The sequence below is a fragment of the Leuciscus leuciscus genome, assembly GCF_965113295.1.
Source record: "Leuciscus leuciscus genome assembly, chromosome: 9".
Lineage (NCBI taxonomy): Eukaryota > Metazoa > Chordata > Actinopteri > Cypriniformes > Leuciscidae > Leuciscus > Leuciscus leuciscus.
In genome coordinates this window covers 18,087,744-18,148,598 of record NC_138733.1, presented here as the reverse complement: position 1 = coordinate 18,148,598, position 60,855 = coordinate 18,087,744, and the positions used below count along the sequence as shown (strand labels likewise).

Genomic DNA, 60,855 nt, shown 5'->3' with positions numbered 1-60,855 from the left:
GTGTGCATGCTGATCACTCACCTTAATTCACAGCTTCACTGTGACAAGATGGCCGAACGGTGATGCCGGAAGTGACGGCGCCATAAGACATCTAGCGTTTATATATGATATCTATGCTTACAACAAGCAAAGAAGTGTATAATCTGAGATGGACGGTAACAAAGTACATTTACTTGAGTACTGTATTAAAGTAGGCTACACTTTTGAGTTTCAGTACTTTATAGCCTATTATTTTATCTGGAAACATTTTACTTTAAATTCACTACATTTGAAAGACAAATTTTGTACTTTTTACTCCACTACATTTCTGTCAAGGTCCTTGAGTAGAAAGTAGTAACGTTAGTCGGGGATGATTTTGGTTGGAAATGAAAGTCAGATTGACGTCAGAACCCGACGTCGGATCAGAATTTTCATTTTCAACCACAATAAAACGTCTGTCCAACATTGGAGATTTATGTCAATCTGACGTTGGATTCTGACATTAACCCGATTTTCATTTTCAACATTGGGTTTGGTCTTCTAAATGCGAATTTTGTCATTGTTTTGGAGCACACTAGCTTATAGATAACAGTAAGGCAAACATATTCATACTAAAAGCCAAAAAACTAAATAGGGCACTATTTGAGGGAACAGCCATTTGGGTGTCCGAAACCATTGTGGACGTTATTGAGTGCACTTATTCAATCTCACATTCAATCCCACTTCTGGAACTTTGTTCTAGAAATAAATTCAATAGTGATATGAGGTAGGCAGGCATATATTCAGAGGCATATTGTAAGTACTGCATACAACAATGCAACAATAATAAAACAATGCATTGACATTTAGGCCTACTTTTTAACAAGTAGGCCTACTTCTGTGCTTTTACTTAAGTAAAAATCAGTCTTTACAACTTTTACTTGTAACAGAGTATATTTGACCAGTAGTATCTGTACTTTCACTCAAGTAAGGAAGTTGTGTACTTTGTCCACCTCTGTGTAATAGAGTACAGCAGAGCAGCATCAAGAACATCAAATATAGTCTATTAAAATGTTTGTTAGTTTTTTTTGTTAAATGTAGCCTAAATATGCTAAATAAATAATGTTGCCTTGGCAAGGGAATGAAATAAATAGGTTGAAGTAGCCTACTAAAATTACTAAAACTGAAATAAGAATAAATTCAATATTTATTTATTTTTATTTAAAAAAATGACAAAAGCGAAAGTATGTATGAAAGTATATCTATTTAAAAATCTTAACATTAAATACGATAATATATAAATGATAACCCTGCCACGAACACTGACCTAAAGTGAATGGATATTTACATTCTGATTGAGGGCCGATCGCCGATCGAATGATTGCTGATTGGATTTAATTCCGAAGACATTCAAAGTGAGGCTATCAACAGCTGTGCACTTTCTTCAACAAAAGAATGAAAAGGTTGAGATGATAAATGCATTCAAGAGACATTGACCTTCTATGTATCACTAATTCACATCAAAGCACTTCATCATGCTGCTTTTGTGATGTTACAGACACAGACATTGTCTCCGAGGGCTTGAGTCCAAAAAGCCTGACTAATAAAACAGAACAACCCATCCAGCACAAAAGTGAGCACGCACATGACTGCGGGAAAATAAATTGCACCACAACTTGCAATTAGTGCCGTTAAAAAACAAAGCATTAATTCACTCCTTGTGAAGCTGTCAAAATATTTCACACATAAAGAGGTTTGTACAGCTTATCAGGCTAAAGCATATTCTTACACAACAAATCAATGTTCTACAGACACAAAGCATGTCTCCGCTGTTTAAGTCAACATATAACACATCTTTGTAAATTAAAATGCTATTTACATTTTTGAATCAGCCCCAAACATTCCTTCCTCTTGATTTTATCATGCAAAAACACAATGGTGCTTATGTAGAGAGGGAAAGAGAGAGAAAGTGAGGTTTCAGACTCAAACCGATGACCTTACACAACTTTCCTCATGTCTGACATCAAATCGAAGCCTCTCCCTTTTGCATAAGATCACTCATTTTTGTATGGCACAAGCCTGTAATTCTTATTGAACCATAAATACGATTCATTGCTTATAAAGCCTGCCACACACATACTTGGCTGTAAAGACTACCACACACATTTTACTTAGCTGGTATTCTGGACAGAGATCGTAACAATAGATACAATTGAGGAAAAACATTACAGCTGCGGTCTGGAAGCATTTAGCCAGCAGTTAGTGTTATGTTGGCAAAGTGTCATGCAAGACAATGCAGAGGCTCCCATCAGTTCTGTGTGCGGTTGTGTTTACTTGGGCAACGTATACATTCAGCAATTAGCTGTACTGCCAGAAGATTACAGAAATTACGTTTTGAATGCCATATTTTTAACTATACCACAACATCATCGTTTTCCAAAAGGAGACTCTTCAGGCATCAAATGATATGCCAGTGTTTTCCAAATAAATCCCCGTCTTTTGCATGGGTCAGGTGTGTTTTAGACCAGACTGCCTATGTTAATCAAAAACATAATTTGATTGGAAGATTTGGGCTTGCCAGCACTTTGCTGAAACAACAATATTCATGGCAAGTGGGTGGATGGATTAGGAAACTCAAATGACTTTAGACCTCTTGGCTCTATTTTCTCTAAGACAGACCTTACTAAATATGAACCTCAGTACTGAAATATCAGGGCATCTGCATCCCTTTCAGATCGCAGACGGGTCAATGACTTATAAGAGATTCCGCAATAAACCAAAGGAAAAATCTTTAATCTAGCTCATACATAACAAAACCATTTCAAAACAGTTTTTAAAATCTATTTTCAAAATTAAAACGTTTTTTTTAATGTTTTTTTTTAGGGCTGTGCAACGATTAATCACGATTAATCGCATCCAAAATAAAAGTTTGTGTTTACAAAATATATATGTGTGTACCGTGTATAATTATTTTGTATATATTTATTCACACACATGCATGTATATATTTGAGAAATATTTGTGTGTGTTTATATATATACAAAATAATTATACACGGTACACTCATATATTATGTAAACACAAACTTTTATTTTGGATGCGATTAATCACGATTAATTGTTCCACGGCCCTAGTTTTTTGTTTTGTTTTACAAATATCACAAATTATTAACACATAAATAGCAATATGATTCTGAGGAGTCACACTACATCATGTTTTCTATCCTGAACAAACCTTGGCTTGTCATAAAAGGTCAAATTATCGAATATTTTAAGGGATTTTAAGAGATATTTTCCTGCATGTTGGTTGCACTGGTCATTTTCCCCAGATGCTGCAGAACAGGCGTTTGTCTTGCTAAGAAAGATAAAGACGACGATAAAATGATAGAGAAAGTAGAGAGAAAAACGAGGCGGGAGCGGTCTAGCCACCCGACCATCTCCTAAATTATCTGCCTCAACTATTTTCCATTTCAGAGGCATTTTATAATCTCCAGATTTCTTTTAATAATCATGGATGCTGTGAGTCCTCCTTATTGCCTTTTTCAGTGCTGGCCTTTCCTCGAAACTGCCACCAGACTTCCCATTTATAGGCACGGAGACTAGTGATTTTAGGAAGGAAAGAGAGAAAGAATGGACATCGGGACAGAGTGAGGAGGGAGGTCGGACTGTGTCGTGGGAACCGTGAGCCGAGTCTGGATTGCTAAACTTTACCCTCGAGAGAATTCACAACTGCTTTCAATTTAAGATGGGGGTCACTCAAATTACAGTCCCCCCTTCCGCCAAAACCCAATCCCCCCCCCCAGGCCCAGCCCTCTCCACGCTCTAGAGAGCCAAAGCCATGACATCATCATCACCAGTGGCTTTCTCTAAGGCTGCCTCGCACCCCGGTGCACTCTTTCTTCTTCTCCTATGTCATTTATCATAAGCCAATCTTTCCAGATTGTGACGTGTCTTTTCACTCTCTTTCTCGCGTGTCATTCTCTCTATCTCGTCTCTGTTTTCAGTCAAATGTGGTTTGTGTTGATCTTCTGTTGTTTTTCATTGTACTCTGTTGTCAGGCAGTAAAGACGTGGTGACAGGCCTGAGAGGTGCAGAGGGCTGCAGTGGTGAACTGATGCAGGGGTGAAAGGGCTTGTGAGTTTTATCAATTTAAACAACACCTCTAAGCAACAGACTCATCATAGGTGAGAAAACCATAAAGCATTTTTACACCTCAACTAAAAAAAAGATCTATTAAGTTGGCTATAAGGTACACATGGCTATTCTTACAAATTAAAATATATTTTGTAAAAATGTGGCTATTTACATTTTTATAACATATTTTATAGGTATATTCATATAGTGTGGCACCAAAAGTATTTTAATCAAGCTACACATCAGAATTTTATGTAGGCTTATGTGGCACAAAAAAGTCTTTAAAATTTTGTTCTTGTGTTCTCTCTTCAATCTCATGATTGATCTTTATGTTTACTTTCCTTAAATTGTACTTTTAATTCATTGATTTGATAATTCAAACATTTTACGAATTTATATGTAATTGCCGCCTCATAAAATAGTTCTGTTTTCCAGTGAGACCAGAATTATGGGTTTATGTCATGTCTGTAAACAGAGAAAAGAAGGTCCGAATATTATGGTGGTAGATACTTACTTGCTCAAACAACATGTATTTTGGATGTATCTCTTCTTGCTTTCTTCTTGCTGCCAGTGTAGAATAATAGATCAGCTCAGATGGTGATCACAGTCGACCATTACAAACAATCAAATCAGATTCATCCATGCAGATGAGCAGTGCCGAAGCACAACTGATGTAAAAAATTTAATTAAAAATAAAACTCTGCAGGTTGCATGCAATTTTATTTTTCAACCACAGATGGCGATAGAGAGGCCAAAGTTCCATTGTGCACCTTTAAGAAAAGAAATGACATGCAAATTGTGGAGACCGGAAACGCACCCTCATGCGAATTTCACTACATTCCAAAGTTCATGTTTTGTGCGCTTTGAACTGCGAATTCGTATCCCTTGAGACCAATAGAAGAATGAAACATCACGGTGTAAAGAACGTAAAACATGAAGCTGCTGTGCTGGTTTGAAACATTACAGTAAACCTTTGAGCATGACATCATATCCAAAGTAATTTTGCATGCTCAAAGTCTATGGTTTTGGTTCATGTCTATAGTTGACAAAATGAAGATACATGTACGCATTTATAAATGAGTCTTTCTCTTCCAGGAAATTGGAACAAAAATATTGGTGACTCATCCTGCGCTTGTGGGTGTACCCAATTTTTTGTCCAATCAGAAGCTCTCTAGAATGAGAACGTTCCTCCTTCTACCTTCCTCTAACTAGCAATAGCAAGTTAAAAAAAAAAGTTAAATAGCAGTAAATATTTATTTTTAACAGTTATTTGCAGACAAAAGTAAATTGGCTTTGCAGTCTGTTTGGAAATGTCTTTCTTCAAAACTCTCAATAAACTTGAGTCAAGAAGATTGTGCGTTTGGGTCCATTAGGAGGTTTGGCGCTCTCACATTCATGGAATGCCGAGCATCCACGCAGTTAGTCGGGCAGCTGGCGTGATGGGTGAGGAGGGAGGAGAAAGGAGGGGTGTCACACTAAATAAGCACAATTACACTTACGCGGGATGGAAACCAGATGACCACGGGCACTGACAACATGCAGGGGTTACATAGGCCAAGGCTCAGATACACACTTAAACACAAAAGGCCCTTACAACATCCTGGAGCCCTGCAGTAGACGAATGGGGAGGCTTGCAGGCACTCTGTAAACACAGTGCGTTTCCCACACTGCACTTTCGGGATCTAAGTGTGAGCCATGACCCCCTCATTCCTCCCACTTTCTCAGGTTTTCCAAAACACCTCCATCAAGACCTTTTCACTTATTTTTTTTTCAGTGTGATTTGTATTGAACCCAGTCTAGTTGGTTTGTTCCTAGTAAACTTGTAGTAAACTTGTAGTGCTCGACACAAAGGCTTTGTAGTAAGTTTGCCATGTTAGGGAGACTTTTTGTCATGTTCTCCTGCCTTCCTTTTTTTTCCTGTTCTGTGTGAGCGGAGGGGGTGATTTTACATGACTGGGAAATGAGCTAATCGCTCGGTCTTTATGACCTAATTTCAGAGCTCTCAGCTTGCTGAGACAAAGACAGAAACTACATTCCAAATGCTGCTCTGTGCGTGAGAATTTCTCACAAAAAATTCAGGAAGATCATAAATTAGGTTCACCGTGCCCGTACCTCATACAGCAATAAGTCTGACGTTTTTGCCATTTACAAACGTGAAGAGTACTAAAGAGTATAAGACTTTAAAAACATATTGTGATACTAGATTCTAAGGGGATTATTGTATGTCACTGAAGTGCTCATGTCTGTGACTCCCTAGTTTTCATTCAGAGTAAAAGATTAACTTGAGTATCTAAAATACACTTTCATTATTGGAGTGAGATACATGTGATATTAATTAAAACAAGACCAAAATAATGCAGTAGTTTGCGCTTCTTTGTGTTCCTAGACTTTATCAACATCAAATCCACCATCGCCCCCTAGTGGTTAGTCAAATGTGAATTTGAATGACCACTAGGGGGCTAGATGTTTTGTGTGTGTGTTCTCTTTTGCTCAAGCAATGTTTTTAAGGATAAATTAAATTTTCTGTACGGATTCTGGTACATATTTTAAATTCTTACATTTATTGAACATTTACATGGCTCTATAGCTGAGAATGTAGTCATAAAAGTAACTTGATGTTAATATACACTGATTTAAGAAGAACACCTTTTAAAAAAAATGTAATACTATCAATAATAAAAAAGGCTTCTGCTACATTTTTAGCTGTCAACAATTAAACAATTCAGGAAAAAGATTAAATGGAAAAGGTAATATACATAAAAAAAACACACAGGCGAAAAAAACAACACACGTGACAACCTAGCCCTGACATTTATGAAAAATACCTCTGTCATGACCTTCCAGGTATAATCTACCTTCATTATCTAGTTAACTCTTGCCCTAATGGTTTAATTGTGTTCGTGTGTTTACACAGAAGCTATTAAAGAATGGCAGTGGAATTTAGCTTGGAGGGTGGGACAATAAACTTGAAACAAAACATAAAATGAATACATTTATCTTTATTGTTTAAGATTTGAAAATCACTGTTTAAAAAAAAGTTATAGGCTGGTATGAATTAAACAGTTACAGGTCAGTTAAAAGGCATTCAGTTGTAAGCAAGCATCATCAAAAGTCTGAAGTTGCGACACATATATTTTGACTTCCATAGAATCATTCTCACTAATGAAATCTAGAGACAAAATGTGCAATGAGTGTTATAAGCAAAAAAACAAAAACTTTTAAAAATGTATTCTTATGTATACTGACATAAACATGTAAGTGAAGTCAAAACAGTTTATGGGAAATCACTCCATTATTAATCATATTCTTTGTCATTATGGTTGTGATAAATATATCCCTGAAAGCTGATTAACTTCATGTGTATAATAACCATAAAAAGTGACAGAAGACAAAGAAGGTAACAGAAGTATTTCAGACAACTCACCGAAGTATAGTACAATATCTCCCACTTTTACAATTAAACAGAGTAGACAGAGTAAACAAACAATAGAATAACCCATTTAAAAAAAAAACATGAAAGATACACGTTATTCTAAACTGGTTCCTCATTATGTGTGAGAAATTTGCACTTGTTTGCATAATGTATTAATGTATAACGTTCTTGTGTTGATAATTTGGAACATCTTACAAAATGTACTCAAATTGGAACTGTAATTCTCAGTGGTTTTAATTGATCTGAATGTTGGAGTGTCATGAGATGGGAGTTTGTACCAGACACTGAAAGGCATCCGGCTTTAGTTCGAAACCACTTTGGGTATCTTCTCATAAGACACCTGCTCCTCTGCAGGCAGTAACTCCTCCTTATCATCCAATATGATGAACCTATTTCGGGAGTTTCTGCGCACTGCGATCAGGATCAAGCCAACCAGAAGTAGGGCAGACATGATGGCCAGGGTGGCCACTAGGAAGAAGGCTGGAAGAGACAAAAGATATGTAAAATTTTGGGCACTAAGTGTAAAAAGCAATAGATGCTATTTACATTAAGTGTAAATAGCAACAAAAATTAATTTCTTTGCACTAAGTGTAAATAGTTTTTAGAGAGTGGCAGATACTATTTGCACCTCAGTATATTGTAGTATATTATAAAACAGTGTACAATAACAACAAACATATTCAGTGTATATGATTATATTTATTAAAATCATAAATGGATGCTGCTTTATCGGGACCTAAAGCCCTCCTCTACACCTACCTCTAACCCTATCGGTTAAACATTTATTCCCACTATTAAATACACGTTAGGCAGTTTATTTTCACTTTTCGAATATTTTCTTAATTTTTTGTTTACAATAAATGCTACTCTGAGCTGATTTGTGATGGGAAAAGGAAGAAGAATGAGTTTGGTAAAAGGCGGATTCGAACCCGGGTCGGTCACGTCAAAAGCAAATGCCACCCGTCTTACTCTTTACACCACTGATCCTGTTATGGGTGAGATTTGTCTGGCTCAAACAGACAATAGTGAGCAGAGTTTGTGTAAATAGCCTCTACCAACAACGTACCTGGTGTAAATAGACACTTTGTAAATTTTGCAGGTAAAATATAGCCTGGGAAAACCCAGACAACTTCCGGCAAATTTAGATTTGCTCTGCAAGTAGTCTGGCAAAGAGCTCATTCAAGCCGATTTCTAATCCGTCCAAATCGCGGCACCAATCAGAAACGTTAAGGCGGGCTTTACACGATGACGATCGCTCTGATTGGTTTTAGGTCTATCCAATTGCGCCCAGAGGCATTTGAGCGATGTCCGTTGGTGAAGCGCAAATGCATTATTATATTCAAATTGCAAACACATGAGGACAGTCTCCATGAAAGACCCACTGGCAGATGAACGTGCTACTACATTTCTCTCCGAAACGGTAGGAAATTAAATTAGATTTAATAGAGGATTTTAACTGTGACAAGATGATTGACAGGGCAGTTTAAGTGACAGGATGCACGTGACAGATCCGTCAGATAAAGATGACGAAGTAGTATGTCCCAAAGCTTGCCTACTTTTTTGCTACACATTCAAAAGTAAATACCTTTTCTTCACAAAAAGAGTACATACTTTTATGGCGTAGTGTAACTTTGGGACGCAGCATATGGCTTTACACGATGACGATCGCTCTGATTGGTTTTAGGTCTATCCAATTGCGCCCAGAGGTGTTTGAGCGACGTCCGTTGGTGACGCCCCTTTGGAAATGAGTTATTAATGAAGCTTTGCCAGACCATAACTCAGTTACTACTGAGAATGGTCTGGTTTTAACCAGGCTAGGTAAAATATGCACTATGGATAAAAATTGGCACAAAAACAATATATCATATAAAAATGTATTAAAGTTAATAAAATGAGTCTGTCCAGTACATGCATTACAATATACTTACAATAAATATATGAACATTTTAGGGTTGGTATGATTTTTCTGGTACAAATGCTGTCATTTGATCAAAAACAGTAAAATTTAGAAATATTGTTACAATTTTAAATAACCGTTTTCCATTTGAATATATTTTTGCCTCTGATGGCAAACCTGAATTGTCAGCTTCATTATTCTAGTCTTCAGTGTCACATGATCCTTCAGAAATCATTCTAATATGATTTGCTGCTCAAGAAACTTTTCTTATCATGCATTCCTTATGCTGCTTCGTATTTTTGTGGAAACTATGATATGTTTGATTTCAGGATTATTTGATGAATGGAAAGGTCAAAATAATTTTATTTGTAGAAATCTGTGTATGTAAATTATAATTATTAATTCATATATATAATTAAATTGACTAAGTACTTTCAGATGTTCAACAATGCCTCACCTGGAGTCCAGCGGCCACGTTTGTGATGTCCATGCCTCCCTATATAAAAGAAGCACAACAACATAAGCCACCAGCAAAGCAAAGGCAAATACATACAACAGGAAGCAGAATTTCTGTACTCTTACCGTCTTGCTCGTGGCAAGCTGACATGCACTCTTCCTCACTACCATAACGGTTTAGGTTTCCCTGGCAGCCTCCATAGATGAAGGTCTTACAAGACTGAGTGCTAGCCTCAAAGTAATACATAAGGAAGCTTGCACGGCATGGGCCGGACTCGGATGGCACAGCACAGGCTTCTGTATTGGAGGAAGAATGATAAGTTAATGTTTTTTTCTGGTTTATTTAATGCTTTTAAACACAAAAAAAGTTGTAAACAGTGACAAAAGGGTAGATATATATATTGTGTACCAATATTGGTACACATATATATAATGTGTACCAATATTGGTACACAATATATATATATATATACCCTTTTGTCACTGTGCCGGGGCAGCAGGGACAGACAACGACACATTAGAAACAAAGTAGTAAAATATTACCTTATATAAAGGAACTTTTAACTCAAAATGATTTTTAACTATGGCTGTAATACAAGAGTTAGATTGAAGGGCGAAAGAAAGAGGTTTAATGGCAACTGCAAATAAAAGAGGGCTTAAGGGACTTCCTTGACTCGTAGAGCGAAATAATCTAAATAATCAGATTGAATGTTGTTTGTCCTTACTGAGGCCATTGGGGAAGTATAAAGCAACTTAATCCATGAAATAAACTTTATAAAATAAATAATTCCAATCCACTCTATCAAGCGTTCAATGAAATCAATGCTTCCTCTGTATTAGCATGAGAGAGATTGTAAATTGTATTAAAAAGCTAACTGAGATTAGAAAATGAGTGACTATTCCTAATAAATCCTGTTTGGTCTAATGAAATAATAGATGAAAGAGCGTGTCTTAAAGCCAGCAGTTTTGATAAAAGTTTGAAATCTACATTTAGCAAACTAATAATCGGACAGAAAGAAGAAGTACAGTCCAATGGGTACTTGTCTTTTTTCCAAAAGAAGTGAAATATAGGCCTGATTGAGAGTCTAAGGGAAAGGACTTTTTTGAGAGATTCATTAAATATATCAAATAATAGGGGGAAACGTTTCTGCCAAAACACTTTATAGAACTCAACCGGGTACCCATCTGGTCCTGGACTTTTCCCAGACTGTAAGGAAGAAACAGCTGCATAAAGATCTTCAATACTAATTGGCTCAACTAATTCCTCCGAAGACGACTGTTCAAGCTATTGAAAAAGTAATCAAAGCTGGAAGAGTTAGAAGTCAGTTCAGATGAGTACAAGGACATATACAATTCTTTGAATACAGAATTAATCTTACAGAATACTAAAGGATTGGTAGTAATACCTGAGTCAGTTTGGATCTGAGGGATTTGATTGGAAGAAGCTGCCTTGCGTAACTGGTGTGCAAGCAGTCTACAAGCTTTATCGCCATGTTCAAAATAGGTAGACCTTGTTCTAGGCAGAAGTTCAGTGGTGCGCTGAGTCATAAGAATATCAAACTCTGATTGTAAAGACAGGCGCTCTTTATATATCTGGGGACGGGGATGTGGCATATAAATTATCAAGCTGAGATATTCGCTTTGCCAATGCAGAAAACTTTTCAATCTCAGTTTTCTCTCGTACATGAAATTATTTCCCCCAGAGACATCTGGAGTTTTGTTCACACTAACAAAAAAAATCTATTTGCTGAGAAATATGTTGTTGTTTTACACCGCCATGGGGTGCGTGACTTAATAATGCTTTTTAAAATGAATGTTCAAACAAACTGGAGCATGGTCAGCAAGAACAATAGCTTCATATCTGCAGTCAGCCACATTTGGAAGAAGTCTGTTGTCCACCAAAAAATAAACAACACGTGTGAAAGTATGATAAACGTGCTAGAGGGATTGGGATTGAGAAATCACCAAGCATCAGAGACAGAGAATTCTTTCCTAAATAATTGGATTACTTTAGAGGATTTTAACAAAGGAGAAAAGTTAGAGGAGAAGCGATCCAGCTGTGGGTTAAGCCAGCAATTAAAGTCGCCTCAAAGAATTAGGTAAAGGGAGGATAAATCTGAATGTGTTTGAAAAGAAATGTTTGAAAAAAGATTTGTCATCCCAGTTAGGGGCATAAACATTAGCTACAACAATATTTACTTTATAAATTTGCCCGGTTACGATGACAAATCTACCAGAGGAATCAGAGAGCACCTTCGAGTGTACAAATGGAATAGCTTTATGTAGGAGAATAGCAGGAAATGAAGATTGGAACATTTGCCCCATGGTGGGTCTCCTGTAAATAGGCTATGGGAGCATCTAAACGAGACAGATTATGTAGTATTTTGCTTCATTTTATAGGATTATTAAGACCTTTACAATTAAAACTAACAAATTTATAATCACCCCAATTGGACAATGGTGACGATCTAGGAGGAGACATGAGTCATATAATAAAACAAAATGTTAATCAGCTATATGATTAATATGCCAACCTAGGTGACAACATGGAACAGCATTTTAAAATAAAAAAACATCTGACTGCATAACAAAACTTAAACTTACATCTGATACAACCCCATATACGTGCCCCACAACATACCGCCCCCCCCACGGGCTGAAGCACCTCCCCAAATGAGATGTGTGCAAAATAGTTGCTCTAAGAGCTCACAGAACCAGCGTACAAGGAATTACGACATATCCTAAGAACATTGTGCAAGAAAATGCCCTAAAATCTAGTTACAAAAAGGCTGCCAAAGTCATTAAACATTTAAGAGAAAAAATAAAATTAATGACAAAAAGAAAGAAAGAGATTACGTCATAATTCATTATTTCGGAGAAATTAGAAAAAATGTCAGGTCGTATATAGCTCGCAGTCAAACAGCCTATTCAACACCTTTCTTAATGTTTTTTTTAAACAAAGTCTAAAGCCAGATTGGGATCATCAAACCTGTGCACATCGCCTCGTGATAAGGTAATCTGTAAAGTTGCCGGGGAACAATGCCCAAATTTGACATTCCTACAAAAGTGGAGTTCTTTTTCCACTGGTGCAAAAGCAGCCCGTTTCTTCGCCACTGACAGAGTGAAGTCAGGGAAAATGGAAAGCTTCTTTCCATTGTAAAGAAGTCGCAGAATTTGGTTTCGGACTTGAAAGCTGCCGACCTTGATAATGAGTGGACGAGGAGTTTTTCCTGCACCAGGCTTTTCTCGAAGTGATCAGTGGGCTCGATCAAGCACCAGCTGGCTGTCGAGTCCCAATAACTCCTGAAGAAGTTACGCTGTGAACTCGGTGGCTCGCGAGCCCTCGGATCCCTCAGGTAACCCTTGATCGCCCCTCCAGGTCTTCGCACTTTTTGGAAAGACTTTCCACCTGAGCAGTCAGCTTGTTAAAGGGATACTTCACCGATTAGCATTAAGCTTTGTATCAGTAGAAACGCAGTAGTATTTTCGAATGACCGTGCTTCCCTTCCTCATGTTCCCCTGAGACGAGAGATTTCTGTATTGTGTGTCTGGAAAAAAACCTCAGATGTCGCAAAAATCGTCATTTTGCGTCATTGGAGGCTTTTTTGGCCAGAGGCGAGAGACTACAGCCAGTAGTTGGAGCACGTTCCTCATGTTTTCAACCCGCCCATAGGAGGATCACACGATAAAACGGCGTCTTTTCAGTTTCACGCCTAGTTGTATCCTTTCTTCCGATACTGCCCTCTGTAACAGGTAGCCGTGGCTTGGGAGTGACCTCGTAGAGCAGCGAAGCAAGTGCATTCTGGGAGTTGTTGTCTTTCATCCACATGAGCCAAAAATAAATTGTCTGGCTTTTCTCAGTCTCGAAGGCACCAGCTTCTAAAATAATTTCACATTTCTACTACATAAATTACCCAATTTAAATACACATTCATCTTTCCAGCGGTGAAATATCCCTTTAACATTTGCTTGTAGCTCATCCAATTGGTTGCTTTGGTTATTAGCAGCCCATTCAAGGCTCGTAACAGTCTCTCAAACGGCTCCAGAACTGCAGTTATCTCTCTTTTTACAGAGTCAGAATCAATTGAGTTTAAGTTGCTTATAATGTCTAACCGCATTTCCTCCATCTTTTCCCTTATGCCAGACATCAAATCTTCGCTTGCGTCCAATACCCACTCAGGAGATACTCGATGCTTCGATGCGTGGCATTTCGCCAAGTCCAATTTAGCTGCTTTGCCAGGCATCATGAGTATTGCAAGGAATTTGTTTAACCACAGCTCAAATAAAGCCCGGATCAATACAAGGAGCACTAATAAAAAATCACTTATTCCCAAATCCGAGGAGCCACCACAAAACACGTCTCACATGCTCACTCCTCCGCAGCTAATGTGTTATAAACATTCATTATTGCATCACTAGTGATACGTTTGAAATGGAGAAATTCAGGACAGCCGATTTATAATCTGATAGAACCTTTTGCCATTTTACCTTCAAAGCTGGGGATGCTGTCAGGGATAGGAGTAGAGTAGACAGTTGCCTTCTGGTTGCTGGGAATGAGCCTCACTGGGATGCAAACACATAGTTATAATTTTATAGTGATTTATAGGGATGAAGGCTGATCAGGAAATTAATAGCCGCACACAATAGTACCTGTGCAGGTCGTCATGCATGTTTCCTCGGTTTCATAATTGTTCTGGTTGCCACCGCAGCCTCCATAGGTGAAAGGATAACAGGTGCCATTGTTGTAGTGATAGCGTCTAATGGAGGCTCTGCAGCGTCCGGTCTGTGCGTCAGCCAGACACTTGTCTGATACGGCAAGACAGATGGTAAGAAGACGCTAGAACCAATGGTGTACAACTGTACTCTACTCAAAGATGTGGACAAAACCACTACAAACTCATTTACTTTACATAGTAAACAAAAATTATAAAATACCTTGGAAGTCCTCTAGTGTCATCTCTGGAAGAGCCTTGGGTTCAACATCTGAGGAGGACGACACAGACGACACAGAATACTTAAGTACAAAGTTTTATTTGTCACATGTATACCTGGTAAAATGGAAACTAAACTAAAAACAAATGTCTATTGTTTCCATTTTCAAGTGAATACGGTCTCAGTTTTAATTTTAGTTGTAAATTATTAGTACTCAAGACTAATTGGTGTGCTAATTAACAACACTTTGTAGTAAATGCATGTGTAAATAGCTGACGGGAACCAAAACAAAGAAATGTTTACAGTAATAAAATGTGGGATAGCAAAAAATTTGTTTTGTTTTGTGAATGATTACTGGGTCCTGGACATCCCAGACCCTCTTTTAATTCATTACAAAAGGACAAATTAATGCATTTTAATATTTATTATTAGTTAAGCACAGTTGTTGAGATACAATTTGAGCTGACTGTTTACTATTACAAAATGTTTATTACAAAATCAGTGTATCTCTGTTGTAAAAAAAACTGCCATGTCATAATCGCATATATCTCTGAGATCTGTCTGGTGTCATTGGGGCATCTGGATTTTGATGTAGATATAAAGATGGATTTGATTACCATTGTTGTTCTCAGGTATGGACATTCTGCTGCGTTGAGCGACAGAATGGGAGTCTGTAAGCACAGAACCTGAAGAGAGCAGAAAGACTATTTAAATTACTGTGCTAGATTTCTGAACAAGAGACATACACTACCGTTCAAAGGTTTGGTGCCAATAAGAGTTTGTATTGTTTTTGAAAAAAATCTCTTATACTCACCAAGACAGTAACAACAGTAATATTGTGAAATATTATTACAATTTAAAATAGTTTTCGGTTTCAACATATTTTAAAATGTCATTTATTCCTGTGATGAAAATCAGAATTTTCAGCATTACTTCATTCTTCAGTGTCACATGATCCTTGAGAAATAATTTGAATATGTTAATTGGCTGCTCAAGAAACATTTCTTATTATCATCTATGTTGAAAATAGTTGTGCTGCTTGATATTTTTGTGGAAACCATGATACATTTTTTCAGGATGTAAAGGAGAACAGCATTTCTTTGCAGAATTTTCTCAACATAAATCGTTTGTAAGATTATAAATGTCTTTACTGTCACTTCCGATCAATTTAATGCATTCTTGCTGATTAAGAGAATAATTTTCTTTATAAAAAATGGCTGACAACAAATGTTTGAACGGTAGTGTAATTCAGTAACGAAGTACCAAACCAAACTAAACTTTTCCATGGGGAAAATTCATAGTAAGGAATGTTCTATAAAAATATATTAGTTGCACAATCTGCATCACACCCACACACAAACACAGGGCCACACACACGCACAATATCGTTGCATAACACAAAACAGCCCAGAATGTTGTAAATAAAATTCTTTGTATGATTTCCTGATGACAATAATAGGATCTTAGCATCTCTATTGAAAGCAGATGGCATCTTTTTCCTTTTAAACATCATCTCAACTCAACAAAATGTGGTAATTCCACGGATCACAAAGGGTCACTCGGATAAAGCAGGCACAAAGCACAATGAGCCCATAAAGAACATTAAAAAGCCTTTCCTTTCCTCTTTCCTACCCCAGTCTTAGTGAATATGTGAAGATAGATCACTCATTCAAATGCAATTCCTGTAAAAGAGGGAAAAGGTAAAAGAAAGAAAACATGGTGACAACTAACGTGTTTGTCATGTCCTTGTTGAGAACAAGTAATTAAACCGGTTATTCAACAACCCAGAGTAAGATGAAACCAGAGTGTCCATTTGTTAAGAGATTCAGCATAAACCCACTCAAACTCACTGAAGTTGTTCTGTGCCTCACCAAAATGTGAAAACAAACTGACCTAACTGACTTTGAGCCTGTAAAATTAGAGTAAGGTATACACTTTGCTTTGAGGATAACTAAAATGCAAGTCAACTCAACACCATTGAAATATAGCAGGACATAAACCAACTCAGCACATAGCCAACCACAAACTACAATGTGGGTACTTGATTTGTGCCCACTCTCGCTGGAGAAAGGCTGTAATAAAAGTTGTATGGTTTTCCAAAGCTCATATTTTGGTCTCCTTGTCGAAACCTCTGTTTTCGTCACCACAGACATGCCAAATCATAGACTGATATGCTCTAAAACTGTTCCAAGTGACTTTTACATTGATTGTAATGGGATACATTACAAAACTGGGCCTCACATACCAGTGTGTCAAGATTTAAACTCCAAAAACTCAACAAAACTGAATGTTTTTCTTTCAATACACTACATTTCTCTGCATTTCCTCTGGGAGCCCAATGCAAGCCAAATGCAAACATTACCTTGATGCAAATGGTAGCTGTCCTCAAATCCAGGATGTGTTTCTTGATTTGCATTGATTTAGCCGGAATATTTTTTGGGACACTACACCCTAACTAGACTGCTGACACACTGTGGGTAGCTTAAATATTAGTGATCCAAAATGTTCCAGTCCTTTTATAATGGCTCCAGTGGTTTAAGTAGAGATTAAACAACTACATGGATCCTTTAAATCATAATGTACTGGCATCAACTGTGTGCTTCAATTTTACAAATTTAATACAATTACTCAACATAAAACCACACTTTAAAAGATAAAAGCCTCTGTTTTGTCACTGAACTTCACTAGACTAAATACACATTACACACAGTACAGTCATCTCAGCTTTAATGCCTAAACAATGACGAATACCATGTGAAGGGCGTGACGCAAAAGCTCATCTCTAAAGCAGGAAGTCCAAAACAGGAGATGGCAAGTAAGTTAATTAATGTTTTGGCACTTCACAGATTGATTTTTACATTGCCATTCAAATGCTTTTTTGTTTTAAAAGAAACTAATACTTTTATTCAGGGAAGGTGCATTAAATTGATCAACAACAAAAAAACTAAAACTTGATCATGTTTTCCACAAAAATATGAAGCACCACAACTGTTTTCAACATTTTCCTATTAATATTAGCATATTAGAATGATTTCTAAAGGATCATATGACACTGAAGACTGGAGTAATGGCTAGTCAAATCAAATGGAAAACAGTCATTCACATTGTAATCATATTTCACATCATCACTTTTTTCCACAAACATTAAATAAACCGTAACAGTAGTGTGTGTGAAGCTATGAAAACAGATTATAACAGAGGGGAGAGAGTTGCACAAGGTCAATCTCTCAAAGTATATCCATCACAATTAGGTTTGGGATTATACATTATAAAGGGACATCAGGGGCAATAAACCTTTTACAAAATAAAGGTTTGCATAACACTGAAAATGTAACACTCACAATAAAAAATATTGGCTGATATTTACCTGTCACCCCACTACAGGATGCCTCACAGTCCTCCTGGGTATTAAAGTTATTATCATTGCCCTCACAGCCGCCATAGATAAACTGCTTGCAGGTCTGATTGGTGACATCATAATAGAATCGGGGGAAAGCAGCGCGGCATCTTCCCACTGCACTTGGGAGAAGGCAGTGATCTAAAAAGACAGAAGAAAAGGAATAGTCTCAAAGTAGTGAACATGTACTGACTGTCCTCCTAACTGTAGGAAATGTACTTCTCAGATTTCAACTGGCATAATAATGTGGCATAATGCATTTGGCCATTATATTATTGCAGACCTCTGACCACACTTTGTCACTTGTTGCAACATATAGCTACCATCACACCAAAGTGAATGTGTCATTCAGGTATTGCAATGTCTGTGTGTCTTTACCCTCCCTTACGCTATTAAAGACTTTTGTTGACAGTGCTGGGTTGTAAAACCTGAAGTACGGGTTTATCAGGTGCCGGCCACTGGACAACAATGCAGCAACACTACTCAGAAAAAGGGAAGGGTTTCTAAACAGCATTTTCTTTGTTTTTCTTGGGCTTAGGTTTATTTCAAACTTTAGCCTAACTATGAACATGATCATAGATAAATATTAACAATTTCTCCATGAATAGACATTATAATATTACTTATCCTCATGTATTATCCATGAAATGCTAAACCTTCCCTTTTATTGTACATTACATAAAGTAACATATAGCCTAGCCAAACAAGTTACTACATGAACTAATGATATAATAACAACACACTAAATTGGCATAAGAAGTTGGCATAATCTTTTATTGCTAAGTCTCTAAAAAGCAGTAAAGAAATTTAGTTTTAAAATATTATTAATATTTGGAAAACTTTTCGGTATAGTGTAACCATCATGGAGAAAGCCATTGTATTGTCATGTGGCAAAATAACAAACAAAAAAACTGTGTAAAGGTTAATACGTTTAAAATAAAAAAATAAAATAAAACATCTGACATATTTTTGACCTTTTTATGAAAAGGCACATTTTTGTAGCACACGCTACATTAACGTGTATTAATTTCTCTCTTTTTTTTAAAATATAGGCTATATATAACAAACCATTATGAAACCAATTTAACCAGTATTCTTCAACTTTCCCTAATTTACATGCAATTTCAATTAACATAGGCTATGTTAATTTGTAAATAGATTACGCTAAAAAAAAAACAGTTAGTAGTCACATATTAATTTATATTAGGCTAATAATAGCTCAAATAAGTAGGCCTATATTAATTATGCCATTTTATTGTAAATTTTGGTTTTTAAGACAATTTTATTTTTCCTGGTAATATTACCTGTGTTTACAGAGCGAACATCAGCCTCGTTTTGGGGGTTTTGGTCCTGGATCTTGCGGTACACCTTGAACTGTGTGCTCTGGGTCAAAACACACACGTCTTTGCCGTCTTTGCCGTCTTTCAAACAGCTGACCAGGCGACATTCTGCTCTGCCGTCCGCAGGCGTCCCGATCAGAGCGATCTGGCAGTCTTCTCTCTCACAGCAAGCATTCTGGCACTCCTCTTTGTCCGAGACCTCCGGCAGGTAAGCCAGGTAAGCCGCGCCGTCATCAAATGAGCTAAAATCTAGACCCTGCTCGACGTCCGTGTCTGGGTCCCACTCACACGCGTTCAGAACCGCCAGACAACAGAGAAAACCAACGATGGAGGCTGTGAAACGCACCTGAGCCATTCTTCACTTCCTGTCTAACGTTACCTGTCCTAGCTGTTCTCGTTTATGACTGCGACTTGAATAAAGTTAAACCAGCTCTATAATCACCATACCAATTAAACCAAACTCGATTCTTTAACTTGTGTGTACGTACGCAGCAGCAGGTGTCCGTCTTTTCTTCAGGGAAATAATGCAACCAACCAACAACAACTTCCTCTTAAGTGACGTCACCCTGTTTGTCTTTCACAAGATCCTCATAAAGCGCCACAGAAGTCACAGAACCGCTGAGCTAAACTCAAATCATTTCCTTAAATTAATGTATTATTGATGATGGATTGGAATCAGTGGTGGCTGCTGGTCTTTCAAAGAGGGGAAGCTCATTTTCGGCCAACATCATAAAAATTGTCCATTTATTGATGGCCTTTTCAAGAAAATGCTCTGTGACCCTGTCGTACCAACTAGGCGTCTTTTCCAGTGACTTGACCAGTGTCCTCTCAATGGCCAGCAGAGTTAGGTATAATTGTATAAATGTAATAATATAATAAAGGTATAAATAATAATATAATAAAGTATAATAATATTATTATTTTAATAATTATTATATTTAAAAAAAGTATTATTACTAATAATAATATACAAATATAAAAAATATAATAAAGTATAATAATATTATTATTTGAATTATTATTATTATTTGAATTATTATTTTTTTAATTATTAGCCTACTAATAATAATAATATAAAAAATATAATAAGTAATAATATAATAAAGGTATAAATGTATAATTGTGTGAAATGTATTATGAAAATTGGCTAGCAATTTCGACAAGCAAATACCAAGAAATAGGTTGCAGCAGTTTGTCTTTCGATTACACTTGCAAAATCCGCGATGGGACTGAGATCGAATAGCTTCAGTGTCAGCGACTTTTTATTATATGAAGTCGCTGTCAATCAAAAGGAGATGCAGCCTTTCGACAGACCCTCCAATCATCACGCAGAAGCCCGGAGTCCAGGCCAGTCCACTCCTCCATTCACCCCCAGAGACGCTGAGCGTCCATGGGCGGGACATAATCGCAGCATTTATCCAATGACCGTCTAGTTTCAATAAAATTCATTTTTTCATTTTTTTTTTTTTTGAATGTTAACACAATAGTATTTGACCATTAATTTTTTGACATTATAGGGGAAGCCGAGCTTCCCTTGCAGTCTTAAAGAAATCCCCACTGATTGGAATATATTCTTCATAACGCTGTCAATTAACACTGTTTGTTTCTTTGTTTGTTTGTGTGTGTGTGTGTGTGTGTGTGTGTGTGTGTGTGTGTGTGTGTGTGTGTGTGTGTGTGTGTGTGTGTGTGTGTGTGTGTGTGTGTGTGTGTGTGTGTGTGTGTGTGTGTGTGTGTGTGTGTGTGTGTGTGTGTGTGTAATTGTGTCTTTCTGGTTTTATCTTTTGCCTGGTTTTGCTTACATTGTGGAAACCAAGTCTCCCCAGGAAAAGCAAAAACCGGAAAATCAATTGTATTGTGACTAGACTATATTTTAGATGTATTATGTTTGTAGACTAGTCTGCACAATTATGAGTGAAACCATGATTTTAGGCCTCTGTGATTCACACTGTAGCTTATGCCTCAGTTCAGCTGAACTTGCCAAGAGCTTGCACCTGCATAATGATAATAAGTTGCTAAATGTTTCTTTTTTTTTTAAATAGACCAACTGGTGGCACACCACTATTAAAAAGAAGCCAAAGAAGATAAGGAATTGATTAAACTGGACGAAGGAGGATGGGTTAATAAAATTAAGCTAATGATTGCTCATTGGTTGAGCAAATGTATAAGAATGAGAAGTTTTGAATGAGAGGGTTAGATGTTCTGCAGGAATCAGCTTTGTTGTCTCCACCAATAAAGTCTAAGATTCGGCATCTGGAACTCCATGCATGACTCGAGTGATTTTTGCAAAGAGGGAAAGACTTTTTCCATGACATGACCAGCCAAATATCACCACAATGAAACAGCTTATTAAAGATGGTTTGTGTGTGTTAGGTTTAGGTAGGAGATAGAAAATATCACAAGGTCATTCTAAAAACATTGGACGTCAGTGGAAAATAGTCACCAGCATGATAGAAGAAAACAACAACACAGATGGTGTGTCAAGTCAAGTCAAGTATATTTGTATAGCGCTTTTCACAATACAGATTGTATCAAAGCAGCTTCACAGTATTAAATTAAAATAATACAACAAAGTTTGTTTCAAGAGGAATTTATTGATTGATAAAATTAAATATCCCCAAAATATTTTTATTATTGTGTTAATGTGTTTAATATGTGTTAATGTGTTTAATATTTAAATAATAATGTGTGTGTGGGAACCGTCTGTACTGAAAGTGTAGGTGAATGTGTATTGCTAAGCCTTTTAAATGTCAGTTAGTTCACGTGATCAAAGAAAAGACACATTAACTGGGGTAAAAAAATAAATAATTTAGCTTCCAAGCATGCATTAATACCCATAATATCATCATGGATGGATGGATGGATGGATAGATAGATAATTCACTTTTTAAAAAATAATGTGTTTTAGAGTTGCTTCTTAAAAAATGAGTTGCCAAGAAAATCTGTGAAATTATTGATTATTATATAATAATACATGACATTAACAGAAAAAGTATTTTTAATATGACTGCCAAACTATAGGCCATGTAGCCTATGTAGCCTACTTGATAAAGTGAAGAGAAAATAAAATAAATGGCAATTTTCTCATACAAATGCTAATATGTTTTCTCTTTTATTTATGCAAACAGCCTATTTTTCAGGAAAAGTATACATTTTGAAGCCATTTTATCAATAAAATAGCATGCATCTATAGCCATTAATAAAATAATTAACAGAGATGTTTGTGAAAAATAAATTAACGACATAAATATAAACTTTTTGTTTGTTTGTTAGTTTCACACACACACACTATTTTCCCAAACACTGTAGCACCTCCTTGCGGGCCGCTGGTGGTTTCCAGACACCGAGAGCGAGAGTAAGATAGTAATAACGCAGCGCTAGGACCCTGCGGCCCAGCGCGCTCTGGAGGTGTCGGAGGAGGCGAGGAGCGCACCTACTCCGCCAGACTCTTGATCAATTATTTGAATGCAAGTGTCCATCCAGAGGGTCACTCTGGAGATGGCTGCGAATCGGGTGGGGAAGCGTTATAACAATAAGATCCACTCACCGAGCCGAGGTACCAGCCGGGATGCTGGACTGAGCATGCAGAAGAGACAAGCACGAGTCACCGTCAAATATAACAGAAAGGAACTCCAGAAGCGTCTGGATGTGGAAAAGTGGATAGATTGTGGACTTGACGAGCTGTATTTGGGAAGGGTGAGTCCTCTTGGAACAAAGATTAATGATATACGATTAAAATTAAATATATAATGAATGAAAGACAAATTAAGTCTAAAGATTTTCATATCATTTCTGTGAATATTTAATGAGCTGCCAGCAGCAAAAGGCGTTTCTGATAAATCTGTTCTTTTCTCAGTAATATTGGGGAAGTCATTTATTGGTAAAATGCAACAATATTTAATAATGAAAGTTTTCTAAAAGTGGGAGGTAGCCTAGATTTAAAAGCATCCACGTGGAAATGTGCTCATAGCCTACTACTAGCCTGGGCGACTACGTGTCTCAATTGTGAAGCAGGTGTCACTCACACCATTTGAATGCAGAATGGAATGTAAATTGTCTGAAGATAAAAATGTGATAAAGAATGCAAGTACGTTTCTAAATATCGTTTCTTTACCTTTTGATGTGCTCATCAATGATTATGCCCCACGTTTATTCATGAAGGGCGTGAACCTTTCCTTGGATCATACCACTAATCGACTGCCTTTTGTGTCCCTCATGAATATATGTGTAAACAATGACAATCTGATGCCAACTTTTACTATGTGTTATTGTAGTAATTTTTCCTCAACAAACCCATTTACTTTTATTTTATTTTCATATTTTTCTCCATGAGGAATACTGTATCCCCAGCCGACTACTTGTGTGTCTGTATATAGATAGATAGATAGATAGATAGATAGATAGATAGATAGATAGATAGATAGATAGATAGATAGATAGATAGATTTTTTGAGGGCAAAATATAATCTCAGTCATGTTTCTATCATAGCTCCTCTTCACTAAAATTTGTAAAAATTACAACTTTTTTCAAAATGTGAACTCTATATAATTTTTTGATTACTTTATCTTATTTTATTTGGTTTCTCAGTCAGACAGAAAATTCATATAATATAATATAATATAATATAATATAATATAATATAATATAATTAATAGTTCCCATAGAAATATCACCATTAAATCACTTTGTCACTTTGTAAAGAAACTACGCACCTATAGACTAAACACGTAATACGCATGAGCAGGAATTTGCGTTTTTGTAGTTTACACAGAGATGATAACTGTATCGTTTTCAAAAATGAAAGCGTGTCGTGTAAATGACTCCTAATAAACAACTTGTAGTGTCATTACCTTGAACACAAAGATAGTAATCCCAAAATGAACGTATGTTTCACTTTTCTAACTTTAGTTAGTGTGTAATGTTGCTGTTTGAGCATAAACAACATCTGCAAAGTTACAACGCTCAAAGTTCAAAGCAAAGGGAGATATTTTCTTTTACAGAAATCGCTTTTTAAGGACTACAACAAACGGCTGGTAGGGACTACACGAGCTTCCTCCCGTGTTAGTGACGTCACAAACCCTAAAATGTACATAAACCCCGCCCCCAGGAACACGCAAGCAACAAAGGGGGTGAGGCAGTGTTGAGAAGAGGAAGAGTTGTTGTAGTAGAGCACATTTGGGAGTCTGCTCAAGCTCTCGCATCAGTCTTTTCACATTTATTGCAATACAGTACGTAACACAAATTCAATAGCATGTCATTCTGTAGGCATCTTACAACACTTCCCACACTAGCGATTTATAGATTATCATGACAGAATATGCTAATCAATGACTTGAAGATAGTTAACTCCACATCAGCTACATAAATTCATCAACTAACCATTCAGAAACGTCCTGTTGCATTCTACATGTTGTCACTTCTTCTTGAGTCTCTCCATCATTGTCGGACTGCGGTTTGAACATAAAAGGCAGAACAGTTTCTGACATTTTAGTACGTGTCTGCAAGCTGCTAACATGTCAGCTCTTGAAGCTCCGCCCTCTGTGCTGGAAGCAGCAGCTCATTTGCATTTAAAGGGACACACACAAAACGACGCATTTTTGCTCACCCTTAAAAAGGGACAGTTTTAACATTCCATATTTTTTTTTATTTTGGTACATTTTGAGCTAAAACTTCACATACACACTTTGCTAAAACTTCACATACACACTTTGGGGACATCAGAGACTTATTTTACATCTTGTAAAAAGGGGCATTATACCACTTTAAGACCAAAAAAGTAAGTTGTGAAGATTTTTATCTCACACTTTGACATGATATTTGCATCTCTAAATGGGTTTTAATAATTTGACTCAGCTGATTGTTGATGTAGCACGCATAGTTACATCAGGCTACTTGTCCTGTTCTCCTGGGAGGCTTGAAAAAACATGATGTGTTCAAGACCAGTAAACATGCCTGATATGCAGAAAGGCTGACAATTCATATCTAATTAGTTTACATTCCTGTGTCTTGGGGTATTTTAGGATGGAGGGGATTTTTTTTCCTCAGAGTCTCTAGTTCCCATGAGCAACAAGATCAGGGGGCTGATCTTAAATGCTTAGAGATGCTGCTGCTGTGACTTGTTGTTGCGCATGCTGCCTTAAATGGAGAGCTCTAAGATGCCAACAACCATCTGGAAAATGGTAAACACTCACAGTCACTGGGCTTTGTGATGGTGGATGTGAGCAGAGATTGCTTAGGCTCTGTCAGTGGAACGTACTTGGCGTCCTGCCACGATAAAGGCGTTTATGAAATGTAGTAGGGGAGACCAAGGGGTGTTCCAACACATTTAGTGGTTTTCTGCACTCTTTCACAAACTGTATAATATATTTCCAAATATGTCTGCTTCTAATTAAAGTAGTATTTAATCAAAAAAAATAATTAGTCACATAAATTCCTTATTTTCTACTTAAGGTCTGGCTGCTTTTGGACTGTCAACTTTAAATTATACACTGAAAAAAATTGGTGTAGGATTTACTACACTACATTTACAATGTTTCACTCAGAAATTGCTAGTAAATTACACACACACAAAAAAAATTGCAAGTAATTAATCGAATACAATTTTGAAGTAGACTGAAATAGTATTTTCTTGTAAGACATACTCCAATAATCTTTGTTGTATTCCCAACTTCAAAAATCACTGGTAACATTTTACAATAAGGTTTCATTTGTTAACATTAGTTAACATGACTTAGCAACGGAAAATACTTCTAAAGCATTTATTAATATTGATTAATGTTAATTTCAGTATTAATATGAAAAGTTGTAATATTATCGATTGCACCTGAGCTAACATAAACAATGAACAGTTGTATTTTTATTAACTAAAATTAACATCGATAAATACAAATGTATTTCTCATTGTTAGTTAATGAATATTGTAGTGTTACTAAATAATTTTTTTACATTGTAGATATAAAATGTAACTTTTGATGTTCACTTTTTAATAATAAATGTTTTAAATATAAAAAAAAAATTTCCATTTAAATGTAATTGTTTATAATTAAAAAACAAAATACAAAAATAATGTCCCTTTTCAGCACCTTCTGAAAATGAAATAAAACCAATAATTCCAAAACTATACCAAACCACAGTATTAGGCATTGTGAAGCAAACATTAGGATAGTCTTGAATTATCAACACTATAATTCTGTAAGTTTATCACTATAAGTTTATTCTCTTTGTATTGTATGTGTGGTTGAGTTGTCCAACCACTGGACACTTATATTATGGCAGAATATCACATGATGACTGGATGATTCTCAGCAGTCATCTTTTTGTGATTTTTAAGATGTGATGTTGGTGCTAAAAAGAACCAGCCCCCACTGAGGCTGTAATCAGATCCCCCCCTTCATTTCCTGTCGGCAGCAGGCCCGACAACGTCCTGCTCTTATGGTCCTGGGATTGATTGATGGAATATTTGTCTCATGGGGTGTTTCTTATGAGTGAGGGGGATGGGGGCTGTGGAAATGAAGACCCCATATGTCACTGTATCACAAAGAAAGCCCTTCTGCAACTGTCCTCCACCCCCCATCCCACAAAACAACTACCCGCTACCTATTATTGGTCCATGCAAAGGGCTTCACAAGCCCCATTAAGCAGGACCATAAGCCCACAGCACTATAAAAGCTTAATGAAAAAAAACAAAACAGATTTGAGTCCCATAGTGATCAGATGCGTGTCTGTTTGTATCCCAGAGGCTGCTTCGTCTTTTATTCCATGTCATGAAACATGGGTAAAAAAGAGGCACAAAACTTTGTGCTACAGATGTGACATATCCCAAAAAAATAGTAATAGTTAACAGCAGTGGTTCTAACAGTTTAGTCGAGACCTAAAATAAGTGGCAGGTTTTTTCTGATGGACGTATGGAAAACACATGCAAAGGATAACATGCAGAAGTTTTCTGTAAAATAATCAGGCATGGTTGGGGTAGGTAAATAAACAGGCTCATCAACTTTTAAAAGGAAAGAGAAAACGCTTCTCATATATATTGTTGCTGATGTCATGTATCCACTCATAGGTATTTTGAGGCATATTATTCTCTCATTTGGCAAAAGTTAGCCAAATCAGCACATATTATCCAAATTAGACACATTCTAACATGGTCGTGTACTTTATGTAAGGTAAATTAAAGAAAATACAACCCAGGTTGTATTAAATACTGATTTGTATAACTTGTTGGGTCGTGACTTGATCTAAATGAAACTCCAGTTGAGATAGCATATGAACATCTTAGAGACGTCTATTTGATGTCTAAATTTACATCTGCAGGATGTATTTTTTAGTGTTTGCCCATCTGCAATAGTTCTCTGACACGTCTCCTGTCAGATGTCATATAGACATGTAGAAGATGTCTTTAAGATGTTTATGGTTTAGAATGTAAAACTGCTCTTTCTAAGATGTTTATCAGATGCATTTCTACTGCAGATGTTTTCAAGATCTCCAGAACCCCAAGCAGACATCGTACAGACATACCTGTGCTATTAGCTGGGTGATATTGTGTTTTTAACAGTAAAGGAGACATTTTCCCCTAAATGCATAAAAGGCATTTTTTATGTTTTATCAGTACAATTTGACGAGTGGTAATCTATTGTTGTTATTTGTCATAAAACAAGGAATGTCTAAATGTGTAACATCTAACTTTGTATGCTAGCTCCATTCCCGTGGGAATGATGATCAGAAAATAAATGCACCTGGGTAGTGCTTATAGTATCGGCGTCACAAGGAGCAAACAGCAAAACAGCAGATGTAAGAAATGAAGCTGAGATCCACATTTAGAATGTTTATAAACAATATTACATTTCAGAGTTGACCCACAGCTGAGTTCTTGTTCCTAATATGGTCTGTTAGTAAAGAGGTCACTAATAACAACAGGCTGCGATAAATTATTTATTCTGTCTGTACAAATATTTAAAAAATTGTTTCTTGTGAAAAAGGATTTTCTTATGAATTGTCTTTAAATAAATGTTAAGAATTCCACCAAAGGCACATATAATGTAATTAGTTAGACTATGCAATGTCAGTCCGTGTTGCTCTCACATGCGCTTTTGCCTTTAATGTGGAACAGCGTATTACATCACAGTGTATGGAGTCCTGAGGACAGATGATGCACAAACGATCTGACATTTTACTCTGGATGGATACAAAGGGATAGAGCTGACATGAGAGGCGCTGAAATAATAGCGATGCTGAGATTGTCCGTAGTATTTAAGATTTGTGAATGCAGTATTATTTGTAGTTTATCAAGCAAAAGTATGTCAAATTATTAAAAACTGAAATATAGAACTACATTTCTTAATTTGAAAATAAATGTGTATTGCTAGGTGTCTGCCACAGTGCTATAGTGTTGTGGGTGGTTGCCAGGGCGTTGCTATGCAGTTACTAAAATGTTCTAATTGGTTCTCAGCCTTTTTTACTCTAAGGCCCCTCATTGTCCTCAACAATATTTGAAGGCTCCTTTCCATTTTTTTGTAATATACTTTATAAGGATTAAGGATATGGATTTTTATAAATATTTTTAACCTATAATTTCTACCCAATAAAATATTTTAGAACTGAGCTTTTTACAAAAATGCCCATGGAGTTATAAAGTTTTAATATATTACATTATATATTTACATTTTATTCCAGGTCTAGAAATCGAATTTTTTCAATTATAGGCTATCTCATAGAGTCAGTGGGAATCCTGGTTTTTTAAGGATAAAGGGGAAAAATTGCTGAGTATGTGAATTAAAACCTTGATTTTTAGTTGTTTGGGCTTATTTTAAATAATTTTCAATCATCCTATTTGAGAACCACTTCTCAGAGTGTTTTTTTGGCATGTTGCTAGGAAGTTCTGGGTGGTTGCCAGTTATTGGCTTAGTGGACTAAGTTAAAAGAGCCCACTTGCAAGTCACTATACTATGGTCTCTAGATATGGCTTGGTTCATTCCTTTAATTTATCGGATAGTTCACTCAAAAATGGAAATTCTGCTATCATTTACTCACTCTCGTGTTGCTCCAAACCTTTATGAATTTCCATAAACTAAAAAATTTTAATAAACTTTTATAAACTTTTTTAACTAAAAAAGAAGATATTCTGAAGAATCAACTGTTTTTGTCCACACAATGAAAGTCAGTCGGGTCCAAAATAACACTGTACCCTGTTGACTTTCATTGTATGGACACATTTGTAGCACTAAACAGAATGATTGCAGGACAAGATACATGTGGAAGTGTAATATATGCGGTTATGGATTTGTTAAAATCCCTAGCTCTATGATTGAGCAATAATAATGATCATGCTTGCCTTAGCAAACACCAGTGATGCATCTTAAAAAGACTTGCTTCACTTGTCAGACTAGTTGTTGAAAATGGACTGGGTACATTCTTTTCTAAATGTTTGGAAGTATTGATTTAGTCACATTCTTAGTTCTTACATCATAAATATAAATACTTGCTCAAATACACAGGAGATGGGCATTTGAATTAGGGTCACAGCTGTTAATAAAGCATGGAAACTCAGAAGAAGAAAAAACAGCCCATCTCAAAGACAGCAGGAAGAAAAAAAAAACTCTTACCCATTAGCTACTGGCCTGGAAATAATAGAGGCTGAATCACAGCCCAGGGGGATTGGGTGATGCTAAACCAGTTGGAGTGATTGACTCAGCACTCATGCTTGCAGTAAAAGGTGAAAGAACTCATGTTTTGTCAAGAGGAAATGTTTTTAGGGAATTACTACAGAGACAAGCCAAAATGTGTTGCTGCCACAGGACAGGATGTATGACTAATGACAATAAAAACAGAATATTTACACAAGCAAGTACTCAAAATCATTGATTAAAAATGCATTTTTTACAGAATTGTATAGTTTAACAACTAAATTGTGTAGTTTTTTCATAAATTTTGAGTCTAAATAATATTTGGTACACTAATTTCCCATTTTCAATTCATTGTGCAAAACATATCTGCTTAGGAACTAATTGAAAGCAAAGGCACAAACTTTAAATGACTGGAGGATTGCTCTGAACGTTCATCGAACGAGGGGTTATGTTTGTTTCACAGCATTTCAGTGGCATTTGGAGTTAAAAGAAAGGTCACTGATGCCCTGGTAGGGCTTTCAGCTTGGATCTTACTCCGATTGACCTTTCGACCGTGGTGTTAGTTTCAGGATTTTCACCCACACCAACCCTGTTCCCTGTAGTTATCCGTAATCTTATCAGGAAAAGCACTGGCTTGCATGACCAGCTCTTAACCTGTTGTGTGGGTGTACAGTACATTATACTGATGGTAAATTTGGAGCTTTGGTAATAGAAGAAACGTATAGTTGCCATCCTTGGTGTTGTTAAGATGGTAAGTTTAGACTGAATCCCACTAAATACTATTGTAATTTAGTTTTGGTTACACCATGTCTCTTTACTTTGAATTTGTCTTAGTTTTTTAATATTCTCAATTTATTCACCCTCATGTCTCTTCAAAACCTGCATGATCTTCTGATTTTCCCTAAACATTATCCAAAAGCACTAAACACGTATCATAAAAGTGATCCATATGACTGAAATTCTGATCTTTTCAATGAATCCTTTGATCCAGTTCACAATGTTAAAATGCGTCTAAACGTTTCGTACCTTAACCAGACATTCCTATTTCTCTCACAAACATGCCAAATTATTTTGTTGTGTGAATTTGCATCAAATCACCGCCTTTTTCCTGTTTTCATTTGGTGGGTGGCAGGTTTCAAGCTGGTTTGGCATTGGTAAATGATTTACTGGAAGTATCTGAAAATTGCCCTTGGCCTATTTTGTATTGCACCAAGCCACAAAAAAAGGGAAGTGAAGATTAAATCATTCTCGAAACACAAAGGTACACACCATAAATAATAGATTGCATTATTTCAGTTGGCCCATTTCCTATTAGAGAAAACTATTTTTCCACCGCAGTGAACGTTTTAAAGTCAATGCAGAAATTCAGCCATTAATTAGATATGAATTATATCTCTCAATGCAAGAACTTTGACACAGAGTATTGTGAATGAGTAGTTTAGGTGTATTTGAGGAGGCTGGAGTAGACTTGTTTATTCCCACACAATAGATTAGTGCTAAGAGACAGCTGTCTGGCCTATATTGACAGCTGCTGCTGAGTAGAATGGGAGACGAGACTATACTTTGATTTTTTTGCTCTATAAGACCTAATGATTGTCTGTGTGAACCTGCATTCTATGCCAATGCCAATGCCACCCTCTGATTTCATCACAGTACTCATTTAGTATGACTTCTAATGTTTAGGGATGGCTTAGCAAGGGATTCATTGATTTATGTGGTGGGCAGTCAAGTGCATCTGAAAGTGCACATCTAATGCAATTGTTTCTTTTACAAGAGAAGGTCACAATTGTGAGTTACTTTTATTCAGCCTTGGATAAGGTCTAATTGTAAATGCTCTGTTCACACTATTTATTCATTTATACATTAATGATGCATTCCCATTTTAGAATAATTTTCAAATTATTTTTAAATACAATGAAATAAATGGTGTTTTCACTCACGAATTTGCTCGTAAATTTCACAAATAATTACAAGAAACGACAAGTAAACCATTGAATTGAAACTGAAATAGTATTTTCCTGTAAAACATACTCCAACAATCTTTGTTTTATTTACAGCGTTGAAAAATCATTTTCTAGTGTAGTAGATTCATAGTTTTAACAAGCAGATAAATATCATTTTTAACTAAAAATGTGAATGAAAAGAGTCCATAGATGAAGCCTGCTTGATTCAGGATCGATGTAAACTACAGAACATGAAGAGTGGTGCTTAAAAATTAAAGGCCTGTTCACACAAAGACACATTTTTGGTGCAATACATTTGGTGAGATAAACATTTCAAAGGTGCAGTCACATTTACATTTGAAATTCATATAGAGCAAATGAAGTGGTCACCCTAGACGGGTGTCAGAAATGGAACATTGCACAGCACTTTGTGTACTAGAGTAACCGGGGTATTTCATCATTTCCATAAGTGCCACCACTGTCAGAGAGTGGAATTTTATTTTCATTCAGCCTGTCTGACATTTGTTGGACATTGGTTCGAATAGACAAATTGAATGCGAATTTCAGACCAGATTGTCTTGTAAATGTGAACCAGGCCTTAAATGTGACTCTTTCTCTCCTCACAGGAAGAGGACATGCCAGAGGAAGTGAACATTGACGAGATACTAGATCTACAGAGTGATGAAGAAAGGATAGAGAAGCTTAAGGTATCTGCTCTCTGAAAATACTGATGAAGAAACAATCACAGTTGCTTGTCATATATGTATGTGGTGTAGGCTATTTTAACAAGCATTAAAGGAACAGTAAATCCAAAAGGAAATCATATGAACTTATCAATTCTTTCATCTTTTTGTTTTTCTTCTCATTTTCTGTTCCACATAAGATTGAAAGCCATAGGGTTTTGGGACAACATGAATATATTTCTTTAACCAGCTAGATCTTTTTGGTCATTCAGCTCATACCAGCAGCAAGAGCAGAATCAAACCAGCATAAACCATCCTGGACTAGGATGGAAATTCATTTTCAGTAGGGAAGAGATCTGTGTCACGCTTTTTATCAAATCTCTTGATTTCTATTTCTTGCAGGACATCCTTCAAACCTGCAGTAACAACACAGAAGTAAGCTATTTTCATTCTATCACACAATTAAAATTTTTAAACAAAGCTGTCCTGTCCTTTTTTGCACATAGTTTATTTATTTTTAACAAAATAACCCCCTGCAGTGTTTGACATAATGGTGAATCACTGTCACACTCAGGAAATAGTGACTGACAGTGTTGATGAATAGACAAAACTCTCATGTTTTGTGTTATGGGATAACACATGTTTTGATTGATGAAAAAAGAAAAAAAATCTGGCACTAGTAAAACATACTATAATGCAATATTTGATGCTTTTCCCCACCTGGTGTAGTTACAACAACTATCAGCAGGGACTTACTTGCATAATGCTAACCAGCCAAGCCTTCTCTTCTGTACTACAACTAAGACATCGTCCTCTGCTCCCCCCTATTGACAAAGTTGATATTGACAAGTCAATACTTTTAAAAGCTTTTCTGGGGCCGTTCTTCGTACATGGATTACTCAGTTATTTGGATTTGACATTTTGACGATTTGACATGATCCAGGATTGTTAGGTTCTTCGAATGTCATTGTAAAGTTTGCTCATAGCAAAAATGTCCGTAAGCCCAAGTTTTGACTGCCTGTCCCTGCCATTGCTACTTTCTTACAAGAGTAACCTATTTAACCAGGGACATTAATAATTAAAAATAAAAATGGAAATATGTTTTTATATACTAATTATAGTATAAATTAATAATAAATTGTAAATTAATTAGAAACTAATAATAATGTTGTGAAGTCTAATTATAATGTCCAACTTTTCTCATTGAGAGATTTATTTGTGAGGGAATAATTATCTCATAATTTTATTGGACACATTACATACAGTTAGTTTGAACCATGCATAAATTTGAACGCTGACAGTTATTATACGGGTGGTTTGATGAAGATGCAGATAGCTTTAAAAAAAAATTCTGCCATTAGAAATATTTTATTGACCCGTAAGAAGCTTTATCCGCTTCATGTGTAAATGAAATTAATTGCTAATTACAAATAGGCTACTGAAAAAAGTGTAAAGCCTCTACAAATACTAGAACTTGTGAAAAATGGAAATAATTGGGTATAAGCAACATTGACACATTTCATTTATCGATTTTACATTTTATCTAATTTTGCCTGCTTGGCTGTTTCCTTTTTTAAATTATATGATGTCATTATGTTACTGTGTTGATGCCAGCCAATCGTTTGCATTGCTGATCATAGTTTGAGTATCGAGATATATATATATATGTATTTATCGATGCCCTCTCCAATGATCACATGCACACTCAGTAATATCAAATTTCATCCAGATATTTTAATCAAATTCGCTTGAAGAACCAAATTATTGAGAGACCAGTGATCACGTTAGAAGATCTGGCATCTGTCTAATCATCTCAGATGTATTAAGTGAATTACGAAGATCGGAGCCCAGGGGCCGGTTGCATAAACTTCATCAAATTAGTCATCTAATTCAAAGTTAGTCATCTAATTTTTTTCTTCAAGACTGGTCATAAGTTTTTTAAATCTGTTACATAATTTATTGCTAGTTGGTCAGACTAGGTCTTTAAACACCGTCTTAACTTGGTCAATGTCTCAACTGGCCCCAGGTCCAATATGGTTGACAAGTCGCTTGTTTTCATTCAGTTACTACTCTGTTGACACATTCCATCATGTCTTTCGTTATAAAGATTCTTCTATGATGTGCTTTTCCTCCTCATCTTCATCAGGTTTTTATCACAGAATTGGTGAATAAACTTCACGGTTTGCAGAAACAAGAAGATCTCCACAACAATGGCATTGAACATCCCCAGCTTCACGTCTTCTCCGACCGCCAGGGCTCTTCTGACACTGAGAGACTCTGAGCACATGCACATCTACGGCTGGTCAGTCTCCTGTATCAAAACTGCTCAATAGCAAGGCATCAGCAGCACTTCTGTAAAATATAGACAGGTTGCTGACTTCAGTTTGTATAGTAACAAAACAACACAAAACCTATAAAAATATTTATGTAAAAAAAAAAAAACTGAGTGACTGACCACAGCATGGACCCTTTAAAAGTTGTCATCATTATTTTTACGTTTTTTAACAGTGAAAAATGAGACTTGTTTGTTACAACAGATGTACTTCCCAGTTAACATGTAGCCTATTTGTTAATTTAACTATTTCTACCGGATCCCTTAGAATTACATTAATTGGTATAACCCAATATAGTCAGTGTTATTCTGTAATATTAAATTATTTGACTTTAATGTAAAACATTTTTGGTTACCTAAGAAGAAGAATTTTTACAGTACATAATATCCTTTTTAAATAGTTTTCCCTTAGAAATATTGACCCCTGTTTTTAAAGAAATATCTGGGTTTTTAGATTATAATGATTTCATGGGTTTTCCACTAATGGACCAAAGATTTTTGTCACGATGCTTTTTAGATTTCAAATCAGTAATTCCCTGTTGTGTTGTTTATATCTGTGAATTAGATTTTGTAGGATTCAATTATTTTTCTTGAATATCACTGATGAATTTATGATGCTTGATTAAAACTGACAGCTTATGCTTATGCCCAGTAGATATGAAGGACTTTGGATAAAGACTGGTTTGTGACAAAACCATGAGGTATTGTTAATATGTTTGCTGCTACTATATTAACTACTCAAGCTGGTCAAATTTACTTCACATTTTGAAGGAATTTTCACGTTTTTCTCTTCCAGCTCTGTATTTAGTTTGTTTAGTTTGTTTGTTTGTACAGTGACAGAGTGCCAGCAATTTCTCTTATCATGTTTCTTTATGTATCATGTTTTCATTTTCATTTGCTTGCAATTAAGGGTTTTTGAAATCCAAATTCCAGTGCACATCTCATTTTAAACATTGGACAGAAATAATAATAATAAAAAAAATCTTTTGGTGAATATTTCAATTTCTCCTGTTTGTTTTATTTTAACATTTTGTATCTATAATGATATAAAATTGAGCAAAAAGTAATTATGGGCTATTGCTTTTGGAATCCCTTTGTTAAAACTAAAACACTCAAGCTAAGAAACAAAGGAATAAATCATGCTCATATAGCCCGTTAAATCTTTGTGAAATAAAATAATAATAAATCTACTATATGTGTTCCGTTAATTATTATTATTATGTTTACTAAAGTACTTAATATGCCTGTTTTACAACTTTAATATTCTACCTTTTAATTTCACACATATAATCCAATTTAAATAATGGTGGATGTTTGTGAAACATGTATTAGCTCCTTGAACCTTTTATTCAGGATAAATTATGATAAAAATATGGATAGATCTATCTGACAAAAGATGTTCTGCTATCCTGTCAAAAGGTTTATTGAGAGTGACAGCAGAGGGCAGCATTGAATCTGTTCATATCAAGAATCTATTTTGAGCCATTTCGGTTACACAAGCTATTGATGTTATTATATAACATGAATGACTTACCATTTAAGATTAATAATTGAATAACGAATAACTATAAATTCAGAAGAAGCTCTTATTCAGCTTTCATGAACAACCAGCAAAAATGCTTAGGCCTATTGAAAGATGGAAAAGCATGAATGACGGGTTTAAACTCTGTACAAAGTTAATATTTTGTCTTGTTTGAGAATGTAAAACACATGGTATATCAGATACGATGTCAACAGTGAGGCCTGTCAACAAAGGGGGAAAGAAACATTGTTTTTTTTTTAGATAAAGCTGTGTGAATTCTTTCAAGCAGCAAAGTCATGCTTGTTCCCATGATGTAAACAACATAAATAGCATTCATTGCCACAGTGGTGATCAAAGCCCTGTGTCTATGGATCCGTGGGTCTAATACAATGCCGAGTCTCGCTGTAAGAAAACAAACAAACCACCCCACGCAGAGAACATGCAGGTGCACTCATTGACCCTGGCACAGCAACCCAGCAAGTCTGCCCTGCTTATTTCAACCCACAGTTGGGAAAACACCTTCAGATGTGCTAGGCCTGTGAGGACGATAAGCATCAACAAACATGCTTCAGACAAAAGCCGAGCAGTTGTCAGAGGACTCCTACTCATTCAGATCCACTTCCCTCACACCATGCACCAGTACTGACCAATCATGTTAGTCATAAGCTCACGTATCCATGCCAGTCAGTAAAGAATTAAACAGAAAAATACTGTACTGCATGCAACCACGATTCCCAGAGTGATTAGTGGAGTCATAGTGCCCATGATCCCAGAGGCCCAAGAGGTGGTGGGGGAAGCTCCGAGCTGGTGGAAAGGAAAGGGGATGGCCGGCTTCCTGAGGAAAAAGCATCGTCTTTTGCGCTCCAAAACAACTCAGGAAGTGACCATAGCTAGCCTCGGGCTTCAGACGTGCATTCAGTTGGACGACAGCACATGTATAGTTAGCTACTCTCGAGTTGGACACTTACAGTTAATCCTGACACACAAATACATACACAGATACTAAACCTCTGGGGCACTGGGATGTCCCTGCTCTGAGACTTTCAGGGATTTACCATCGCTTCACTGCCAAACAAGGTAAGAGGAACGTTTTTCTGGTTTGACAGGGTTTTCAGACATTTGATTTGTTCAAAATTCCTCAAATGACAAGTGCAGGAGTGTTTACATCTTCAGTAGTAGTAGTAGTAGTTTAGATGTCATTGGTTTCAGCTGTTTCACTGGGCAATGAAGGTTATTCTGATGTCTTGGTGAGCTGAGTGGATGTTGTGTAGGTCTCAATGTCAGTGATATAACATTAATGCCATTAAGGCCACTTACACTTCACTCTCCACACTTTTTGTACACTTCTCGCATTAATACACTCAAACAAAACTGGAAAGCCTTATTGATCTTTATAGTTGTGAAATATGACCAAGTACTTCTTTATATGTTTACCATGGTCTGTGTTGTGATGCTACAAAACCATGTGTTCGCATGTGGCAATTACTGATTCACTTTCTGTGGATATCACATCTCAAAACAATGGCCAGAAATCTAGTCATTGTAATCAGTTGGGCTTCAACTAGTTTCACTTCAGATTTGACTGATTATCAGGTGGCGACCCAACAAAAAAATAAAAAATAATAATAATTAATTAATTAAAAAAACATAAAAATGTGTAAAATTACCACAAACTGCATAAGCCCAACAATATGCAAAATGTTGTGCGAAAAGATTTGCATTTATATGACATGGAAAGGACAAAAAAAACACACACAAAAAAAAATGAACAACAGAAGTGTGATTTGACTTGAATAACAAGACTAGTGAACCATTATTTAATTCTGGCTTATATTTTATTTGTCCTTTTGTTGTTCATTTTCAAGTTTTTTTTTTTTTTTTTGAGGGCATCTGCCTTATTTGAACAGCTTCTACCAATTCACAAATGAATGTGCCATAGAGCAGTGGTTCTCAACCAGGGACCCGGGGCCCACTAGGGGGCCTAAGCAAACTTCCAGGGGGGCTAAATAAGTCTTGAAATTATTTCAGTTTAGTTATATTAACATCTTTATTCAAATGCTGGAAAACACTAAAAAATAAAGATGTACAACATTAAACTGACATCATATATTTGATTTATTTGTATTACATCAGGAGCAATAGAGGTACATATCAGCTTAGATAGGAGGGCCATAGAGTGTCTTGGACAAAGGGGGGTCCTTTGAATCAAAAAGGAACCACTACCATATAGTTTGATTGGACACGACCTTTGACACCAACAACAAAACAAACATTTTCTCCTCTCTTTTTGTAGCTGATAAGACGATTGTTTTGATATAACTTACACAATTATATGGTAATTGCATTTTATTATTTACATGTTTTTCATGTTTTTACCTGCTGTCCATGGCCAATTTGGGTAATTAGTTGCAATGAATATTCTGTGCATTTTCATTAAAAAGAAACAGTCACATACGCATTCTCTTGTCAAAATGAATCGTGAATTCATATAATACACAATCGACTTTGTAGAATACTACAATTAGTCTTATACTGTACAAGTGAGTGAAAACAACACCTTTACCAAGAAGAGTAAACAAGACATTGCAGATGACAGAAAACACACGTACAGCGATGACACGACGACAACCATAAAAACCCAGGGAAAGACAAAGCCTTCCTAACATGCTGAGTGAAGTTTTCCCTCACAAACCTCTTAAATTAGCTTTAACCTGACCCCCCTCAATGTAAAAGGTTACACTTGTGACGTCCATCCAGTCCATTCCCGCTTGCAGATGCCCACACTACAGCGAAACGGAATCAGGATGCTACCAGCTGAAACGGGCCCTATAAAGGATAACCCCCTGTTCCTCTACTGGCATTCACCACACTGGAGAGTGTCAGTAAGGCTGCTCCTGATTACTCGCTGCTGTTTTAGTGGCATGACCTATAGAGCCCTTTTCTCAGCACAGATCCAGAGGGCTTTTCCTGCGGTTCCTAAGGAGCACCATTGCAGGATGCAGGCGGGCTATGATTGGACCATCCTCCGCTGACCCTTCACCCAGGTGCCAGCAAGAGGTTGCATAATAATGGTGACAAACAGGGATGTGAGCACACCACTTTGGGAAAGAAACCAAGAATGGTGCGCTTTACTGTAATGACAAGCAGCAATGAAAAGATATTTGAAAAGATACTTTTAAAAATGGGTGTAATCAAATGAGATCCTCATTTAAACAAACACAAGTTTTGTAGATTTTAACTTTGGGATTTTTTTACAGCTTTTTTACAGTTTTTGTGAAAACTACAGGTTATACTTCCTCATTTATGTGATCCCAGCCACGGACAGTCGGATCGACAGAGGGTTATTAACAGAACAGTTATGGAAAATTTGATCGTACTAAAAATGCAACACTATGGCAGCAACTTTCTTATGTACGCGTCAGTGTTTGCAGAACACTGGGCAGAACTGACAGAATCCTTTACTGGAAACCGAAAGTAACTCACTCCTGGTAAATATTTACTCTTTGAATTCTTGCACTCGGAAACAATACAAAAAGTTTGCTAAGAATATTTCCTACTTTAGCACGGAGATATTTGACTCTGGAAAGCGTACAGCAGACCATGGATGGCTACATGCAGTGCATTATGGGTGTTGAAAAGTTTTCCTATACCTATTTGGCAAAAGGGAAGACAACAGTCTTTTTCTCTGTTTTCTCCAGTCAGGTATAGCGCCGATTTAGATTTTTCTTTCGCCTTTCTAATTTATCGGCAGCCAACTTTTATTGAAAGCCCATTTTGCCAGTGGTAAAAAAAGTTAATTGTATATGAAAATTATTAAAATAGAAATTATACTATTTTTAAATAAATAAATAAACAAATAAATAGAATATGTGTCTAACTGTTCTCTTAATGTTGGGTAATTAAATTATTAAATTAATAAAAAATGTATAGGCTACTATTTTATATTAATCATTTAACCAAACAAATAAATAAATAAATAACTGGGTTGGGGAAAATCTGTTTCATCATATCGTAATATAGACCGAAATATATAATATAATGACAGATAAATAATAGAAAGTAAATATTTTACATATAATATTTTATACATATTTATAATAATAAAAATTTTACCAGTAGCCTATACATGAATCTTTATACACTGTAAAAAAATCCAACTTACGTTTTGTATGACAAATTCAGTTTTTAAAGTTTATTCAACTATTTAACATGAAAAAAGTTGAGAAAAGTTGAGATAACTCAAACACGTAAGTTGAGAAAACTCAAAAATGTCCTGCAGCTGGTTGCCTTAAACTTTTAAGTTTTCTCAACTTTTTTTTTTTACAGTGTACGTGACAAATAAATATTTGCCTTTATATTTCATGAAGGGGGTCTCTCACAAAGGGATTGTCATGATTTGTTTTATATTTACAGTAATAGTGTGATTTCCGTGAAAATGCATAGTCCAAAAATCCCAGAACCATTTTACAGGAATCAATCTGAAAAACAAATAAAATGTTTCTAAACTGAATCATGTCAAATAAAATGCAAGCCAGATTGTCTTTTTGAAGAAGAGCTTAGGCTGTTGGGAAATATTTGAAACATCGCCAAGGTGAACGTCGTAGGCAGAGCTGGAGCAAAGGATGCACCAGCAAACACACACAACAATGACAAAGTTAATGTTATGCGGTACTATTTCCTGCTCCCCAAGCCAAGAATTCACCCCAGTTTGGAGCTTCTCTTTATACAGTGCCGCTTTATTCAGTGCTGCTCTTAGATGTGGCGCCAATTGTGGTTTCCTGATGCACTTTTTGCCCCAACAATCAACAGGAACAAGAAGGTGTTGTTCTTGTTCAGTTTCAACGAAAAGATATTGCATGATCCTATAGTTGATTATCATGGAGGTCAAGGTGGACATGGGAAAGTGTGTCCGGAAAATAAGCTATAGCTGCAAAAGAAAAGAGGGGGATAAAATGCTTGAACCTTGAATGTACAATATGTACAACTTGTTATTCCCCCCCATGCAGCCCATTTGCTCAGCCCAAGTGGTCAGTGCTCTTGTTTGTATGTTTATAACACAGATTAAAAAAATTCAAAAAAATTGAGAGTTAAATAGCCATGCCAAGTTTTTGACCTCTGTGAAAGCCCGAGGCTCATGGGAGGCGTGACACTCATGGTAATCTTTTGTTTATGCATCAGCGAAGAAGCTTTTCTGTACTGTTTATCATATTGTTGAAGAACACAGATTTCATAATACTTTGGAGAAGCTCACTCTTTCAACATGCTTGCTTTCTTTTATGCAGGTCTTGTGCAGTTGAAATGTGCCTCCATGACGCACTCCAGAGCAATTTATATTGTTCAGACAAAATTTATACGCATTTGTCTGACTTTCCTCTGGCACGTGTGCTGCCTGATTGTTTTGTCAAATATAAAAATGTTAAAAATGGGGCAAAAATAGGGAATACCAGGTACACACACACACAAACACACACACACACACACACACACACACACACACACACACACACACACACACACACACACACACCACACACACACACACACACACACACACACACACACAAACACACGCACACACACACACACACACACACACACACACACACACACACACACACAAACTGTATATTCTATATTCTATCACACACGTGTGTGCGTGCGTGCGTGCGTGCGTGTGTGTGTGTGTGTGTGTGTGTGTGTGTGTGGTATATTCTATCACACATGTATGTGTGCGTGTGTGCGTGTGTGTGTGTGTGTGTGTGTGTGTGTGTGTGTGTGTGTGTGTGTGTACCTGGTATTCCCTATGTTATGGGGACCAAATGTCTCCACAAGGAAAACCAATTTCCACAAGGTCAAAATTGACTGGTATTACTAACCTTGTGTCCACACTAAATGATTGTAATAAAAAAGGTACTTGTAGCAGACTTGTGGCACACTGGTGAAATCCTTTTGGAGAACCTGAAGGCACCTTTTTAAAGCTCTTAAAATATCCTTAAAATAATAATAATAATAATAATAATAATAATGTATTAATAATATTTTTTAATTAAATGTAATTTTTTTCATATATGTTTTTTTTTCATTCTAAAATTTTTATTTTATTTTATTTTATTTTATTTTATTTTATTTTATTTTATTTTATTTTATTTTATTTTATTTTATTTTATTTTATTTTATTTTATTTTATTTTATTTTATTTTATTTTATTTTATTTTATTTTATTTTATTTTATTTTATTTTATTTTATTTTATTTTATGAGGGGGGAGTTCTTAGACCTGCCCACAAACTAAAAGTAAAAGTCCTGACTGAGCAGCTCGTGTCATTTACTCTGAACGGTGGTGTTGACACACATAAGTGGGACGTTCCTCGTTTTGAACTAATGTCACATTATTTCATTTAAATATTTTTACTGTCGTTTCTGACATGAAGACAGACCGACATGGACTCCGTAAGTTTTTTTATATTCCCCTTTGTTATTATAAAGTGCTAAACTTCACTGGACCTTGTGTCATTAGTAACCATGTTAACCACTCTGAAGAATTTACCATAGACAGTATATTTAAACGGAATTTACCGCTGCAATGCTAGCCTACAATAACGCGATGGCGTTTTTATTGTTAAAATCTATGCATTTGGTTATAGAACTGTTAAATGAATGAAATATTGGGATATTGTATTAATATGTTGAATATGTCTTAAAAAAGGGATAATTAAATGGAAATCAGGCTTAACGCCAATAAATACATTATTGATTGTTTTTTAACTCGGTTGTAAGTCAGTTTTTTTTTTTACTTTTCTACATCTCTTATGAGAGAAATTGAACTGAATGCAATGTCGATAGTGTCACAGCAGCTACTGTCCTCTCCGTCCTTCAATTTAATCCTCATTTAAACGTCTTTTTTGCAAACTCGTCACATGACCATGTAAAAAAATAGTACGACTGATTTCTAAACTAGCTGACTTAAAACTTTTCCCTTCCTGCTTATTAAGTAAAATATTTATCCTTCCTGTTTTTAAAAAAAAAAAAGAAAGATTCCATCCTCATTCACAGACAATCTTATAAGGTCATCTAACATTGTTCTCCTGGTGCACAGTTAAAGATTTACTCACAAGTAAAAGATAATGTACTGGAAAAGCACAAGCCTTTATAGCAGGGCATATTCCAATGTCAAGATGGTCGACTAAGATTTGACAGAGCTGGTTACGTCAAAACAAGTAATCTGACCTTGTGGTACCCATATAATGCTTTGCTTGTTTTGAGTTCATCTTTAATATAGTGGTGATGAATGATGGTGTAAGGGACCCTTTTCAACACTTCCATCCTCAGTCGAATCTATCTATCTATCTATCTATGTCTGTCTGTCTGTCTGTCTGTCTGTCTGCAATATACCTCTTACATTTAGTATAATCAGTACTTTCACTGGACCTGTTTGAGATCACAAGCTTGCAATAGCCTTGGGGAAAGTCATATGGAGGTTGTCTTTGGCTCTCTCCAACATTCCAGTGCTTTTCCTTTAACCAGAGCCTGAAACCCAAAGCTACAACAGAAGCAGTTCCTCTATCCGTCACATATTAAGACCAGTCCTCCCTCCGTTTCAGTGTAACTCATTGCCCATCCCTTCTAAGAGACAAGATGATAGACTTTGAACCTCACTGGCACTGCAGTCTGTGGTTCCGCATAATTTTGAAATAGTAGGTGCAGTTGATGAGGATTATGGTGCGGATAGAGTGAGAATTAGCTGATGCACCTTATATAACAAGATTTTGGTATTTTTGCATCCTCCAGAAGCCATCTTTGACACAAACCAAAATGTACAAAAACTATAGTTATAGTTTTTCCTGAAAAAAAAACATGATCATTGCTAATGCTAATAAAAAATTTATTTTTTTTCAGGAGAAAGTATGCTACAGTAAAAATCTGTTAATTGGTTAACTGCTACCTATAGTCTTACGTTGCCAGACCTTCAGACTGACGGCACAAGGTTTGGACTCTATCGCACCTTTCATTGGCCAAGGACCGCCCAAGAGGACGTTTGACTGACATGTAACGCACCCAAACACAGTTCGTTTTGTTTTGCGTCATGTTTAGGGGCGTGGAAATGTAAGGTTGATGTCCTTACGATATCTGACCGGCGTGCTTCTAATAAATTGATAATTCAAGAATGCTGTGCAAGTTTACTGCAACAATGGAGCCTTGAACTTCACATACTTTTGAAAATCCTCAAAGTGCTCATTGTCACAGTTGTAAAAAACAATGGCTTTCTTCCATGAGGGGGTTTGGCGTCGCGACGGCTTTGTTTCCAGGCGGACCGTTAAAGAACGCGACACACGTTTCTCCCGGACATCCTGTAGAATTCAACCAATCAAACGACAACTTCGAAACTCCATGTTTTTCTCATTTTGTGTACAAAATGCATCAGATGTTCAGATTGGTACTAACAGATTGGTAGCAGAATGGTATACTGACATTATATCACTTCATGAAATACGGTTGTAAGGTAATATTCCATCCTGTAATACCTCAAATGTGGCAATCACAACTGCTGGTTATTAACTGTAGATGTAACAGGATAGATACAGTGATATAGCTCGTCTGTCTGATTTCTCCTTGACTTTATCCAGTAAACGTATTACGTAATGTCACTGCCATTGGCTGTAATGCAGGGGGCCTGTCCCTTTTGTCCCCTACCTGTATGAGACAGGAAGAGGAGTTGGTCTGGGAAAGCGGTAGTATGGTTCTTATATCTCACCCAATGATCTAACCCGACGTTCCTTATTGGCTCCACTGTAAGGTTTATAATTAGAGCTGGAATTTCAGTGGAAATATTGAGAGAGGATGATCTGCAATGCAACTTCAATCGCTGAAGCCGTGAGACTTTTCAGTCGCTTTGTGTCTTATTAACTCATTAATTTAACTTGTTCATTTCCTTATGGTTCAAGCATAAATGTACATTGTTGTTAAGCAGTTGTGTAACTTACGTTCTCCTCCTCATTCACTCCATTTGCTATGTCAGTGTCCTTCTTGTCTAATAATTACATTTCACTAGTGATTCAACAACCAAGAGAAAGCCAAGTTAAAAATTTAAAATTCTGTCAATATTTTCTCATTACAAACCTGCATGACTTTCTTTTTCCTGTGAAACTCAAAAGAAAAATGAAATGAAACTCATAAAATGCAAGTTAATGGTTTCCAATATTGGTTTGGATCCCCACTGAACTTTATTACACTGAACAGAGTTGAAACATTCTTTGAAACCTTGTCAGACACTTTTAGTGTATTTCACACATCTTGCAATGTGGATGATCATAAAAGAATAAGCCCTGAATGGTAGGTGACCCATATGGAAAAATCATGCAGACATAATTATTTAAAAGAGGTAGGAAGCCACAAACAATAGACCCTCTCTAGGAATTTAAGGCTTGTTGGCTGTTACACACTGAAATTGGTCTCCGAGCTACTGTATAGAATGTGACTTTGATCTCAGAAACATGTTTTAATAGATTCTTTCTTTTATGTTTACAGTATGTAGTTTTTATCAAGAGGAAGCCAGGTTGACGACCGTTAACCCAAAGTTAATCATTCATGAAGTATCAGCCCCATCATATGCGCACACACATACACAACAAGCACACAAATTAGCAAACCGGATGTGATTCAGCGCTGTTCCTATCCCCTTTTGTCACCAGCCATAAATATCCAAGTGGGCTATTCTACCCAAGAAGCCTTTGAAAGAGGCAAACATGTTTTCTTGAAATAGACTCGGTTCATCAAGTTGAATCCTCCTTTTGTTTATTTACATAAGATTTTGCATATTCAGTCGTAACACAGAGTAATGGCGTAATATAAAATGTCAGATGTTAAAGTTTTGGGTGACTTGTCCTATTATCAGAAGTTTGTTCTCGTTCTCTGGGCTGTATGTGTCGTTATTTTATTATTCTTGTGATATAGGCAGGCCCAACATCAAAAGTCCTCATAATGATTGTCTTCAAGATTAACCAGAGGGTGTGATTCAGATTCTGCCATCATAAAATAAGTAATCTTCCAAATAAAACTGTCAGATCTCTTTTATCTGTATTGTTTAATGCTGTTTGTGTTGCAGATATTGCTGAGTTGATGTTTAAAACTGCGTCAGTAAAATGAAAAGGGCTCAACAGTACATGGGTCAATGACAAATAAAGAAAAGAACATATCTTTTCGGGGCCACATCGGTATAACATGGCGACATTGTAATTATCATGAGGGAATGAATTAATAAAACGTGGCCATGAATTAATAAGTTGTGAGAACAAATTCCTAATGTGAGGGGCTCCGTAATTTTTTTTTTTTTTTAAACCTTGATTGTGAGTGTCAGACTTAATCTTTACTATATATATAAATAATATACAAATATAAAAAGCATTTTTAACAAATAATTAAATTATTAATTCATAAAATCTATGTATTTGGGGAGTTGCACCACAAGGTCACCTTGCACCTTGAAGTGGTCCTCTCTGTGACATAATTTCCTATTTTTATGGGGGGGGGGGGGGGTTCCTGCATGTTGGTTGCACCACATGGCTTTGATTTGGCAGAAAAAGTTAGTTAAGACTTAGCCAGACTAGTTCAAATGTTCTTTTCAATAATTTCATTTTTAATTAGGCTTTTCTTCAGTTTTTTTCAGTTGTATCATATTGACATTTTGACTGTATATGCCCCAAAGAAAGTGTCAAAACAAATTGAAATTCAGAACATAACAACATGCTTGTCAAAGAAGAGGTACAAATCTTCCATTATATGTATTTTTAAATTAATTAAAGTCACCACAGTGCCCACATTATCAGACACTACCTGTTGAAATCTACAGTTTCACAAGATCCAGTCTCTCTATTTTTATATGCTTTTTACTATTTTATTTCGGCTGTATTGTACAGAACCAAGGAACTTTTTCATAAAAAATGAAAGCTCATAGCAGCATGATGGATGAATGCCAGTGTACTGGCCTGTGTGGCAGTAATTTCCTGTTTATAGAGGCATCTGTAATGGCTTACACAGTTCATACTGGTAGTGGGGATTCTGATAGATAACTGTTTTATCTCTCTTCCAGCATATATCCTCCAAGCGCAACCATGCCAGTCCTTAAGAACCTCCCGTCTCGGCTGAAGGGAGGCAGATTTAGTGTGGATTTGGAGACTACGCGTAGTGAGTTCATTCTCAGAAAAATGAGTCTTAACCACAATCCATTTGAGGAGCCTGGCTCTGATGAGGACTGGCCTAGAAGCAACGGAGGCTCACTCCTGGATGGGCGTGTGCCGAGGGACAGAAACCCATTTGAGGATGAGGAAGATGAAAATGAGGCTAATGAGGTGCGACGTGGAGGCTCAGGGAAGGGAAGCTCCATCAAAGGCACGCTGGAACGCATGAAGGGAGTCTCCCCCCTCAAGACCCTGGGCAAACTGGGCAAGAACTTGCGCATGTCTGCCAGGAGCAAGGGCAGGGAAACCCCCTCCCCACAGGGCTCTATAGGTTCAGCCTCACCCTTGGGGAGGAAGAAGAAGGGCAGACGGAGTTCAGAAGGGAGCTTGCTACGGTATGATGGGTTGGGATGGGAATTGAAAAGAATTAAACGGTTCCGGTTCCAATTCCTCTTAATGAATTCCTCTTTCAGAAGAACACAGTCAGTGTTATATTAAATATTATCATTGCTCTTCCAAGCTATATAATAATTTGAAGTCCTAAAAAGTGCATCCATTCATCATAAAAGTAATCCATACAGCTCCAGGGTGTTAAAAAAGACCTTCTGAAGTGATGTGATGTGTTTTTTAAAGAAAAATATCCATATTTAAAACTTTATAATCTAAAATAACTAGCTTCGGGCAGACAGCCTACACAAGTCGACTTACTCCAAAAGAGTAATCCCTGACGCAATGTATGACGTACGAGGAGTAGTGTAAGCTAAGGTGAGAGTAGACACCTCTTGCGGTTCAAACAAATAGGGCTGGGCAACAATTTCAAGCTCCTTTTCCTTTTCAAAATCCTCCGACATTTATCTTTAAAAATTCTCATTTTAGATTTCTAATTCGTGACTGTTTTTTTTTTCTGTTTTTTTTTCTCTATCCTCTTGCGCTTCCGTGTCAATACGTCATGCGTCAGGTCAGAGGTTACTCTTTCGCAGTAAATCAATGCAGACAGTCGTCTGTCGGAAGCTAGTTATTTATTTTATTTTATAAAGTTTTAAATATGGATATTTTTCTTACACAAATGCATCAGAAGGCCTTTATTAACCCCCGGAGTCATATGGATTACTTTTATGATGGATGGATGGATGGATGCACTTTTTTGGACTTCGAAATCAGAACCTCCATTCACTACCATTATAAAGCTTGGAAGAGCAATGATATTTTTTTTATATAACTCTGATTGTGTTCGTCTGAAAGAAGAAAGTCATATACTCTTAGAATGGCTTGAGGGTGAGTAAATCATGGGACAATTTTCATCTGTAGATTTGGTTGCAGAGTTCAGTCTGTGCCTTTGAATAAATAGTGCAGGGAAGAATGCACATGCGATAATCAACGTAAAAGAATGTCATTTGGTTCCGGTTGCATTTTTAGAGTGCAACATTCGGGTTGTTTTTTTACTTATAAACTTTCTAAACCGTTAAAGACAGACCTACTGTGAGCCACAAGTTTGTTAATCATTGGTGGTATATGCTTTTGTTGAAGCCATTAGCCTGCATTATTTTAACTTATTTTTTAATAAGTTATTTTTTAAGTCCTGGTGAGAAACTTATTCATGATTCTGCAAAGAAACCCCGCCCACTCCTATGAAGCATTGCGGATGATGTAATTGTTAGTCTCCCTATGCTTTCAAACTATATAAATATTTGCGTATGTGTGATATTTTGCAAATAAAATCAAATATATTACCTATATCTATATATATCTATATATCAGTACTATATTATATTGTAATACTGTAATTCTATATTATATTTTAATTGGATTATGTCATTCGGAATGCATCATGGGATTGTAGTTCTTTCCCTCATTGAACCCATTAAGTACACAGTCTTGTATATTTGACTTTTTGTCTTATTTTCAAATACTTTTTAAATAATTCAATTTGTAGCTAGTTGATTTAGTTGATAACTTAAAACTCTTTAACAAAGACATTTTGAAAATCCCTATAGGAAGAATGAATAAAAAGAAGAAAGTGTGATAAACAGTTTAGGACTAATTAATGATTTATTATGATGATTTATTACCAAAGGGAGGTAGGAATGTTTGGGAAACTCATTTGTAAACAATTATAATTTTTGTAGTTCCATTTGTTGCCACTAGTAGAATAGACACACTGTTCTAGACACATGCCTTTAAATCCATAGTTTTCTAACTACACTATTAGTTTATGAAAGACCATGTATTTTTGTGCTATTGCAACAATTCATTTCATAATTCATAAAGCTTTCAACTGAGTCTCAAACAGCAGAAGAGCATGATTCTAGCAACACCGTGGTCATGGGGTTGACTCCCAGGAAATACATGAACATGTATACCTTGAATTAGATGCAGTGTGCTCTGCAAAATCAAAATGTAACTAATCAACCTTATCAACTTTCTTCTTCCTATAGAATGGCTGGGAAGTGTAAAGATCGCAAGGAGAGCTTGACCAATGGTGACCTATGCTCAGAAGCTGATTCTGACTCCACCAGTCGTCGACTCTCCTTCCTGAAGATGGTGGGCAAGGGCAAGATGAAGAGGGAGTCCATGCAGGACCACTCATCCCAGGGCCCAGAGGAAGAGCCAGTTGAGGAGGTGCCCGAGGTCAAACCCAGGGAGCCACTTTCAGGTAAACAGTCGACTAGTGAATCTGAAGCTGTGCATTTGTATAGCAGCATTCAGCAACAGACCCATATTCGTCAAAAAAAAGGACCAGATTTACCTGTCTATTACAAATGAAATATACATTATAAAACTGTTTTTGTTCTATATGTGTTTCTCATTTTACATACATAAAATGTTTAGCAGTTTAGCTATTTATAACAGTTGTTTTGTAATTGTTTGTGTCAATGTAATACAGTATTTCTGAATATTCTAAACATAAATATATTGCCCTTCTAGAAAATCTACAGGCAGTCATCAAAGACTGTGATAGTGCTAAACATGCCATTATTTGCTAATTAATTCACCATTTAAACTATGAATGTACAACTAATATCTAGCTATCTTTAATGCTTGTTCTCAAACCTTTAACCACAACTCTACCAGAGCGTGGCTGTTTAGCTTGACCTGCATGAGCATGGAACATGCTATGTAGGAATTTGCACATGATTGCATGCTCAGGTTTCAGGCTTTTCACTGCAAGACCATGAGAGATAAGGTTCAAAACTGGCAGTAAATTGCAAGCTCTCTTTGTTAAAGAAAAAAAGCCTTAAGAATGGTAGTGAAGGATGAGAATGGATACCTTCAACCTAGCAATGCGAATTGCCAACGTCACAGGACTGGACTGTTTTGCAAACATATCTAAAGTGTTAGTGGTTGCTGGTGCATTTGTTGAACAGTCAACAGAGTTCATTGTCTGCTCAACCTATAATTTTATTTCAGCTATGCTCTTACACAATTGTGTGTCATTTTGAAGCAAGACTCTGATTACCATGTTCAGATGTTTTTGATTAGAGTTGGAACTAAATTTTGCAGAAAGATTGATAATCGGGGAACATGACTGTCAGAGCGGCATGCATTTAGCTGATTATCAAGGCTTTTTTTTTTTTTTTACTAATCGTTCCTACCATACGGGCTAGAGGGCTGTCAAATCTGAAACCATCAGTCTCTTTACCTTGCGTAAATGCAGCATGGAACATGATAAAAGAGGAATCTGAGCAAAGGGGAACTGAATGTGCCCAATAGTGTCATGTTTGGTCATGTCTTTGCTTTGTTTCAGCAGGGGGGAAAGGGTTTCTTGCTGCTTTGCATGTCCCAGCTGACACAGCAAAAAATCACTTTTTATTTGTGTATTTAGCCACATTATGTTGACGGGAAACCTTCTTGTGACCTCCCGCAACAGTCATGTGGGTTTCCAAGTTATTAGTTTAGTAACTCTCAGCTATCAGCTGAGAAGACCACCAGACACTATGCGATCCATCTGTAATTTGGTTGAAGAGCATTTTTGTTTACACATTCATTGGATGTCATATTAAATATCCAAAATTCCAATGCTAAACCCATTTTTTTGTTTGGCATCTGTTTTTGTGATCCTTACTTAAGTATTCCAGGAAAGGTCTTCTGTATGAGCTTAAATAATAATTCCCATTTATTTTGCAGACGTACGTGTTGTGACAAAAGAAAGCATTGCTTCATCCATGCAGCTGTCCTCAAGTGGCAGCACATTCCTGAGGGAATGATAATCAAGACTTTTAGGATTTAATTCACAGAGAGTCCTTTTTAATAATGTTATCAAACATCTTCACAATGACGTATTCAAATGGTATATGGATCAAAAGAATCATTAAATAAGGAAGTAACGCTTCAAATAAAGTGTAATGCCATGCATGCCTCGGTTGCTGTGCATGTAAGAAAAGACAGAAAATTGAGCGAAGAACAGGACGTCAATCCTGTTCATGGAGTGTGTCAACTGTCAACCTGATCAGATTTCACTTGATGAGCAGGCAAAACATTTTGTATGCTTTTACTTCCTGTGTCATTGCTTTACCAATCTTAAATTCTATAGCTCAAAATATAATTAATATAATTATATCAATTATCTATCTATCTGTATATGTGACCCTGGATCCCCCCAAAAAAACATAAGTTGCACGGGTATATTTGTGGCAAAAGCCAATGACAACTGCAATAATCATTGTATGGGTCAAAATTATCGATTTTTCTTTTATGCCAAAAATCATTAGGATATTAAGTAAAGATCATGTTCCATGAAGATATTTTGTAAATTTCCTACCGTAAATATATAAAACATTTATTTTTGTCAGTGAATGCTGCACAATCGCGAACATAAATGGACAACTTTAAAGGCGATTTTCTCAATGTTTCGATTTTTTTTTGCACCCTCATATTTCAGATTTTCAAATAGTTGTATCCCGGCCAAATATTGTCCTGTCCTAACAAACCATACAACTTTCAGATGATGCATAAATCTCAATTTCAAAAAATGTACCTATGTGACTGGTTTTGTGATCCAGGGTCACATATATATATATATATATATATATATGAAGAGTTCAGATGCAAAAGCCTCTAAGTGCCATCTGAAATTTTCTTCTAGAATGATCATTTTTATCAAGCTTCTATATTTAAGTTCAGTAATTTCACTTAAATGACAATTAATAGGTAATTTTCATTGCCATTTAAGTGAAATTACTGAACTTAAATATACGAGCTTGATAAAAATGATCATTCTAGAAGAAAATTTCAGATGGCACTTAGAGGCTTTTGCATCTGGACTCTTCATATATATACAGTACTGTGCAAAAGTCTTAGGCACGTTAGTATTTTCACCCCCAAAAAAATGGTTTTAAGCCAGTTATTTATATATTTTGCTGTAGTGTGTCAGTAGGAAATATCAGTTTACAGTTCCAAACATTCCTTTTGCCATTAATTGTAATAATCCAGTGATATTTTTAAATGCACAAGGAGTCTGACAACAGCCGGTGCTCCACACGGAGATCTGATCTCATCATCGTATAGAGTCTGTCTGGGATTACATGAAGAAACAGAAAAAACTGAGACAGACGAAATCCAGAAAAACTGCGGAAACGTCTCCAAGACATTTGAAGAAAAACTTCCTGCAAAGGTGGTCACACCAAATATTGATTTGATTTAGTTATAATAGAAGTTAATTGATCATTTATGACATTATCTTTTAAGCACCCTCACTTTACAGGACTTTTAAACAAGTACCTAAAACTTTTTACAGTACTTTAGCTTTGCAGGAAGGTTTCTTCAAGTGTTTTGGAGACGTTTCCGCAGTTCTTTTGAATGATGATGAGATCAGATCTCCGTGTGGAGCACCGGCTGTTGTCAGACTCTCACTTGATTATTACAATTAATGGCAAAAGGAATGTTTGGAAATGTAAACTGATATTTCCTACTGACACACTACAGCAAAAGATATAAATAACTGGCTTAAAACCATTTTTCGGATGATCTTTTTGATGAAATCTGAGAGCTTTCTCATTGACAGCTACACAACTACCACTTTGATGCTTCAAAAGTTCATAAAGAGATCTTAAAACTAATCCATATGAATAAGAGCGGTTTAGTCCAAAATTTAATGAAGAGACATGATCGCATTATATGATGAACCGATTGAATTTAGGCTTTGATCTTTGCTACATACAGACTCAGTGGGTGCCAAAAAAATGAAACCACAATGAAAATCTGGAATTTTTGCTCCAAATGTGGATATTAAATCAAAGGAAGAACATACCAAATGTTAAATTCTGAGATTAAACTTAAACTTCAATGCAATATTACACACAAATTGTAATGTAAGTTTCCTTAACAAAAATGTTCTTTCTTTTTACAAAATACCATGCTTTCCATTTTTTCCATTTTGTTTTGTCATAACAATATGAAGAAATTGTTCTCGGTACACAAGCATGTTGCAACTAAACGTCATTGTTCAGACAACGGGTGGCTGGAATCTATCAGAACTGAATGCATTCAGTTGTCTTTGGGATTGGCAAAGTGTAAGATGAAATCTGACTGAATTGATAAAGCAGCCATATAGAAGGGCGTTTACCCCTCATCCTAGTGAATGATTTCCAGACCTCACCAAATTACTACCCGCAACCCCCAACCATAAGCCATAACTACAGCTGAGAGCCATTCCGTCATGGCCGCCATGGAAACAGTATCTGAATGGAATCACTGCACTCCCATTTATGATAGCAAATATTCCCGCATGCCAACTGGCAGAGTCACTCGTAAAAGGGAATAGCCAACACTTCCACCTTATCCAGCTATTGTCCAACACTTGGCAGGAAGATTTGTCCATGCATGTCAAATAAACCAACGAGCATTAAGTGAGGGCAGGGTTCCACTTAGTGTAAGGTGGAGTACTCGGTTTTTCAAATGGTCCAATTTAGGTTTGCTCTGTTGACGTTGGCCATGTCTAAATTAATTAAGAAGGGAGTGGGACTGTTCTGTCCTGACCTAAGGTCTCCAGTGGCAGGCGAGGCCAGTTGTCACTTTGATTGCCACTTCATCTCACTGGGCTGGACATTGAAACAAGATTTTAGCATGTGAAAATTCCTTCTGGACAGGATTGGGCACAGGGGACGATACCGCCAAGTATTACTCGACCCATCTGCGCTTCTAAGGCAGAGGCAGGAAATACAATCGCCCTTCACTTATTAAATATTTCACTTCTGGGGAAAATATGTCTACTCTGCACATGCTGAGCATTAAATGGGGGAAGTGAATGAATGAGAAAGGGAATTTCAGTGGGCTGCTATTCTTCAAGTTCTACGGTTTCTCGTGCTCCGGCTTGACAGGAGAATTTTGACTCTGAAACCCTTACAGAGGGAGGGTTCATGGAAAATGGTCCTGAACCTGTGGCACGACAAAGAACAGATCATATTCCATTACATTCCTAGAACTCAGGCTAATCTTTTCCTTGTAACGGCTGATTGGTCCTGCTGAGAGGTGTTGGTTGTGCAGGTGTGTTGGTGCAATGTTAGCAGATATCTTGCTTAGTCAGATCTATTCAGTTGAGTTGGTTGTCAGCCCCCACCCTTTAAAATCCCTGGCCAAAAGTAAATACCGTTACCTCCTCTTGGAAATCGTGGTGGAGGTATATTTGTGTAGCATAGTGCCATATGTGCCCTTAAAAGGCAACACTTCAATCCCTGTGGTTTTCATTAAGGAAGGGTGGTGACATGTCCATGCTTAAGTGAAATATGCTCTGCACACCATGAATTTAGTGCATGAGACTTTCTGGAAACAAAGAACTAGTGTTGTCCTCTCTGCACAGCTCTGCTCAGTTACTGGCATCGATCCGCGTTTTAATAACTGTGGGATAAAACCATTTAAACTGCATGGCTTTTAACATCTGGACCATTGCTTGTCCAATATAAAAGTCTGTCATTCAAAACAAATACATATATACAGGTCTGTCATACAGTATATATATATATATATATATATATATATATATATTATGCAGCACATTTTGTTCAGAATTTAAAATAGAAATACTTTGTAAAAATGTAAATTTCTTTAATGTCAGTTTTGATCAATTTAATACGCCCTTGCTGAATAAAAAGCATTTATTTCTGCCCAAACTTTTGAACAAGTTGTAAGTTAAAATATGCAAGTATTTATAAGCAAGTTCTTTATTATATAACACATACTGTAAACACAACCTTGTTTTAAAGTTCAAATGCTTGCAAAAGTCTTGAAGTTTGAAGGTTTTATGGGCCTTACAAACAGATTTAAGTGTGGAAGAACACTTCATTACCTGGAATGCCATAACCTGTTGAATTTCTTTGAATCGCAGTTCAGTAAATTTCAATTCCTGTTATTTCAATTCCCATTCAACGTACTGTAGTGTGACCAATTGTTTTTGTTTTTTTCTTCAAATTCTCATTCATGCATTAAAAGGGAGCCGTTTCTAAATTCAGAATTTTGCACAACCCTTCTTCTCAGACATAAGCTTACAGGGTCAACTTTTACTTCCCCTAGGGTTGAACAGTAGTCCTATCTCAAAGTCACTTAGATGATACAGTGACATGTCGTCCTTGGGTGGAGGACTTTTCACGTGAATGAGTTGCAGAGGAAGTGACTCTAATTTTTAACAGGCAGCAAATACATTTTTCCACCTTATCCCCTGTCTGCGTTGGCGATAAGCCTTTTGGTATTGTATTTTATATTTAGATCTCCTTCCATTGGACTGGCACACTTGGGCTGTTATTATCCGAGATGGTTGAGAAGGGTGTGGGGTCTGTCATGGCAGTACTGGACAGTCCATCCTCGATAGGGATAGGGACAGATGAGTCAGGCGCCAACCAAACGCCCCCGCATCCTTCCCTCTAAGAAGAGGTCAGGAAGTCACAGGAAATATATGGGCAACTCAGCACCTCAAAGGGCCCCTTACTGTCCGTCCAATGTTCTGAGGAATTCAACAGCAGCGCCAATTATTTGCACAACTGATTTGTGACATATCTTCATCTCAATAGATGCGTGTTGAGAATTGTCAGTAAGCAAGCTTAAAGGGTTAGTTCACCCTAAAAAGGAAAATTCTGTCATCAGTTACTCACCCTAATGTTGTTCAAACCCGTAAGACTTTCAATCATCTTCAGAACACAAATTAAGATCTTTTTGATGAAATCTGAGAGCTTTATGTCCCTCCATTGACCGCTACGCAGCTGCCAATTTGACGCTTAAAAAAGTTCATAAAGAGACCGTAAAACTAATCCATCTGGATTGAGCGGTTTAGTCCAAATATTCTGAAGAGCCACAATCACTTCATATGATGAACAGATTGAATTTAGGCTTTAATTCACATTTAAACATTGAAGTCCACATTCAACCAAACCTGCTTGACGCCCAAGAACAAACCTCATTGGTTCTTGCAGAAGCTCAAACGTGCTGCGTAAAAACGAATATTACTTTTGGCCACTACTGTATGTTTGTGTGTGTATATTATAATTGTTCATTCAAATACAATTATTATTTAGAAAAAAATATAATAAAAAATTATTTTTAAATAAATATTTTAGTAAAATTATTATTATGAATATTATTATTATTATTATGAATATATAGTATATACAATAGAAGTTTGTCTGGTTAAGCTAAGAACTTGGAAATATGACATGCTGGTCACTTGCATCTATAACACAATATGCTGGTGACCAGCTTTGCTAGTCCTTTCAGTATGTGAACTTGTTGACCTCTAGACTTTCCTATGGACTGGTTAATGAAAAGCTGTTCTCGAAGCCTCCCAAAACCTGTCTCCAGTAATCAGACCAATTTGTTAGACCATGTAAATGTGTTCATCCCAAAGGAAAGGAATGGAAATGATGAAGGATGGGTGTGAGCACTGACCTCAATGAGAGCCCGCCTGCTTCATCAAAGACAATTTTTGGAATGTAAAAAAGTGTTGCTGCACATGAGAAACACAAGTGAGATCATTATAAACTATAGCCAGCAAAGTGCATTGGCAGTCCTTTTGACCATCTGGAAGATATACTGCATTTATGTTTTAGGTTTAATGGTATGAAATTTACTAATGGGGGAATTCTGAAGAATTGTATTGGATGGCCAAGAGAATGTTCCCATATTCACTATCTTCTGGGTGTTTTAGAGCAGTGGTTCTAAGCCCTCATTGTTCACAACTATTCCAAGTCTCCATGACTTTTTTTTTACTTTTTTGTGGTTTAGTGGATAAGGACAATTTCTACACTGTAAAATATTTTGGAGCTTGGCTTATTTAGAGCAATACATTTTCATAATAAAAATGTCCATGGAGTTATATTTTATTCATTCCGTTTTTCCAGTTCTAGAAATCAGAAAATTAGGCTACATCATATAGCCAGGATTTTCAAGACAAATACGAATGGTGTTTTCTTGTAAAACACACCAATAATCTTTTTTTTATTCACAACATCGAAAAATCTTTTCTTGTTTTTTTTATTTATTTTTAGAGTCAACAACATGAGGGTGACTAAACAATAAAAATGTAGTATTCGGTCTCTGCTGTGTGACTAATGGATAACCTTATTTTCTGTTTTTTCAGTATTGGAGATCCTGCAGTTGGTGACAAAAAGAGATTTGTTTTTGGCTGACACTCACATTCTGGAGCTGGAGCAGGAGTGTAGGGAGGCCGAATCTCCTACGGCAGGGGGCACTGAGGATTTCACCAGCCCCAGCAGCAAAGACAGCAGTCGGCGCAAAGCCAAAGATGTGGAGCTGCTGTACGAGGCCCTGCAGAAAGAGTTGTGGGACGTGGTAAGGGATTCTCTGCGTTGCCCCACCGCCGGACCCAACCTGGGCCTGGTGGTCCAGGTGCTTCAGCAGGAGGAGCAAGCCGATCGGGACTGGGCTCAGAGCGAACGAGCCGCTCCAGGAGGCCCACGGCCGAGGGAGTTCAAGAAACGCTGGAGGGAGGCGGTAGTCGAGTTAGCTGATGCAAACTTACCCCAGCATGAAGAAGCACAGGGAGGCGAGCTAGCAGCCTATCTGGATAAGCTTAGAGTCCGTATGGTGGAGGACCTCGGGGCGGCTCGGCGTAATGTGGTGTCTGTATATCCGGTGGAATACGACTCCTTCCAAGTGTACACACACAGCTACCACCAGGCTGTTACCCGTCGTCTCCAGGCGATCACCAATGGAGATCTGCAGATCATTGACATATACTCTATGCTAGACTGGCTCTACAACATTTACAATAGGTAAACAGTAGTTTGACTAGGTTAATGTCCTCAAAGGGATAGTTCCTTAAAGGGATTTTAATGAATCTTTAAAACACCAATTCTCATCAAATGAAACCAAACAGTGACCATGAGTTGTCAAGCTCCAAAAAAGTACTATAAAAGTTGTCCATATGACGTCTTCTGAAGCCATATTCAAATGTGATGTCAGGTTTGACGGCATCAGTTCTTGTGTGTCTTGCAACTGGACAAAATGCAGCGAGTTTGAATATGCATGCGTACAAATTATATTTGATGATTGAAGATTTTTTTTTGTGATTGAGAACTCAAACTTGAAGCTGTTCCTCATATATACCTATCATATGACTTTTAGAAGACTTTGAATTTAGCATATTTAGTTATATGGATTATTTTTGTGGTGTTTTTGTCATGTTTTGGAGCTTGATAGGCCCAATCCTCATTAACTTTTATTGTATAGGAAACATCCAGGATATTATGCAAAATATCTTTTTGTGTGTTTCACCGAAAAACAGAAAATCTACTGTTGAGAGTTGAAATAGCTTTAGGATGAATAGATTTTGACGGACAAATATTCTTTTAGAGGAACATTTTAGAGGAACAGCACTACCATTAAAAAGTTTGGGGTCAGTAAGATTTTTATTTCTTTTCTTTTTTTCTACAAAAACATTAAGCAGCACAATTGCTTTCAACATAATAAGATAATAAGAAATGTTTCTTGAGCAGCAAATCAGCATATTAGAATTTCTGATTTCTGAATGATCATGTGACACTGAAGACTTAAGTAATTGCTGCTGAAAATTTAGCTTTACCATCACAGAAATATATATTTTTAATATATTAAATATATGAACATTTTAAAATATATTCAAATAGAACACAGTTGTTTTAAATTGTTACTGGTATTTTTTTATTCAATAAATGCAGCCTTGTTGAGCATAAAGGCCCGTTCACACCAAAAACGATAACAATAAAGATAACTATAGCGATAACTATATTGGTGTCCACACCAACGCACGATATTGTTGTGTTTATTCTGAACGCGCACAGCTATGTCGTCTGCCGCTTTAAATGCTCAAGCTCTTTAATGCAGGATGGATTCTGATTGGCTGTCAGTGTTTTTAACTGGAAATAATCCTTCTGAAAGTGATATCAATGATATTGTTTCTCTGTGCCGTTATATTTTGTATTGTATTGTTACGTACTTGGTGTGAACAGGCCTTAAGAGACTCAAAAATATTATCAAATCTTACTGACCCCAACCTTTTTAATTGAACGATAATGTACCACATCTAGTTTGTATTGTTGCACTGACTCTATCCAGTTGACAAGCCACATAAAACTACAGCAAACCTAAAACAGATTGTTATAAATAGCTTCTGGTTGATATGAGAGGTGAAACCCACTCTTGTACCTTCCCATTCCTGTTCCTTCATAATTCAATGTTTCCTTATGAGTGAAGTCCAGACTCAGTTTGTGATTTGCTCTTCCTGTTGTTGCTGCAGAGATGTCCTTGGAACAGTCACCATAACAACACCCATTAACCTCTCGCAGCTCGGCCCACTGCTGCCGACAGAGACGGTGGAAAAACTGGAGCTCGACTGCCTCAACTCAGTCAGGGTAAGAACTGAAAATCTCAAACCTCATCCCCAAGTATCTTCTAGCCTTTTCTGCGTACCTCAAACAACGGCACATCCTGTCCACTCAAAGAGATGGCTGGTCGTTTCAACCTGCACGGTCAATTAGAGTGCGGCATTTCAGGGTCAACGCACGGCTTTCCTGTCTACATTGAGCACTACACAATAGAAGTCAGTTTGACAACACAT

The 60,855-nt window shown here is 36.6% G+C and overlaps 3 protein-coding genes across 3 annotated transcripts in view; 2 read left to right on the top strand and 1 right to left on the bottom strand.

The window, feature by feature from the left end:
- Positions 1 to 7,070: 7,070 nt before the first annotated feature.
- Positions 7,071 to 20,075, bottom strand: spint2 (serine peptidase inhibitor, Kunitz type, 2). Its single transcript, XM_082178856.1, has 9 exons — positions 19,511 to 20,075; positions 18,177 to 18,347; positions 15,427 to 15,495; positions 14,813 to 14,860; positions 14,528 to 14,683; positions 14,366 to 14,440; positions 10,004 to 10,174; positions 9,879 to 9,917; positions 7,071 to 8,004 (listed from the first exon to the last, which is right to left on the bottom strand). The coding sequence occupies exons 1-9, from the start codon at positions 19,899 to 19,901 to the stop codon at positions 7,826 to 7,828; spliced, it is 1,299 nt and encodes a 432-aa protein (XP_082034982.1). The 5' UTR covers positions 19,902 to 20,075; the 3' UTR covers positions 7,071 to 7,825.
- A 2,870-nt stretch (positions 20,076 to 22,945) lies between these two features.
- On the top strand, positions 22,946 to 36,117 carry ppp1r14ab (protein phosphatase 1, regulatory (inhibitor) subunit 14Ab). The gene is made up of 4 exons (XM_082178770.1): positions 22,946 to 23,239; positions 32,733 to 32,813; positions 33,192 to 33,224; positions 34,936 to 36,117. Exons 1-4 carry the CDS (start codon positions 23,009 to 23,011, stop codon positions 35,068 to 35,070), a joined length of 480 nt encoding a protein of 159 aa, XP_082034896.1. The 5' UTR covers positions 22,946 to 23,008; the 3' UTR covers positions 35,071 to 36,117.
- Positions 36,118 to 42,933: 6,816 nt separating this feature from the next.
- exoc3l2b (exocyst complex component 3-like 2b) overlaps positions 42,934 to 60,855 on the top strand; it is a 26,227-nt gene continuing 8,305 nt past the window's right edge. The window contains 5 exon segments of the mRNA XM_082179349.1: positions 42,934 to 43,092; positions 47,729 to 48,211; positions 50,252 to 50,469; positions 58,378 to 59,032; positions 60,535 to 60,766. Coding sequence (XP_082035475.1) covers positions 47,751 to 48,211; positions 50,252 to 50,469; positions 58,378 to 59,032; positions 60,535 to 60,766 — 1,566 coding nt within the window. The 5' untranslated portion in view covers positions 42,934 to 43,092; positions 47,729 to 47,750.

Coding starts and splice junctions, on each gene's coding strand:
- ppp1r14ab (XM_082178770.1), top strand. CDS start 23,009: ATGCAAGTGTCCATCCAGAGGGTCACTCTGGAGATGGCTGCGAATCGG. Junction 23,240..32,732: donor ACGAGCTGTATTTGGGAAGG/GTGAGTCCTCTT, acceptor CTCTCCTCACAG/GAAGAGGACATGCCAGAGGA. Junction 32,814..33,191: donor AAAGGATAGAGAAGCTTAAG/GTATCTGCTCTC, acceptor TATTTCTTGCAG/GACATCCTTCAAACCTGCAG.
- spint2 (XM_082178856.1), bottom strand. CDS start 19,901: ATGGCTCAGGTGCGTTTCACAGCCTCCATCGTTGGTTTTCTCTGTTGT. Junction 15,496..18,176: donor ATCCTGTAGTGGGGTGACAG/GTAAATATCAGC, acceptor TGCTCTCTTCAG/GTTCTGTGCTTACAGACTCC. Junction 14,441..14,527: donor ATGCATGACGACCTGCACAG/GTACTATTGTGT, acceptor TTTGCATCCCAG/TGAGGCTCATTCCCAGCAAC.